This window comes from Camelus dromedarius, chromosome 36, assembly GCF_036321535.1.
Source record: "Camelus dromedarius isolate mCamDro1 chromosome 36, mCamDro1.pat, whole genome shotgun sequence".
Taxonomy (NCBI): domain Eukaryota; kingdom Metazoa; phylum Chordata; class Mammalia; order Artiodactyla; family Camelidae; genus Camelus; species Camelus dromedarius.
The window spans coordinates 11,946,846-12,018,934 of NC_087471.1; positions in this window are offsets into that span (position 1 = coordinate 11,946,846).

A 72,089-nucleotide genomic window follows, 5' to 3' on the forward strand; every position below is an offset into this window, starting at 1 on the left:
CTGCACTGTGACTGCAGCTGTGTAAAGAATCAGGGCGGCTGCAGAGGGGCAGGGCTGCTGACAGATTCAAAGGCAGAATGAAGTGTAATTTTTTCACCTTACGTCATTTTTAGGAAAAGGAAAACATTTGACTCTTATCAAAATAACATTCTTTCTTCTTTCAGTTAAAATCAGGCAGAACACACATCTCAATTTAAGTAACGCCTCGTGTATAACTTCTTTATCCTGCGTCACAGCTGCAACGAACTGGGAGCGTGCGGAAAAGCTGTGTCTAATATCGTGGCAATGACTGGCAGTGGCGGTTAAGACCGAAGCTAAAATCCAGGATTAGTGAAATCATCTTATTCAGTCTTTACCGTAGCACTATGTAGTAATTTTTTTTTTCATTTTCAGCATCACTGTTAAGTATCAATGATTTTATTTAACCTGTCTTCCCAAGATTACAAGGAATTAGTGAGGGATTTGAATCCAATTTTGTCTTCCTCTAAAATACGTGCACTGTTCCACGAAACCCGTTACTTCTCTGCGTGCAAAGCCTAGTTCTCCTTCCCGTGTCCCCAGAATCCTCCTGTTGCTCATGATGGCTTTAAAAATACATGCATCATGTTGCAAGACGCAGGGCACCAAACCCTCTGATGAACCACCTCAGTTTCTTACACTTGCTTCAGAAAAAAAACAAAACAAAATTCTGAAATGCGCTGAGAGTGCCACCAGCTCCCTTGTCACTCAGACAGGGTGGAGAAGGGACTCAGAAATTTAAAAAGACGCTTTAGTGTCCTGTATTTATTGAGGTATTTATTGTGGTCAGAGCCCTGGAGGGGGTGGAAGAAAAAGAAGGCATGTATCCATCCACAGAGATGTTCAACAGCACATCATTAGCAAATATGTCGATGTCAGTGACGCAGCTAAATGCCATGTTTGTGTTTCTTCCTTCTGCCCTGTTCAAAGAACTCGTCTCCATGCTTTCCTCCTGGCAAACCCCCTCACTCACTGATGAAGCTGACTCTCTCCTCTTTGGCTGGCGGGAAGGAAAGGGACACCAAATCAAAGCCAAAGGGAACTGGAACATCGTATTTACATGACGAAAACCACCCTAAGAGGCCAGCATCCTGCACTTCCCTTACCTCCACGTGTTCTGCCATTTTGCACCCTGTTTCCACTCTGTGGCTCTGTGACTTTCCGAACTGAGCTCTCCCTCCCCCTATTAAATCTGAATCTCCTAAAAGCAGATTTCAGGCGCAGAAGAGAGTCTCTCTGCTGGCAGGCGACCACCGGGATATCAAATCAGATCTGACGGACTGTGGAAGGAAACAGAGTTGATTCGGGAAGCACCCACTGGCTATGTCACTGAACGCATCTGACTCATCAGGAATGATTCAGAAATGACCTAAATAATCCAGAAAATTCTCCAAATGATTATTAGCAGCACAATTTCAATTTGAAAATGTCATGGAAACATTACCTAGGAAATGTTAGCATTCGATTCTGACATCTTCCCCTGGACAAAAGTCTGTTTATGGCATTTACCTGGTTAACAAACAAAAGCAGTAAAATGAAAAAAAAAAAAAAGGCAGACTGGCTTCCAGGAGGCTGCAGGCTATTGAACCAGACTGACCTTAATAAGGTCAGACCTGGGAGCAGCCCACCCACTGGGGACGAAGATGAAATCTACACTCAACAAGGCCGGCAGCTGCCCCCTCGCTCCGAGCTTTCGCAGGTCTGCAGCGCCCTCGTGACCCGCACCCTGAGGACGAGGCTGCCCTGGGGAGAGGCGGGCAGGCAGCCAGCAGGCCCGGCCCCGCCTGCCGCAGCCGGGGACCGCTTCCAGGCAGCTCACTTGTCACGCTGTGAATCACCTGCCACGGACGGGGTCCTCGCTGCCCTGATGAAATTTTCGGCTGGTCTTTCATTTCTGAACTAAATTAAGGGCGAAGTAGGAAACAACTTATTAAAAGGAAAACAATGAAAAGCCTCGCCAGCAGGGAAATAACTCATCGGGAGGCATTCCCCCAGAAGTCTGCGTGTGTGTCTACCCCCGGGAACAGTTAAGAAACGTGGACTCAGCTGCCTCCTCCAACCGGAAACACCCCTTATTCCAAGAGGAAGTTGGTGCGGGGACAGAACTCACTTCCACCCTGGGAACCATGAAATATGTTCCCACCTTTGAAGAAAACGAAAGGTCATTTTAAACAAACTGCCATAATTCAAACGGGTTTGAAAGAAACACACACACACAGACAGCTTGGTTCTAAATCTTTCTCTTCCAGGTGTGAACTCGGCCAAGGAAGGCAGCTCAGATTCCTTGGTCCAAAGCTCTCGTAGCACAGACCTAAATCTCGGAAGGTAACAACGAAAACTCAGCTCTCTGAAAACATCAGTCCTTCAACATTGAAGAACTGAGTCTGAAAGGATGCCTCCTCCCCTCTAACTACTGGAGATCATTTCAACCCTCAGTTAGTGATGCCTAGGAAAAGGAGGAAGGTGCGCCACAACTTAAAATTGTATTCTCTGTATCTATTCATAACTGTGTATCATATATTATAGGTATGTATGTATCTACCTACACACACACACTCATGTATGTGCCTATGGGCTGAAAAATGCGCCTGCTGAAGTGAAGCCCTGGCCCCTAAGGCAACGGCATTTGGAGGTGGGCAGGCGGGAAGAGAGGGGAGCTTGGGTCAGAGCGTCAAGGAAAACAAACATACAAACAGCAGCACGGGGACGTGGTGCAAACCAGGATACAAAATGCTGCAAATGTCAGCGCAAGGTAAGGGCTGAGGAAGGGGTATTAGACTTCCTCGAAAATTTTAGAAAAGGTTGCTTGCTGGACGGAAGAGCTGTTTCCATCGGGTGGGGATGTTGGCAAGGGGCAGATGGACACGGTTGAGACATGGATGGGAAATGAGAAATCGGGACTCCACGTCCAGGGGGCCCTTACACAGCATAATGGGGCACCAGAGAGGAGACCAGAGGGGAAGAAATTATTTTTTTTTCCTATGTTTAATACATTTTAGACGTTTAAGAGATTTCTATAACTTTTTAAAAATGAGGGTGACACACAATCTGGAAAAAGGTGGTAAAACTGAATACACAGAAAAAAGGAGAAAAATCTCTGAGGATGGAAAAGTGTTCTGCACAAAGCAATTATAGGGACCACAAAGGTGAGAGACAAGTCTCAGGCAGGAGGTGGACTTTGCGTCCATGTAACCGGAGAGGAGGAGAAAAGGACCTGCGTGGACTGGCGTGGAGTGAGTTCAAATCCAACATCTTTTGAGGATGAAGGGGAAAAAGTGACACTTATTTTGAATGACCTACAAGAAGTAGAATTGAAGGATTGAGGTTTAAATCATCACTATAACATGAGAAAGAAATGACACGTTCATATCCAGAAAAATCATAACCTGCTTGCAACAGGACTTTCCTTGGAGTTTGCGTTGCCCGTACATGATGTGCGCAGGACACTTGGTCACAAACCCAAACATCTTCTAAGCAAATCAATTAAAAATAGCCGCCTCTCTGAACAGAGGTCAAGGAAGAGCCTCTGGGAACAAACGTACTACAAAAGGAGTCAGTCCTTCCGCCAACAGGTCAGTGCCCCAAAGCCTGTGCCCAGGACGAACCCGGGACCCAGCATTCCCGACTCCCGTCTGCTCCACTGCGCTGGCCCTGTGCTCCAATCTTCCATGTGAGAGGGAAACTCTCAAAGATCTCCGCACGGTATTCTCCTAAAAATCCTCAGTGTCTCAACCAGCTCCCAGTCCAGGCAACAATTCACCTGCCTGTCTGACTCATTTTTTATCCAGGCAGTTTTCTGTCAAAATCAATCTCCTTTACCGGTCATCTGGTCACCCACTTCAATCTACTCCATGTGATAAATAACTCTGGGGATGGAGATGAAGATTTCACAGTACCATCAGATTTTTCACTGCTGACAGGAAACCGGTGTTAAAGATTTTCAATATGTCATCTCCCTTGTAATGCAGCTAATAAAACAATGCTTGACCTAATACATTTAATCATAGGTTAGTGTCTGACAGTTTCTGGTATCAACCTCAGATGCTTATTTCTCAGGGATACGCCCTCAGTATTTCCTAATATTTGATCTCATTTTTTTAAAGGAATTTATTGAATGTTAGGTCTTACAGCATAAGATTTGAATCAACTGTCATTCCATCTTTTATTTAATTCTACATACTTTTCAATGAACATACCGTAACATATGGAAAATAATGAATTGCAGACCAGTATTCCTTGCTGGTCTTCCTCAAATGTTAATGTATTCTTTCCTTAGTTTCCTCTTTAGTAATGTTCATACGGAAGTGGTCTTCTTTTGATTTTGACAGTTTAGGTGTGGAAGATGGGAGAAGAAAGTAAATTATCTTTAAATACAATCAATCTTCTAAAAAAAAATAAAAACTTTCAGAGCATGCACATTTTAAACAATGTTAGAGAATTCTTAGGACAGTACTGGCAAATGCCATAAAGGAGAACAAATAAATAAGGGGGTATTTATCAGTAAAAACAAATTGAAGTGTTCTGAGACTATACTGAGGAGCTGACGGAATTTGGGGATGATTTTAGACATTATTTAAAGTGAGAGATATCAGGAACAGGAAGAGACATAGACAATTTAGAGTAAGTGGAGATTCGGGGAGAGATGGGGGTGTGTGGCTAATGATGGAACAATGGAGAGCGCACTGGAACACTGGACAGTGCAGAGCAGAGTGAGCGACGAGAGCCCAGGACAGGGCATCTTCCTGAACAGAATTCTCCCACAGCTTAAATATGGCCACCTAATTTCAAAAAGCCCAGGGGACAGCCCCTACCTTACTAGAGAAGGAATGAACACTGGCCTTAAGAGTAGTCCTAACTCAAAGGTTCTGTGCCCAGAATACAGGCAAATTGAGTTCAAAAGTTCAGCAGATTTAGGGAGGCAGAAGGCCTATGAAGACAGCAGGGATGTTAGCAAATCAAGGAAAAATAATCACTGTTTTCTTTCTTCTGTGTTGTTACACCTGGGTTTTTTGCTTACAGCAGGGGAAGCACGCAGGAGCTATGGCTTCAATGTGACAAGCACTTGGGAGCAGCTCTGCTCCAGGATGTGGCAGGGACTGAACGGTCGGGTCTTTCCCTCACAGACTCAGGACACAAGCAACCAAAGACATTTTTGGAGTTTTTATTACAAATAAATCTTTTCCAGCTTGCCCAGCAGGGTAGGGAATCTGTATAATTAAATACGGTACATTTTTGTTCTCTGTCATACTTTACACAACCCATTTCAATTAAACAGATTCTCTGAATGTTCCATCATGTACTTTTTACACTAAAGTGTTTATTTTCAATATCTACAGGCTTGAACAATTAAGATACATTACGGTCACTTGGAAAACAGTTAGTTATGTCCTTTGACCAGATGAAAAACAATGTAAAGAATTCAAATAAGAAATACATAGGTGGGTATTTAAAAATATTTTTTAAAAATTTCAAATATATTAAATACCCCCCCAAAAATCTAAAGGATGTGTGCATATATTGAGATCAATATACAGAAAATGATTTATTTTTGCACACTAACAATTAAAATTTTCTAAATAAAATTAAGAAAACAGTTCAATTTATATCATCAAAATAAAATAAATAGGAAATTTAACAGTGTAAGACTTGTATACTAAGAACTAAAAACTATGAAACACTATTGAAAGAGATTAATGAATATATAAGATATAAATAAATTAAAAGACATCCCAAAGTGATTAGAAGACTTAATATTTTCAAGATGGCTATACTACTTAAATTAATCTTCAAATTCAATAAACTGCTTATCAAAATCCTAGCTTTCTTCTTTATTTTTAGAAAATGACAAGTTTATATGAAAATTCATGCAGATTTGCAAGAAACCCAGAATAGCAAAAGCAATCTTAAGAAAGAACAAAGCTGTAGAATTCATACTTCTCACTTTCAAAACTTACAACAAAGTTAGTGTCGTCAAGTCAGTGTGGTGTTGGCACACAGGTTAACATGTAGATTCAGTGGAGTTGAACTGTGAGTCCAGAAATAAACCCACACATTTTTGGTCAGTTGATTCTGACAAGGATGCCAGGAAATTTTAATAGAGAAAGAACAGTCTTTTACATACTGGAACAACTAACTATACAAATGCACCAAAGAATATAGCTGGTCCCCTTCTATTTGCCACACACAAGAGTCAGAGTTAGTACTATAAAACTTTTAGGAGAAAATATAGACTCAAAGCCTTCCTAACACAACAAGAAAAGCACAAATGACACAAAAATAAAATAGGTAAAAAGGACTACATCAAAATCTTAAACTCTGCACTGCAAACCATACTGTCAAGAAAGTGATAACAGAAGCCAAAGAGGAGAAAATACTTGTAAACCACATGTTTTATGAAAGATCTTTACCTGGAATATAAAAAAACAGTACTCCTACAACTAAAAAAGAAAAATAACCTAATTAAAAATGAGCAAAAGATTTTAATAGACAGTTCAAAGAAGATACACAAAGACATCATAACCATGCAAAATATGCTCAACTATATACAAAAATAGAGTAAAAAACCAAATGTCTTTTGTAGAGCACAGGAAACTCTATTCAGTGTCTTTTAATAGTCTTTAATGAAGAAGAATATGAGAACAAATATACGTATGCATATGCATGACTGGGACATTGTGCTGCACACCAGAATCTGAGGGGGTTGTGAAACAGGAACTGTTAATGTTTTTTTTTTTTTCACTTAGTGTGTTTTCTTTCCTCAGAATAACTCAGGATCTCGTAATTTCCTGTGGAAGCCTTTCAATCCTATGTCACACTGTATAGGTTTCCTTTCACTTTTTATAGGGCCTTATATAGCATTATACATTAAATACAGTGACTGTGTCATAATATAATCTATAAAAAGAAGCTTTGTTGAATTCTCAGCCTCTGAATTTTAAATAAGCAATTAAATGAACAGGTCCATTCAAATATTACCTGATTGGCTTTTTAAAAAATCTTTCTTAAACAGAATAGATTTTCTGTCTTTATACCACACTAACACTTGGGTTACTTCAGCATTAACCCTTTTTTGCTTTTAGATATTTGTATATTTCCCTCATATCACAATTAGATGTTAAATCCCTTAAGGTCTTAATTTTAAGCGTTCATTTAAGATCTACTCTCTTAACAATTTTCAAGTGTATAGTGCATAATTATTAACATAACCTCATGCTGTAAATTAGATCTCCAGAACCCATTCCCCTCACAACTGGCAGTTTCTGCTCTTTTACCAGCATCTCTCCATTTCCCACAACCCACAGCCTTCTAATTACCATTCTAGTCTCCATTTCTAGGAGTTCAGCTTCTTTAGGTCCCATATGTAAAGGATATTACAGAGCCTTTTTTTTTCTCTCTCTGACTCATTTCTCTTAGCCTACTGTTCTCAGGGTCTATCCATGTTGTCACAAATGGGAGGTTCCTCCCCCTACCACCTCAGGGCTGAGTAATATTCCACTGTATGTATAGGTACTACATCTTCTTTATCCATTCATCCATTGGTGGACACTTAGGTTGCTTTCATATCTTGGTAGTGTAAATAATGCTTCAATGCAATGAAGTGCAAATATCTCTTCAAGAGCCTTTTTTCACTTCCTCTGGATTTATCCCCATAAGTGGGATTACTAGATCACATGGTAGTTCTATTTTCAATTTTTTGAGGAACCTTCATACTGTTCTCCATGGTGGCTCCATGAATTCCTACAAACAGTGCACTAGGGCTCCCTTCGCTCCACATCCTCACCAACACTTATCTTTTTTCCTTTATGATGATTCTAGCCATTCTAACAGATGTGAGACAATCTCTCATTTTGATGTTGATTTGAATTTCCCTGATGATTAGTGATATTAAGCACCTTTCCATGTATCTATTGGTCATCCGTATGTCTTCTTTGGAAAAAAAAATTTATTCAGTTCCTCTGCCTATTTTTAAGTCAGTTTTTGTTTTTTTGCTTTGCTATGTAATTCTCAAATTCCTTATACATTGGATATTCACCCCTTATCAGACACACAGCTTACAAATATTATCTTCCATCCTGTAGGTTTCTTTTTCATTGTGTGGATTCCTTCCTTGGCTGTTCAGAAGCATTTCAGTTTGAATTAGTTCTCCTTGTTTATTTTTGTTTTTAATGCCTTAGCTTTTGGTGTCAAATCCAAAAAAAAACTTTTTCCAATTATGATGTCAAATAGCTTACCCATTTTGCTTTCTTCTAGGAGTTTTATGGTTTCAGGTCTTATATTCAAGCTTTTAATCATTTCTGAGTTGATTTTTGTGTATGGTATAAGATAAGGTCCTAGTTTCATTCTTTTGCATCGTTCTGTCCAGTTTCCCCAATACCTTCATTAAACAGATTACTTTTCTTGGGTCCTTTGTTGTAAATTAATTTACCATATATGTGTGGTTTTAAGTCTGGGCTGTCTTGTCTGTTCCATTGATCTACATGTCTTTTTAATGCAAACACCATACTGTTTTGATTACTATAGCTTTGCAATACACTTTGGAGATCAGAATTGTGATGCCTCCAGCTTTATTCTTTCTTAGGATTACTTTAGCTATTTGCTGCAGACTTCTACGGCCCCATCCAAATTTCAGGATTGTTTGTTCCATTTCTTTGAAAAAATGTCATTGGGAATTTGATAGACACTGTATTGAACCTGTAGATTGCTTTGGGTAGTATGAACATTTTAACCATGGTAATTTTTCCAATCCATGAGCACAGAATATCTTTCCATTGATTTGTGTGGTCTTCAACTCCTTTCATCAACGTCATAGTTTTCAGTGTGCGTCTTTCACCTCTTCAATTAAATTTATTCCTAAGTATTTCACTCATTTTGATGCTATTCTAAAGGTAATTGTTTTCTTAATTTCTATTTCTGATAAGATTGTTTTTAGTGTATAGAAATTTAACAGATTTCTGTATATTGGTTTTGTATCCTGCAGCCTTACCGAATTCATTTATTAGTTCTAACAGTTCTGGAGTGAAGTCTTTAGTGCTTCCTGTATATATCATCAGATCATTGGCAGACAGACAACTGTACTTCTCCCTTTCCAATTTGGATGTCTTTTATTTATGTTTCTTGCCTAGCTACTCTGGCGAGGACCTCCAGCACTATGCTGAATAAAGGGGACAAGAGGAGGCAAGCTTGCCCTGCTCCTCTTAGAGAAAAATCTCTCAGCTTTTCACTGCTGAGTACGATGTTAGCTGTGAGCTTGTCACATTTGGCCTTTATGATGTTGAGAAATGTTTTTTCTATATTCAGTTCGTTGAGAGTTTTTAATGAAGGTTTGCAAATAGATTGAATATTGGATAATAAAAAAAATTAATGAGCCATAAGTCACATATTTTTAAGAGACTGGCTAGTGGCCCTTTTTACTAATATGGGGGTGACTGTGGGACTGGTAGATTAGGGAATATTAAGCTCAGTTTTAGCTATGTTAATTTCAAGATCTGAATTATACATGAAATTAGAAATGATAAATATGCAATTAGAGAAACTCATGTAAGTTCTTGGTAAAAATATACATTGGAAAAAATCTCTTCTCTAATTTTGTATGAAATTCTCCACAGTGCTACTGACGTTCTGAATACGTTTCAAATGCAATTTGAAATATTAGACTACAAGTGTTTTGAAAGATTTAGTGGGTAAATTAGTTTTTTTAAAAAATTAAACTTTATTTTGCCATTTTAAAAGCTTTCTGTATGCTACAACTCAAAATAGAAAAATATCCTAGATTTCTCCCCTATGTACTTGATACATATTAAAACATAGGATTACTAAAATTGCTTTATACAGAAATATGTTGAAACAAAAGATGAAGGCACGACGGCCAGGTAAACCTTAATATTTTCATACCAGTAAAATCTATATCTTTTTAGTGCTTCCTTAGATTTTCATTCTATTTTAAGTGATATTTTCACTCCACAATTGGCATGATATTGTTACTATATTCTACTGGGAGTAATATTTCATGGTATAGAATACAGTCATGTTCCTTCAAACAGGACAAGAAATCTAATGAGCAAATTATACAAAGGTCTTTTACGCCTTCCAAATATTATATCTCATTTCTGCTCTGCATTTTAAATGTGGATTCCAAAGCATGATGGATATGCACAATTTGAAAGCAACGTGGATTCACTGATTGCCTTGCCTGCTAAACATGGTCCATTTATCGTCCATCTTACTATTCGGTGCATTTTCCATGGAATTTACTGTGTTATAACTCAGCATTAAGCTCTCAGATTTTATCAAGTATCACCATAAAAACCATCCATATGAAAGCCATTTCTCACGGTGTGTAACACCACTATTTTCTTCAACAACAGGAAATGTGTGGAAATACCAGTTTTCCTTTTTTCATTTAATCTCTGAAATACTCTGAGAGAGAAACCACCCACAAACAAATATAACCCAATAATTTAAAATCTGCTGGGTAGATTTCATCTTCGCACTCTGAGTTTCAATGCACTATGTTTTATTAATTTACTTTTAATGGTAGAAGCTTATCAAGGAGGCCAAATGTGGGAATATACACCTGGATACATTTCTGATGCTCCTACTTCTTGAAAAGTTTCAAAGGAATTTCCACATCTGGGAAAATTCTCTACCAAGTTGCTGTGACATAGCTCAGAGTGGGAAGAGACTTGCTGCTCTGGGCAGTTTGAGAGCAAATTATTTTTTCTAGTCCAACTAGTCTGGGTTATAGACATGTCAAGTTTTTTTTTATCAAAGTCATAATAAAATGACTTGCAAATAAAAGTCAATTAAATTAAGTGTAGAATCTTTATTTTTAGCAGGGAAAACTGCTGATCAGAGAAAATTAAGAATGGTAGGAAATTTTGAGTATAAAACTTCTAAACCTAAGTTAGAAGGTTCTAGAAATAAGTCTACTTGAGCAGACTGCCCTGGCTAACAAAGTAAACTGCAAACGCAGTCACTCTGAGCTTCCACTGCTCATAAAATCCTCTCTTTGCAACATTGTCTGTAACCTTTGTAGCATTTTGGAGTCCAACAGAACTACTCCTTTTTACATCTGGCGTTTTTTGGGGGGTCCAGGTGAAAGCAGAGTCTGAGAATAAATGAAGAAAGAAAAGCCGTTCTAAGGGCGATTAGTGAAACCAACAGGTGCGCCTTCCTGTGCGGGGGCTTCAGAGGCGGCAGGATGCTTCCCAGATTTGTCAACATAGAGACTGACCCTGAGAAGTGGTTATCCCCAAGACCATCCTCTCCCGGGCTGAGACCTGCCCCAGACGTGCTAGCTCAGGCACAGATGTTCAGAACAGAAGCGCGGGGACAGTCACAGCCTCTGCAAAAGACCTAACGTCGGAGGGGGTTTGTGAAATCATCTGGTTGCGACTGGTGCCAAGGCGGCTGTGGACATGCATCTTCTCTGCCTTCTGCCACTCGGGTGAGACTGTCCTCGCTCTCGGCCACAAGTGTCTGATGCAGGACTCCCGCAGGGGCCTGGACCGTAGGAGACAGCACAGAAGAGATGAGGTGGCGCGGGGCACCTGCTGACGTGAGACACTTAAAACCCGTTCCCTGCAGCAGACATCAGAGATGAGCTCAGAAGGCGGTGCGGGAGAGCGCCCAGGCCGCTCAAGTCACTAGGAAGGGCCCTTCCTGGCTGCGCAGGTAATTTATCTAGGCTTTGAGGTCGGCTTGGTTTCTAGAGCAGGATTTTTTCTTATTAGCATCTTATTCTTAGTGTCTTCTAGCTCTGGGGACTCAGCAGACAGCTAAGAGTTCACAGAAGAACACGCAAAGTCTCTTCCCAGGTACCCACACTGGCCCTCTCTCACACCCTGCATCCTCCTGCTCCCGGCCTTTCTACATAGGAAGCACCACCACCCTTCCCCCCCAGTCAGTTCTCTTCCTCTCATCGCCTTCAGCACCTTCCCTGTCCCGCTGCTCGGATTTGCCATCAAATCCAAATACCAGGCTGCAGAAAAGAAATAGAAATCAAAGTCATAGATGCAGAATTGGGTCAGGTCACCCACTTTATTAAGCTCCTTATTATTTTCAGTATGCAATATCACCTTCTTCCCATGGGAAATGAGGTCATTTGCCACCTGGGATAACCCGGAGCATCTCAGCAAACCAGCCCCACAAAACTCGCAAACCCTTCTCAAAAGCATCATCTTTTCACATGTCTCTCCCTTGCTGTTCGCTGCCCAGGAGGGGTTTCTCTCGGTGTGAAAAACAAAACACTTCAGAAGAATCTGGGTTCAAAGTTACTTTCTTTGTAGAGTGTTGTCCCATTTCTTCAGGAACAATCAGGCCACTCATGATTTTCATATCATACAAGCCTCTCCCTTCCTGTGGTCCTCATGTGCCACTTCCACAAGTCTTGACAGCTCCCTGAGGCCAGAATCCATTTAGCCTGGCAGCCTTGACACTACGCTACTTCATCTCTTGATAAAAAGGAAAAAGGAAAGAGGCATCTCTTGATAAAAAGGAAGGAAAGGAGGAAGGGAGTGGGGAAGGCAGGCAGCAGGGTGGAAGGGCAGAGAGGATGAAAAAGGCCCTAAGCTTCCCCATGAATACCCAAGGGTCCCAGGTGGGATCTGTGCATGTGGCTCCCTCATTCACACACATTTTGAAGTCTTTCGATCTTTTCACTCAGGAACGTCCCACAAAATATTCTTCTGACTTCAGAGGTGAAGGAAGTCACCCTCTGCATTTTCCAAATTCTCTCCACAATGGAAAAAGATAGTCAGCACCTGAAACTCTATGCTCCATCCACGGACAGGGATTAACGGGACTGCAGGGGGCCAGGAACCAGGGGTCCCTGTGCACACGGAAGGATGTTCTGGCCGTAATGGTCTGCATCCTGTGAGCACTGCACCCCCCGTGGACATCTGGTGTTAGAATGACAAGAACACGTCAGATGGCCCAGCTGTCTGTCTGTGCCCTCATCATCGCACACACACACAGACAGACAGGTGTCAGCTTTCATTCACTGTCTCAAAAAAGGACACAACAGAGAAGGCTGTGTCCTGCCCCATGGCTGTCCTGTGATTCTGACACGCTCTTCTTAATTTCCTCTCTGCTCTGATCTATCCTGGAAGGAGCAGGGAAGCACTCCCCTTAATGCTCAGCAGGGCTTCTGTTTCATGTGGTACTCGGCTCACTCTGCAGCCACTAGGGCTGCTCTCAGGCTGAAAACCGATACCACGCCTTTTTCTGGCGGAATTCTTCCTTCTAAATATTCAGGAAACCTGTGACTCCCTGCAACTGCTTTTTTTTAAATCTTTTTTAAAAGAAATGACCTCACCTGGCACCTGGCACCTTGTAAGCAATCAGCAACTGTTTGACAAAAGAATTAATGAACGACTTTAAAGCTAAGTTATTTATCTTCGTGGCCCCATTCCTACCTCCTGAATTCATACACCACCTTTTTGCCAGATTTGCCGATTTCAAAAAAGTAAGATCCAAACTCCTCCGCAGGCCGCTGGGGACGCTTCCCACTGCGCCCTGCCCATGGTCTGCTCACGGCTTCTCTTTCTTCTTCCGGGAAGTGTCACCCACTGAAACCCCACTTAATTCCTTAAGACTAGGGATTTCCGCAAACAGAACTTTTGTAAGTATTTTCTGTAGAAGCGCCTGTGGTACCGCACTGGCCCGGCCCCTCTCCTCCCGGGCTGGCCGGGAGCCTGCGGACGCGAGCATTGGAGCCAGCACGGAGCCTGGCCCGGAGCAAGCAGTCAAGATTCTTTAAATACTTGAATCCACGCTTCTCATCTCTGCGTTATGCCTCTCCCTGGCGTCTCAGACGACCGTGTCCTCACCTCGCAAACGCCCTGGGTCCACACGCGCCTGGTCCTCGGCTGGCGCCGGGCTCGGAGCAGCCCCCGCGCAGCGCCCCGCACTCAGCCCCGCGCAGTGGCCCGGCCTCCAGAGGCTGCGAGCTGACACCCCTCCAGCTCGTACACAGAATCGCGCCTTTCTTAAAATAATGTAAGGCAGGACTTCAGTAAAAAAAGTGTATATATATATATATATATATATATATACCTTTTTTTTTTTTTTTTTTTTTTTACTCCTTACTAGAAAGAATAGAATCTCAAAAGTTTGTCGGGGGAAAATCTACTTTTTCGAAGAAATAAAATAGAATAATCAAGCCGGTAGCCCTTTCACAGAAGATGCTTCCGGAGGGACTGGACACACGCTTCGCAAGGGGCCTCCCGCCGCTCTGAGACACCGCGGGCAGGGCCTGCCGGTCCGGGGAGAGGACGGCGCCCGGTTACTTAGGACGCGGGAGGGCTCGTGGCAGGTGCACGAAAGGCAAAAATAAAAATGAAGAAAAAATAAATGAGACCACACACCTCCCGTCCGGGAGAACACAGTCTTCGCGAGACTCCTCTGGGGCGGGCAATGGCACATCCTCACAGAAAACAGTTTCCCAAGGCCGTGTTCACCACGTGGAAAGGCCACGACGGGAGCCAGGCCCGTCTGTGCCAACACACCTGTGGTTTGCAACTCATTTTCCTGCACCTGGAAACAGAGGCCAGCAGGTGAGTCTGCTCCAGTTTATGCAACAGAAATCTCCTGAAAAGTAAGACAAGGCAGATTCTAACTTAACGCATGGGAAACAGGAAGTAATTAACTTTTTGTCCAAATATGCAAAGTGTGGGATTTTGAAAAGTAGCTAATAGATTAATTAGCAATGGGGCTGCTGAAGAAAATAAGTGAAATTGGTCTTGATTTCAGAAGTACAGCCATTTTCTGTTTTCTGAGTGATTTGGGGGAAAGTCAGTTTTATTTTGAAAGAAAGAAATTACCAGATGCACGAAGGTAGATCCTTTTAGTACTTTGGGAGGAAAAAAACAGGGTAAAAGGTGGTTTCCTCAAGGGAGGTCGGCGGAGAAAAGGGGTACACAGAACATTCGATTTTCTGAGATCACAAAATGAAGGAAAATGGAAAAGCTGATTCTCTTGGGAACCTCTTCTCTCACAAGCAAACATGAAGCTTTTCAGGAAAACCAAAGATCCAAAAAAGAAAAACACAGCACAAACTTTCCTTTGGAAGGCTCCCTTTCCTCTTGCCACCTTGCACCTCCCTCTGTGACACACGGCGCTGTCTGCCGCCTCCAGTCTCTCCTGGCCTCTGCTCCTCAGTGATTCCAGTGAGAGCCGTCTCCCCAGGGGTCAGGACCGTCTCTCTGAACCCCTTTTCTCGCTCAGATTCACCCAGCACACTGCACTCAGAATCGTCTTCCTAAATCTCTGGGCACACTATGGTGGGTACTCCTGGCTCTCACGATGACTTCCACTTCAGCAGTAATTTCTTTTGCTAGATACAGGCCTAGCACTGCGGTAAAACCCAGTGGTGCGTATGAAGGTTGTCAATTCACAAATGTAAGTGGATTGAGGAAAAAAGGAAAAGGGAGGCAGATTTTTTTTTCTTTACTGTTATTAACTGATAGTTGAAGGAAGCAGAGAACTACGGTTAAATGGATGCAAATGCATCTTCTAGTCTCTCCTGCTTTCCAGGAATGTGTGTGATCAATTAGCCGGAATTCCCTTTTGATTCTTTTATTTTCCAACACCATTGTTTCCTTTCCTTCTGCCTCCAAATAGACTCAGATATTCAAGTCCTAGAAAATACTTAAAAAGAACTTGTAATCATTTCAAGCTATTTTCCCCCGTTTCTAATCCTTGGCTACTAAACTTTCCAGAATGTTAGTTATCATGCATGCCTATAAATCCCTTATTTTTAAATTTATTTTTTATTTTTATCATCTGTATACAAAGTTCTAAAAGCCAAAATGTTCTACATGGCATAAAGAAATGATCAGTTCCTTACCCCACCCTCCCCACCTGCAAAGTCCACCACCCACAGTCAACCACTGGGCATCTTCTAGAAGTTTCTGCTCTCATTTAATTCTCACTGGCACCTAATAAATACAACATGAGATAGTGTATCATATATTCCAGACACCAAAGAAGGAAATGCAGCTCTCAGATAGCATCTACCATCTGCTCTTCCCAAAACACAAGCCCCCTGCTCTCCCCTCTGCATGCTAGCTTAAAATTTATAGTTAAATCCATGTTCAATGTTTGCAACATTTTACTAGCAAACATTGCGTAGTGCTGACCTATATTGCATGATTACATTTCCTTCTTGTTTATCTTTTTTGAAGTTACTAATTGCCTCATCTTTTAACTTAGTTATCGAACCTAATTACCCATCAGTAGTGACTATGAGGACATGAATACCTCGCTACAGGGCCCTCCTCACATGGTCAGGCCCAGGACGTAACCGACCCACTCCTTTCCTCCCCCTTCGAGAGGTCTCTCGAGGGGCCCAAACCTTCTTATCCTCATTGGATGAGCTGCGTTGTACTGTTCTGTGTATGTCTCTGTTTTTTCCAGTAAATTGACAGTTTCTTTAAATAAGGACTCTGACTCCCTTAGCATTTTATTCCAAGTCCTAGACAAATGCCTGGATATGGCAAATATTTTCTTTTATCTAAATGGATCAGTACAAATCATAGCTTTTTCTCAAGCCCCAGCTGACATTTGTACCATTTCCTTGAATTATGATCTTTTATAATTTCCCTATTAAATTCTGATGACTCTGAACTTCACGTACGTAGATCTCATTTTTGCCTTGTGCAAACTTACTTTCAGATATACCTAATTCACTAATGAGCAAACATAATTTTTGCTTGATTGTTTAGCATAAAACCTAATGATCACACAATCAGCTGATATAAAAGAAGTAACAGGAAAGGATAAATAAGGTATTTCTTTCTTTGGCACCAAATTTCACCATTTATTTGGTGAAATATTTAAATATAAAAAATAATATACAATATAAAAAGTTTTAGAGCAACTGGTAGTGGCCCTGTGAAGCTGCCTGCACAGATACTAGACATTAACAAGTTCAGTATTAGCAGATAAGTCTGTCAAATACATTTCATTTAAATATTCTTTCTCCAACAATTTTTTTTATTAAACTACAGACATAATCACAAGAAGCTTATCACCCATCCTGGAAAAACATATTCCATAAAAAGTAAGACCAGGGGAATAGACTTTTTGTTAAATAAGACATCTAGCAAAGAACATTCCATCTGTGATCTAATTGTCAGGAGATTAGGAGATGGAAGATTTCCAGCGCACGCTGGCAAAGTATTTCTTAATCACTGAGAACAAGAAAAAAGGAACTAACAAATTCTCTCAGGTTTAAAGATCTCTATTTATTTCTTAACTCTTAATTAAGGAAAGAAAAGAAAAACAGATGAATTGAAACTTGATTCAAATTTTCTGTTCTAAGCCTGAAATTCTCCAGTTGAAAATATTAGGACTTCTCTCTGAACCTTACAATATTTTAAAACTCTCTCAATACGCAGATAATGTATTTCTGTGAATTCTCTAAGGTGTGCCACGCCTAAGACAGTCAGCGAAAACTTAACAAAACTTCAATGTAAGTTCATTATCCTCTAAAATAAACCTGAATGTGAGTTGAAAAATAACAAGGTTTTTGGAGAAAGGAATTTACTTTTGGGTTCAAAATCATGACAAGGCCCTTCAGAGGCTCCAGGTCACCGGAACAGAGGCAAGGCAGCGGAGAGGCTGCAGGTACAGACACTAGATCCCCACGGAGAAGAGAGGCTTGTCCCAGAATCACAGCCATCGGGGGGTCCCCAACATCCCTGCACCACATGCTTCACATCCCATCAAGTGAGAAGGGGGCACGACCTCGCAGAGGGGTGAGACATCCTCACCTGGTAGCAGGGACCCTTCAGTGCCTGGCCGTGCCTGCGGGGAGAAGGGTGGGTCCGGCTGCTCGTCCAGAAAGAGGGAAGCCTTCCAGAGGGGATCACGATCACGGCAGAACCCACTGCACTCTTATGTTCACTATTTTGTCTGTTTTAAAAACAAAAGAATAAACTTCTATACAACCCACGCAGAGGTCTCTGAGAAGTGCGTGGTGAACATACTGTACACCTGAATGTAACATTGTAAGTTACATACTTACAATGACATACTTCTGAACATACAGAAGTACCATTTGGGGTTAAGACGACTAAGGCAAGGTTCTCGCTCATCTCAGAGCCAGCATGACTGCAGCGAAGACCATCCCATGTTCTCAACACAGCAGGTCTGCCACAGGGACACGTGCTCCTCACCTGCTCTGTGGGTACTTAAGAAAAAAAAAAAGAATACTTTCTTCCTGAAAACACCTTCTAGTACTCAGGTCCCCAGATGAGTTTATAAAACATGTTTAATCCATAAGAAACTGAAATACCATACATCAGCAATAGCATTATTTGGTTTTATTTTTATAGCTTATTTTTCAAGTACCTTAAATGTGATGTAAATGTTAAATGACCAATAAGCCATTAATTAGCAATTTTACATGAAAATGTAGGTGCCAAAATTGTAGTAAAATAAATTGTTACTGCTTTCATTTAATGGATAAAATGTATCCATTATAATTTCATTTTATTTGCATATTTATGTCTTTCCCACACATGTGATTTTAAAAGATATACAAAGATACATGAAATACTGCTAAAGATACCAATGAGGAGGTGGAAATTTTTATTTAAAATATCCTCTGACTTCGTGCACCTCCTCCTCCACCATGGCACTGCCTCCCCCTCCAGCCCTGGACTTCTGTTCACCCTTCAGAGTCTGGTCACGTTTTAGCAGTTCGACTTGTACCAGGCCCCACACGCTTGTCTAAACCACAATCCAACAGGCTCTCTACTACCTCCTCAGTAAAACACGTGAAGAAAATATTAAAAAGACAAAACTCACAACCTAATGAAGAAATGAAAGTCTTATAGAGATATCCTTGCAGAATTTAGAGGGCGTTTTCAGGCATTACAAACACAGCGGTGCTGCATGGGAAACGGAGAACTGCATTGAGACATGGGGGCCGGCATGGGTTTTCAGTCGTACAACGAGGGCCCCTGCTTGGTCACTGCAACGGAAAGGGGACAGCCTCTCCCCTCTCTGGGCGGGCCACGCTGGGCAGACCCATGTCTTGTTACTTCCACCCGCTTTGGAGTCACCACTGCGTGACACGACACACGTAACAGCATAGCTTCCTTTTTTTTTTTAATTTTTTAAAAAAATTTTATTGCTGTATAGTTGACTTACAATGTTACATTCAGGTGTACAGCAAAGTGATCCAGTAACAAATATACATACATATATATTTTCTTTTCAGATTATTTTCCCTTACATGTTATTATAAGAAATTAATATTGTTCCCTGTGCTGTACAGTAGGTCCTCGTTGTTTATCTTTTTTATATATAGTAATGTGTGTCTATTAATCCCCAACCCTTAATTTATCTCTCCCTGACCTTTCCCCTTTGGTAACCATAGTTTGTTTTCTATATATCTGAGTGTGTTTTTGGTTTGTAAGTAGAATTTGCATAATTCTTTTTCAGATTGCACGTATAAATGATATCATATATTTGGTTTTCTCTGACTCACTTCACTTAGAATGATGATCTCTGGGTCCATCCATGTTGCTGCAAATGGTATTATTTCATTCTTTTTTTAATGGCTGAGTAGTATTCCATTGTATGAATATACCACACTTTCTTTATCCAGTCATCTGTCAATGGACATTTAGGTTGCTTCCATGTCTTGGTTATTGTAAATAGTGCTGCTATGAACAATGAGGTGCATGCATCTTTTCAAATTAAGAGTGTAACAGCGTATCTTTCTAATAAACACCATCCTTGTGGTGGAAACTAGAAGGAACCTGCTGGCAGAGCAGGCTGGGAGTTCCATTCCGAAGATGCCCCACACAAGTTTAGAGTGACAAAGCCCAGGTGGTGGAGAGGACGCCCGACTCCCCTGGCCTGGAAGTAAAGAGCCCCGCTCATGTGAGGCTGAGCCCTGTAGGAGTGAGAGGTTTCCTTCTCTGGGTGTGTCCACCACCCTTTAACCATCAATCTCAGGGAAAGATTCAACTGGCATGCAAACGTCATTCAGAAAATCTATTAGAACTAGTACGGATCACACCCTGGGACCCAAAATCAAGACCGGTGCACTATAATCCATTTGATTCCCATATACTAGCAGCAAACAATCTGAAAAGAAAATTTAAAATACGGGGGTGGGTATAGCTGAGTGGCAGAGTGTGTGCTTGGCTTGTATGAGGTCCTGGGTTCAGTCCCGAGTACTGCCATCAAAAATGAATAAATAAAAACCTAATTACCTCCCCCCACAAAACAAAATTTAAAACTAAATAATGTAAAATACCATTTATAGTGACCTCAAAAACCAGGAAAGTCTTAGTGGTAAACCAGCACAGCATTTTCAAGACCTTCACTCTGAGAACAGCAAAACATGGTGAAGAGAAATTAAAACCCAGGGGAAAAAAAAAAAAGCAAAGGGAAAAAGAGAGAGACGCCTTTCATGTATTTAAACATTATTTTAAAGACACTTAACTCTCCAGATTGCCCTGTGGCTTCAGTGCAATTCCAGTCATTTTTCCACCCAAATTTTCTGCGAACACTGACAAGCTGATTTCTGTAGAAACCCGAAGAGCTGAGACTAGCTAAACCAACTAAGAAGATAAAAACAAACACTGAGTACTCTGACTGAACTCAAGACTTTCTCTAAAGCTACAAAAATCCCGACAGGGTGGCAATGCCACGTGGACAGACACTTACAGCAAAGTAACAGAGCAGAGTCCAGAGAGAGAGAGACGCACACATATGTGTGGTTAATGGATTTTCACCAAAATCAAGGCAATTTAATAAGCAAAACCTATTCTTTCCCAATAGCTCTGAAATATCTGGATGTTCAGGTCAGAATGGACAACCTGCAGTTTCTCTCACCTCCTGCTGCTGTTAGACATCCTGGCTGCAAAGTCACAGAAACGGAGCTCTGTGCCCCCAGCACCCACGGTCGGGGGTTCAGGATGTCCGCACGTCTCACCACCTCGACGGGTCGGTGTAACAGGGGTCCCTGAGACCCCCGCTGTAAAGTTACATAGGCTTGCCTTTAATCAGTCCTTTGTGGGGAGATACTTGGAGACTCGGCAATTATTCTATTTCCCACCACACCTTTTCCAGGTAAGCTTAACATCCATCAATCAACCTTGCCCATGGCATGTATTACGGACGTGTGTGCCTCATGGTGATTTTCTAGTCCTCTCATTAGTGCTGCTTTCAATGCTTAGAATTCTGCTATAGAGCCGAGTTGTTCTTTCTTCCCTGTTTATCCATTCGTTTATTTATGTAAACATGAACTAAATGATATTCATCCTGAGTGTCATCATTATTAATGCTTGGCTCACACTATGGCAGCTTTGGTGGCTGGGAACTCTTCCAGGTACCTCTTGTGTCCTTTCAACCTGTCTCCTTCACTTCTAAGCCCTCCCTTACTTGCTGGCACCATGAGATGTTCCAGGTTCATCTCGGACTTTCTCTGCCCCAACACTGGAATTAAACTTCCTTGAGGAGCCCTGGCACTTTGAACTGAATAATGGTGTTTAGAAATCCAACCTGCTTCCTAGATTTCCCTGGTGCTTCTGGGGTGCCCTTGCTTACAGACTCAGCAGATGAAGCTGGGAAGTAAGTGTACGCACACTAACACATACGCAGACGTCTGTTTCATCTCTGTATCTGTGGAATCATTTTTATTAGGAACAATCTTGTGCTCATAGCAATATGTCCAGACCCAATCTAACGCCATGGTTTGTTCGGATCTTCCATCTTTCCGCTTGCTTCGTGGCAGTGAAAACTGGCTGTCATCGTCCACAATGTATGTCTCCTATTAGCTGAACACCAGGTGCACATAAACTGGATTCAGAACTGCTAACTCATATCAACATTATTTACTGCAGTATATCCTTGTTTATGGTTCATTCCTCCTTGACGTTACAGTACACAGTCAAAATACGGTTCCCCAACATCACTTACATTCTTTCTTTCCTCCCCCAAACCCCTGAGTGTAGTTATGTGATTCATTTATAAGACAGATGTATGTGCTACTGAGCACACTCCACTTGGGGCTTCCTCCATAAACTGGCTGATTTTCATTAATTATTTACTGTGGGACATGTGTCACAATGCCGTGGTCCTAACAGAGGCATGAAAAAGCTAATCTCCAAGGACCGTCTCCCCTCTCTCATGTCTCACTAGGAATCACCTCATTCCTGCTTCCCCACTATTTCCACCCCATTCCCACCAACCTTCTGTAGGCAATGAGTCTTGCAAGTTTCTGGTTTTTGTATTGCTTTATTTTTCACAATGTTTCCCAGTAATGAACTGCAGTTTTCAGTGTGCAGATCTCGTGTGTTTCTCGTGTCAAATTTATTTAAATATCTACATGCTGTTGTAAATGAACAATTAAAATTTTCATATTTCTAGTTTATAATAGAAATACAGTAGACTTTTGGTATTTTGAACTGTATCTTTTATACATATATTACCCTGCTAAAATCAAGGTCTTTTCCCTTTCTGCCTCTGCACTACCTAAGATTTCTAGTGAACGGCTGAAGAGAAATGGTCTACGTGCATATCGTTGTTCTGTAGCATCTCTGAATTTTGTTTTGTTCTGCTAAATGTGGTTGGTTGTGGTCAGTGATAACCTGGCCTGAATTTCAAGTGTGAAATCTCTTTACCCGACAACATACAACGACTGACAGGTCCACTCTGCTGTTTACGCCCAGCACCCTTAGGCATCTCCCATGTGTCCTCACAGCTCAGCAGGCAGTGATTTGAGCAGTGGTTCTGCTAAGACATTTTACGCCAACAAGGCTTCCACCCTTGGCCTTCTGAGCTGACCGTGGTGTGAGGGTCACAGTCAACGTCCACGGGCTTATGAACTCAACCTCTCCATGGCCCTCTCACTTCCAAAATAAATGTTTAGCTGCTCTATCAGCCACACTGAAGTGAATCTAACCTTTCCAGCCAGAAAGAGGGCAGATGTTTGCAGCCTGAGTCAGGAGTGAGGGTGAGGTGATGAAGTGAGACAGCATCCAGACGAGAAAGCCAAAAACTTTTTCACATACAGGCACTTCTCAACTTGTCACCCGTGGTTGATGTCTAGTGCACTGAAAAATTTTTTAAAATAACTTTGTCCAGTTATATTTTTTTGAGGGATTTGCTTGACTTCCCCACATTTCCATTACCAAGACCTCAAAGCAGTTTTCATAAAACGTAGAAAAAATTATTCTAGATTCCAAGATAGGTAAAGACCGATTAAATAGAAACAATAAATACTAATTATAAATTAAAACTTGATAAATTGGACTATTTTAAATTTAAGAATTTTTGTTCATTAATAGATCTCATTAAGAGAATGAAGAGGAGAAAACATATGTAACAAGTCGAACCAAGAACTTACTCTCAAATACAGTTCTGCCTAGTACGGCACCAACAGTAAAGGAAGGGCTGCAACGTCACAGCCCATCAGCGTTTCCCTGAAGGACAAGAAAGACGGGAACTCCTCTCTGTGTGCAGAGCTTGGAGAATCACACCTGGATGTTAAGTTTTGCCTTTAAGGTGCAATGGCCAGAGGTACTGGTCTTCACTGATTCACTGTCTTGATGGTAACTGTATTAGTCAGGGTTCTCCAGAGAAACAGACCAGAGAAAGAGAGAGAGGAAGAGAGAGAGAGAGGAGATATTGATTTATTGATTTTAAGGAATCAGTCAGCTCATACGATTACAGAGGCTGACAGATCCAAACTCTGCAGGGTGGATATACAGATAAAAGCAATTTTGCAGCTCAATTCAAAAGGCTCTCTGCTCTCAGACTTCCTTCCTGCTTGTGGGGGAGTCCACTTCTGTTCAATTCAGGCCTTTAACTGATCAGGTAAGGCTCACCCACGGCACGGAGGGTAACCCACTTTACTCGAAGTCCACTGATTTAAATGTGAATCTCATCCAGAAAGCTCCCTCACAGACGCAGGGCACTACGGCCCAGCCAACTTGACACACAAACTCAACCATCAAAGCGAGAGACATATAAGTGAAAACTGAAAATTTGGTCACTGATGTAAGTGCACCATAAACTTAGACAGTGCCAGATGTCAAGTATACGTCGATCAACCCAAATGGGGGAAAAAAGGGGGAAATCTGGTAACAAGTACGTTTGAGGAAGAGATATTCTGATAGACCTTTAAGAATGTGTACCAAGGTTTTCGTGTCCATGTGAACTCTCAAACCAGCTGGCGAGTAGAGCCGGCGCTCTGGGATCTCCTGCACGGATAAGCCCTGCACGGATAAGCCCTGACGGGGCCGCGTGAGCCCACGGCTGTCAACAGCGACAGAGGTTTACCAGATGTAAACTCCTCATGATGGGAGAGGCAGAAGTTCATCCTTGATGGAATAAACACCTCCCGTCCACGTGGATTTCCCCTCCTGTCCGCCCCATATTAAAGAGCACTTTGTTCATCCACACTGTCCTCTGAACAGCGTCATTTCTGACCAAGGATCTCATTTTATAACAAAGGACTGTGCAGGGACTCACGCTCACTAATTCAGTACCTTCCGAGCACCCACGCACCCTAGTGAGGGCCGTGAGAGGGAGCGGGAGGACCTGCTGACGGCTCGGGCTCGGTGCCAGCGGGTGGCAGTGCTGGGAGACCAAGCAGGTCCCCACTGGAGGAGGGCTGGCCACCTGAGTAGGGGCAGCAGCTGGGCATGCCCTCTCACACTGAATCAAAAGTGTAAAAGCAGCAAGGAGGAGGTCTGACTTAACCAAGAACCAGGCAGGGCCCCACTGCCACTGACGAGCCACCTGCGAGCTCACCCCACCCACACCCCCGCTGGGTTTCAGGTCACCAGGGCGCTCCTCCCCAGAAGGTATCTGGGCAGGGAGACGCGGGTGGCAGCCGACAACGGGAGGGAGCCCGCCGTGCTGGGGGCAGGTGCGTGCTGACCTGGGGGCTTTCCCGAGGGCCCTTGAGCACACCTGGCCAGTTCTCCACACTGAGACCGCTGCTGGCTGGTCCTCCAGCCCCTGCAGGGCCGAGCACATCAAGGCCCTCATCCCTGTCACAAACGGCTCTGGTTGTGACTTTTGTCCCTGAGGCGTCTTGACCCCACACATCTCTCAGCAGGACCGCCCTGGAGGCATCTCTGCTGCAGGAGGGGCCGTGGGGGGGTCACATGTCCTGGCTGGTGCCCAGCACCCCCCCAGCCCTCTAAAGACTTCAGGGCAGGGCCCTGAATGCTTCCCAAATAACACACTCTTAACACCCTAATAATTTTCTTGAAAATTTTAGGCGTTTCTCTTACTTACAGAGGGTTTAGAAAGAATGGCTTTAATTTTTTTTAAAAGGCTTCAGTTCATCTGAACTTGAACTACCCCAGGATACGACTTCATGGGTAACTGTTGCCTTTCCATCAGACGGGAACATCTGTCTCTGACGTACAGCTGCATCAGGCGTTCTCAGCGAGAACCTCTCGGAGGGACCCGCAGTGGAGCCTGCAGTCACTTCTGACGGTCACGGCTGGGGGTGAAAGGGTCGTGCAGTTGGCGCAGGATGGGTTGAGGACACGGAGGCTGCGCACAAATTTCTACCAAGTCACTTAGTCTGTAGCGTTTGCTACGGCAAACCTAGCAAATGAGTCCCCTCCCCAGCCACACTGCACAGATCCACGTACAAACTTCAGACACAGGACGTGACCACTGTCACAGGTGTGGACCCACAGCCTCCTCTCCACGAAGCCCCCGCATGGCCTCTCCTGCCTTCCAATGCCCATAAAAAGTGAGTGGAAGTGGCAAAGCCAGTCACCACCACCCAGTTCGACACAGTAGATTCTCAGATATGTTTCTGTGGTGGTTGATCCTTAGGCTTAAGACAAACACACATTTAAGTGAAGGTGGAGAGAATAATTTTTCCTAATAATTAGTGACAGTCAGTATAAAAACTCAAAGAAAATTGCCTCTGTGACTCAGGATAGGCTCTCAAATTAATACTCTACTCTCTGTTAAAAATGATTGCTGATATTTGTTGTCTTAGCAAATACTCAAATACATAAATACAAGTATATATATTCAATCAGTATCTTGTCATTTAATACTTATTAAAAGAGTGAAATGGACTTTCGGCCCAGTACATACAATGGATATCCTCTTGGTTTACAGAGACGTTTTTTAGTTTGTTTTATACAGAGGTGTTTTTGAAAATGTCCACTGCAATGTAATTTTCTAAAATTGAACTTGTAAGACAGCATTTTGTGCCTAACATAGTACTTTCTTAAATTAACAAATTGAAAAGGAGATTAGACAAAGTAACTTCCACCCACATCAAGAGTTTAACATGTTATTTTAACCCTGATTATAACCCTGTAATTTTAAAATGAATATTAAATCCTGGCCACATAAGCCTTCCACATACATTTTAGATTAGAGCTCAGGTGATTTCTATACAAAAAAAAAAAAAAAAAAAAAAAAGCTCCCAGACTGTGAGTGATGTATCAGCTCATGATTGTAAAACCAGGCAAACAGTTTCCGAATTGAAATCACAAAGCTATCAAATGTACTTCAGACTAATACGACAAACCGTAACTCAAGCTGGGATCCACTAAGATGTGGAACAAGGAGAAATTAACAGCAGATGAAGTTCATAACATTTCCAGAAATCGTTTAGTTTTACTCAGAAGCTTATGTACAACGCAGTCTATGCAATGCCCTCAAAATTACCTAAGGTTTCCACAACTTTAAATTAAATTCTCACTTAATGTGCACATTCAGCATCTCAACAATTTCACTTCCCTGTAAGATGGTAACTGGATGGGAATTACATGACCTCCAACACCTAACACTCTCCAACCTTCCCTTAAATTTTTATTCCCTTCTCTTAAGACATTCTGTTCAAGGCCCCCCAGTGCAGACACGTTAGCCCATCAAATTAGACTTAAAACCTACCCCTTCCACACCCTCTTCCATTTTCACAATTTCAGTCCCCACCTTCCTGCTGTACCCTCTACTCCTGTAACTCCCCTGTCTCCTCTCAAATTTCTTCCTGTAATTTTTCAACTGATGTCACAAGACTTTTAAGGCCCAGTTTTCCCTCATAGGGCAAACAGTCTAACACCAAATTCGACACACTGGTAATATCAGAAATAATTCTGGGCTCAAGTCATTCATGGTATTAGAACAAAAATGCCATAAATGCCTCAAATGGTAACTGAAAACTATAAAAATACAACCACAGAACCATTCCAAACGCCAGCCGCCATGTCTGCCTGTAGCAATATTTAAGAATTTCACTAATAGTCTGATTGCTCGATACTTGTCACCTGAAAATATTTTAAACCTTATTAACAATAAACGAATCAGAACTCCAGCTTCAGCTCACATATTCAGAGTAGGAATAGGCGTTGCTCCCACTTTTACCAGAAGGAAAAAGCTAGAGATACGTAAATTAACAACTTTTATTTAACCTGTCAGGGAGCTGAGGTCACAAGGAAAATAAACCAAAATACACCTCCAAGGCCACGTGATGTTAAGTGTGTCGCATAAGGAACCCACCTGAGAGGGGGCCCGTCTTCAGAGCCCCAGGGACTGGAAGCTCGAGCTGGCATTTCTTGCCTGAGACTCCAGCAGGAGCCACCCCCACCTCCCCCGAGGCTCCCAACAGCCACACGAAGGCCCTGCACCTGGGCCCACGGCCCCACACCCCCGAGGCCTGCCCGCCGTGTGGCCTCCGTGTAGCCCTCCGGGAGGCACCTGCAGAACTCGGGCCTGCGGTCGGACCGCAGCTCCTCCCCCATCAGGACCAGACCGACCCCAGGGACCATCACCCCGGCAAGGAGACGGGCCAGAACCTCGGGGTGCTGAGGTTCGCCAACAGGCTCTTGGGTCCTCTGGAACCAAGACACCACCTGTATCATCCTTACCTTTGGCCTTGAGGCCCGCGGGGGCTACGTGGATGACTCTGGCGTCCTGCTGGACGTGATGCCCGGCCACCGCCTGCAGATGCTCCGCCTGGAGGCCGGCCTCCACCGACTGGGACAGTGTCCACGGCCGGAAGGTCCGGTGCTGAGAGGTACCCACAAGGAGCAGGCGACCTGCGCGGCCCCGGGCAGCAGAGGAGGCTGAGGGGGCGACGGCACCAAAGGTGCCCGGAGATTTCAGGGCGCCCGAGGGGCCACACCCCTGTGATGCTGCCGCCGGCCTCCCGGTGGAGAACTGGGGGAGCCGGGCGCCCCGCGTCCTGTGCGGCAGCCAAGACCAGGAGGAGCACAGGGCCGCCGGGGAGAGCAGCATGTTCCAGGGCCAGGGCCCCGAGACGGCGCTCTGGACAGGCGCACACAGGCCCGGAGGGTGACCGGCCCGAGCCGTCCCTCAGCCCTGAGTCCCAGAGGCGCCTGCCCGCAGCTGAAGGGCGCGTGGCTGCGCGTCTCCGCCCGAAGCCCTGGGAGCCGCGTGCGCTTCGTGCACAGGACGCGCCTCGCGCGCCGCCGCAGACGTGCAGGGCGGGCCCTGCTTCCCCCCCCCACCCCCACCATGGGCCTGGGCCCGGGGCGCTGGGAGGCGGGGGCCAAGCCCGAGGGGCCGCCGGGGCGCGGCGCCTCAGGGGGTGAGTCCGGACCCCCCAGCCCCGCACCTCGGCCCTGGTTGTCTGTCCCCACCCTGCCGTCCTCCGGCCGCACCCCAGGCCTCAGCCCTCCTTCCCGCCCTGGGCTCCGGGCTCCTGCCCCCACCGCCGCCGCAGCTGCTGGAGTCCCCGCGACGTCCCTGTACCTCAACCCCTGACTGTCCCCGCCCGCGTCGGCCCTGCCTGAGCCCGCCGTGCCCCCGGGCCTGGGCCCCAGGGAAAGGGAGGGAAGAGGGACCCTTCCGTGGGTCCCGGGAGGGGCGGCGGGTGGGCCTCAGCGGGGCGGTGGCCGGTCCGCACCCCTGTGGGCAGTGGGTGAGCCCCGCAGAAGTCCGGCCAGGGTGCGACCACCGCGTGGAGGCAGGGCCACCACAGCCTCAGTGCCATTCAGCGTCCCTGGTCACCAGCAGGAAGGGAGCTCCGTGCTGCCTGGCACCCCTCCCCCCAATATTTCAGTACCCCTGGAGGTCACCCTGCTTTCCCCAGTTCCCTCCCCGGTGCTCAACTCTGCAGTCCCTGCCACCTCCCCGACACCTCTCGCGGTGTGGCCTCCTTGAGAAACAGTAATAGTAGAACAATCATAATAACAAAACCAACCAGGATATTAGGAAAACCCAGAGTGAAATTCAGTCCCTAACAAACTCATTTAACTGTGTCACAATGACTGTCCAACGCCTCGCTTAAAGACAGGAAGGGAAGGGAGCAGGACTAAGTAACTTTGGGGAACAATGGTTTGATTAAATACTGTGACGCTCAAAGCAAAAAAAAAAAAAAGGGGGGGAGGGGGAATAAAAGCAACTTAAGCTAGTTGGTAAATTTGTTTCCAATTCGTGTGGTTACCAACTGAAAATCTTTTAAACATATACTGGCGTTGGAAGTGAATCATCAGTAATGGAGGACGGTTTTCTCACAGCCAGAGGAAGAAGTTACAAGTAACAAGAGAAGCAGTATTGCTCAAAACTGGTGGTGCTAAGTTAGGGCGAGAGAGATCACCGTGAATGCCTGCTTATGTTAAAAGATGGAGATATAGAGATACATGTTTATGTGGGTCAGTATAAAAATCCACATTATTAGGAGCAGAGATACATGTATTTCCTACCTCTGTCCTCTGAGAACTGTGCACCTCAGTTGCAGTGAGCTTACATACCACTCAGGTTTGGTTTTGAAATACTGTTCTCCAGTGAAAGGAACCATGACTCTGAAAAAACGGTTGATTCTAGGCAGCAAAAGTACAATGTAAGTCTGGAACATCTGGTAGTTGCAGAAATAAGGTAGTGCCAAAAATAAAACGGGGTTTCCCTGAAAGATTGCCCAAAGACCAAAGGTGAAAAATATGGCCAACAAAATGAATTATGATTGTATTGTATTACAACCCAAAGAATGGTTGAAAAACTAGGTGAGTCCATCCTGGTATTAAAAAGATACGATAAATAAATAAGGAAGAAGGAATGAAACTGTGTCTAAAGAATTCCAATTCATAAATGTAAAAGTAATGCAAAAAAAAAGTCACCATTTGAGTGCTGTAGTAATAATTGCAGTAGGCAGAATCCACTGATGCCTGCTCACATTAGTTGGCAAAAATGTTAAAAGTAATAGAATATTTGCATAACCTCGTATTATCTTCCCCAAGTATTCATTGATTGCTGTGGTGCATTTAACATATCTTAATCAATTCTTTGGTATTTCTTCCACCAGGATGTGGATCTTAAGTCCCTTTTCTTTGAATGTGGGTTGAACTCAGTAAGTCACACCTAGAAAATTAAGCATGGAGAGGGAGGAATAATGACCTTAGGGCATTCTCTCTTCAATTTCACAACCCCGCTCTATCCGTGAGAAACGTCATATAAACCCAAATCGTGGGACCTTCTACAAGTTACCTGCAAATATGTCACAGATGTGAAAGGCAAGGAAAGAGCAGGGAATGTTAGGTCGGAGACCAAGGAGAGGACGACTAAGTGCCATGTGATGTCATGGGTGGGATTCTGACCTGAAGACAGACACTAGTGAGAAAGCTGGTGTCCCCAAATGCAGTCTGTGGTTTTGTGAAGTGCATGGTACTAATGTTACTTGCTTAGTTTTGATTACTGTAGCAAGGGCACATTTATCAAGACTGAAAGAATTACACATGAGCATTAGGGGACTGGGTAAAGTTTCAATAGGAACATTTTGTATTTTTTTATTTCTCCTGTAAATAATATAACTTATTTCAAAATACAAAGTTCTAACAGGTTTAATTATGATATATCCAGGCAATGGAATATTATTCAGCACTAAAAAAGGAATAGGCTGTCAAGACATGAAAAGGCATAGAGGAAGCTTAAATACATGTTACTAAGAAGCCAATCTGAAAGGCTGCATACCATATTATTCCATATAACATTCTGGGAAAGCCAAAATTATAGCTACAGGAAAAGCAGCAAAGGTTGCCAGGGTTTGGAGGGGTGATGAGTGAATAGGGGGAGAACAGGATTTTTAGGGCAGTGAAAATACTCTGTATGATGCTATAATGATGACACATGTCACTATACATTTGTCCAAACTCTAGATGGAAAGAGACAGTTCACAGAAAAACTCAATAAATATATTAAAGATATTCAACTTCATTTCATATTTTATACTTGAATGTATAGGAAGTATAAATCACAAGTCTGGAAGTGGGCAAGTGGTCAGTGTTGGTTTTCAAATGAAGCAGTGATCCCTGCCCTGGATCTTCAATGACAGATAGAAATTATAGGGGTGGGGTGTGCAATGCGAAAGTTCAAAACAGTGGGAACAGCTCCGTGTAAAAGGAATTTTGCAGTGTACACCATTTGATATCTTTGAGATACGTAGTAAAGAAAAGTGATGAAATGGAATTTCTAATGAGAACTGGATTGGGTGTCGGAACATGAAAAGTTCAGATTAAGAATTTCAAGTGAGTAACTGTAACAACTCAATTTTAATTCCGTGCTCCATCACTTACAAGCTCAGGGAGCTTAGAAAAACCACTTAACCTCAACATTTCAGTTTCTCCATCTGTTAAAAATGATAATAGAGGTACCTACTTAATAAGGTTAGGATGCAAATTAGGTTACTGTCGCTTGCATACGGTGATGTAGGTATACACCATTATTATCATGATCTTGAAAGTCAATTCCAAGCTAAAAAAGGTAGTGATTCCACAAAGGAAAATGTAGGAAGTCACTACTGCAAATAGCTTCTGGCTCACAGTTAGTCTCCAAATTATTAACACCTGATTTTCTACAACGTGTACACACAAGCAGAAAGAAATACAGTGGATGGGCGTTAATCTAATAAATGTTATTCATAGTGATTAGTTATCAGTGACGTAGCACATCCTAACCTCAGTGCATCAACCTGGGAATTTCTCAGTTTGGCACAAGAGTCTAAAACCTTATTGCTGAGGGAAGTAGTTCCCTTTGTTTAAATGAGCAACTGTAAGAATTTAAAAAAGAAAGTGACCTAGAACACGACGTGCATGATGCAGGCTCAGGATGTGTCTGTTGAACTGGTACGTGGGCTCCTGTGGAAACAGAAAGACTGTCGATTTATAGAAGGAGTAGCACGAGGAAGCGTGGGTGTAAAGTTCAGAACCACAACTCTTCCTCTTGACCCTGCTCTATCTCTTCCCTTCCTTTCCTGAGAAATTCAGGCATAAATCTCTTAGGTGGGGCAAAGTGGGGAGGGTTGGGGGGTGCCATGGGTCAAAGTGCAGGGCAGTGTCCCTGCAGGCAGAGGAGGCAGGGCCTGGGGGTCGAGGGAGAGCAGGGCGTGCAAGAAGAGAGGCTGGCCTGGACCAGAGTCTGATCAGGGGGACAATGGGGTTGTGACATTGAGAGTCACGTTTGGAGTCAGAGCCACCTGCAGTGGGGTGGCTCGGTGAGGGAGAGCGAGTGAGTGAGGAAGGTGTTGTCCTAGGAGGCTGACCACCCAGGTACCAGGAGGATAGCAGTGTATGTGGGCACTAGGGCAGGGGCAGGTGTGCGTGGGTGGTCCTTGCCTGGGGTGTCAGCACCCAAGCAGGGTGATGAGGGTAGCCTGACATGCAGAGCCAAACCCAAGTGCAGTGAGAAAACCGCATTTGGGAGGAAAAACTCAGAAAGAGGGAAAACGAGAATGAACCTTGGGGTTTGAATCTAAATATTCCGACTTGAACTCGTGGCCTTCAGTGTATCTAAGACAGGTGTAGAAATGTGGATATTAACATGAATGTGCATGTGTCTGTATGTGTCTGTGAATACATGCATGTACAGCCTCTCACGCACACTGGGTGGCTTGGGGCCTGGACCAAGAATCAGCGCATCTCAAGCCCATGCCTTGGTTTCTGCTTAACATTTTCCCCCAAAACAAAAACAAAAGAGAGCTACTTGGAGAAACTGGTGATTCATGGTCTAGGGCAAAGAAAATACAAAACTAGGAATATCTACCGCCAGAAAGAAAGTCATCGCTTGGTTAAAAAAAGGGAATGTGGCAAAGGACACAAAATAATAGAATTCCTGCCCAAACCTGGGACAATTTGAGCATCATAATAAATAAGGATAGTAATAAAAAATACCCCATTAAACAAAAGAGGATATAAATTTATATAAGTATATATACACATACTTACAGAGTTGAACAAACTGAAATTTTAATGATGTATGGGGAATTATATAATTAGATGCGTCTCCCAGAAAAACGCTTACTAATTGTGATGGGAGGCATAGCTTTATAGTGGAGAAGTCTGGTGGACAGTAAGTACCTTACTTGCTAAAGTGAGCAAGGTGGATTTCGTCGGTGAATTGAAATCCTGTGCCGGCCTGTGCCATGCAGCGAGGACTCAGCGGCGTTTGGAATCAGACTCCTCTGCTATTCCTGCCTAAGATGCACAGCTTGAATCTAGTCTCAATGAAACATCGGGCCAGTGTGACTTGAGGGACACTTTACAAAGTAAATACCCTCTAATCTTCAAAAATCAAGGCCAGGGAAATCAAGAGGAGCCTGAGGAACTGACCCAGACTGAGTAAAACTGGAGACAAGACAGCAGTCTGCTCCAGGACCCTCAGCCAGAACCTTTCACATGAAAAGGCTTGCCTGAGACATGAGCGCGTCCCAGGGTCACATGGTATTCATGCTAATTAGCTGGGTTTTGATAGTGAATTTCAGTTATTTAGGAAGATGTCAGAAATACACACTGAAGTCGAGAGGAGGGATGAGATGTGAGGTCAGCAGATTACTCTCAGGTGGTTCAGAAGAGACTTACTTTACTGTACTTTTGATTTTTCTGTAAGCTCGAAATTGTTTGAAATAAGAAAAATCGAAGAAGGTCGACAGTAAAGAAACTTACTTGACTGTTTAAGTAAAACTCTGAGTTTTCCAAGTGAGTTTGTACAAATTCAAATGGAAACATAAACACATATTTCCAGTCTCCTTCTACTCTGATAAGGTCATAAAATAACCCAGGAATTGATAAACTGGCATTCACTTTTCTTTGCCCTGATTTTCCTAGACCAACTTCATATTCAAGTCTTTTTGTTTTAATTTAAAGTATTTCATTTATAACTGAGATTTTGTGTGTGTGTGTGTGTGTGTGTGTGAAAATAACTTGTGTGCACATCTTTCCTCATTCAGTTTCCCAGAGATAACCGCTTTCTAAGGAGGGCCTCTGTAAATACACACACACAAATACATATATATCAGTGCATTTATGCATGTGTGGACCTCCTACATCAGTGTACACAAGTGTATGTGTAACAAAACATACACAAATATTTTATATATACATATGTTTGCGCATGCACGTGTATATGCGTGCAGACATGTATGTTTACCCAAAACAAGTTATATCACGTGTATTTTTCTGAACCTAATTTTCACTCGCCAGGTAACTATGTACATATTCCCAGCCATAACCATTTGTTATACGTCTGTAATCAGTACACTTGAAATCATTATTGGATTTGTTACAAACTTTAGTGCAACAGATACGCTGCAATTTAGTATCTTAGTATATATGTCATTGAAAACACGCGTGGATACAGCTCACAGAGTAAGTTCTCAGACGTTAAATTCCTGGAGCAAGAATTTATATATATATAAAAAGTTATGGCCAAACTGGTATTGAAGAAATTGTACTCACGAGCATTCATATCAACAGCTCAAGGAAAACAGTTTTCTCGCATCCTCACCAATGCTGCCAGCTACCAGTATTTTAAATATTTGCCAAATGAGGAACATTTACATGTCATAGTAGTTTTCATTTTTTCATTGTGATGAGGCTGGACCTCGGAAGCTTTAATTTTTATATGGCTTTGGAATTGCTTAAGCATCATTTTAATTATTGGTTGTGAAAGTTTGGAAAAAATTGCCTATTTAGCTAAAGGCATAAGCCTGGCATATTTTTTTAAGGGCACATTTCTTTGTCAGCTTTTTCAGCTGTCATGACCACTGAGAAATGTTATCAGCAACCCAATTAAAATATTAGGAAAGCAGATCAGTATATTTTCTCCTTGTTGAAAAAAAAAAAAAACAAAAAAACACTGGCCACCGTTGACATACGCTCGGAGCTTTTTCTTTCACTCCATCAACAGCACGTGTCTGAGCGCTCAGTCTACACCAGGCACTAGTCTGCATACTGGGAGCCTAGCGGTTAACAAAATATACCAAAGTCTTGCACTTACTCCATTCTGAAAAGAATGTAAACCAGATGTCTCAAAATCTAGTAACAACCTATTATAAAACCTATAAATACAGTCTTCATGAAAGAGACACGTTTGCCTGGGATTCTGAATCTGAGGTCGGAAGGCACTGAAACGCTCCCTGTTGGCAGCTGCTCAGATAAACAGTGTTCAGTCAAAACCCCTTCAATTTGATTCAGACTATTCCCATGGACACACATTTTCTTAAAATACAGTATCATCATTTACAGCCTAGTTACAAGCCACTGGCTGTTTCATGTTTTAGTGTCGTTTTATAAATTTCTAACCAGGTCTACCGGGAGCTGATTTTTATTTTTCATTTTCTAGGAGGAAAGTCAGAAGTTTCACTTCCGAGTGCTGGGAGGACATGTTCCTGCTTCCCTCATGTATCAGGTTTGAAAATTCATTAAATAATTACTGTATTATGTTAAATAGTAATATGCATTGATTTAGCACTAAATGTAATTTTTGTGAATTTTTTGTAATTGAATTTTTTCCTGATGTTGATTATATAAGTTCCTTGCTTATTAAGTATTTCCATCATGGCGTAGTCTCATTTAAGAATTTCTAGTTATTCTCTACAAATTGACATTTTAAAGATGGCGTGAAATCAGTAAATAAAATGCCACTGAATTTGGTAATTTTCCATTCCTTGCTGACTAGAAAAACCATCAGAGATAAACTTTGTATTTCCGCCATTGTAATGGTTACAATTAATATTTTCTCTAATGAATGTTTATTTTTTAGTAGAATCTATTCAATAGTATTTAATCATATCAATATTTCCTCCCAGGGAATAGAATACAAAAGATTAATTATTTTTTTCATTTAGAAAATAGATTGAAGTTTAGAGTTATTTTTCAGGGAAATTTATGAAATTTGAATCTTTTTGAGAAGTGTGTACTCACAATAAATGAAGTTGGGGATTTGAAGTTTGCAAATCACTTAAAAACATAGAGGAGATTACTCATACATAAAAAATAGGATATATAAAATCAAATCATTTTGATATTACATGTTTTTTAAATCCACAATCTTATATAACTTCAAAAAAATCACTGGAATTAAGTGTATTAAGCTATGAAGAAAAATTATCAAAGGACAGTGGGGATGCAGATAAGTCCACATTTTTCTAAAGATGTTTTTGTATTTTTAAAATTCCTTAGTGCTGCAAAATCAGTAGTAAATATTTCTTAAATACTTGTCCTGGGCTAGACACTCTCTATGCATTTTAGAAACATTATATGATTGTAATTTTATCATATAAGTATTTAAAACATTGAATTATTTAGCATCCTATGAATAATCTATTGTTTAAATCCAATCTTTTAAAGTATTATTTCTCTATAAATAGAAAATTGTACAGTGAGGATTTTTACACATACACTCTTTCTCCTGAGTCCACCCAGACATCCACTTCTCAATACTGAACCTTCTGCTTATTTAATAATTTTATAAATGGAAAAATTTAGTACTAAAATGATTCTCAGCAATAAAGTAGAAATAACACATTTTAGCTTGAATAAATGACACAGTTAAGCAGCAAAAAATGGAGTCAATTCATAATATTGTATCAATAAAAATAATAGAAAATTCAGACAAATTTTTTTCAAAAGTTAGTTCAGTGAATATCATCCTATCAAAATATAAAATATGCAAAACATTTCGTCCTGCTGAGTGGAAGCAGTAAAGAAAAGGCAGAGTCAACAGTGCCTGATATAGCGAAGAGTCCTGAGAATTTAGTCGCTTAATACATGTTAATTAATTTTTAAATAGTGTTTTTATAAAATGATGTTTATTCAGTCTTTCATATGTACCTTATACACACTGACACACATACACAGAAGAGATCACTGTGAAAAGTAAGGGAGATCCTAGTAGGTGTAAATGAGGCAGGAGATGTTAGTATCTTAATGGAGGTGCAGGTAGAAATCCACAATGAGTCACAGTAAAGAGACTGTTGGAGCCGCAAAGATGAGCGAAGGGTGGTTGCCGGTTGGGAGCATCAGTGGTTGGTGTACCCGTGGATGGTTGGACGTCTCGGGGAAACAGCTCTTACTAAGCAGTGAGTCAGCCTGGCACACCTGGAGCAAACAGGTGCAAATCTGCACGTGTGGACACAGAAAATTGAGCCAGCTTCACTGCAGGAGAGGAAGCACTGAAAGGTGAAGTTCGGAAAACAGACACAGCCTGTATTGCGAGGGACCCACAACAGACTCAGAGTTTTTATTTATTGGCGAAAATCAGCTGTTGAAAGTACCTGAGCATCGTGGCAGGACCGGACTCAGCTGTGAGGAGCAGACAGTTCTTCTAAAATAAGAGTGTTAAGCCGAAGTTAATTCTCTCTCATAGTCAGAAATTCTCGAGGTGGTCAATTTAGGGAAAATATGGGTTCTGTGGTGTAGAGGACCCAGACTTCTTCTGTCTTCTTGCACTGTCGTGCTTGGATTCATTCCCAAGGTGGCTTCATGACCTCACAGGTCTCCTGCCTGTCTGCAGTCCAGGCGGAAGGGGGCGGGGAAGGAGGGTAGACCATGTTTACACAGCATACACTTCCAGTTACGTTCAGTTGGACGGAGTGTAACCGGTGAGCCACACCTGCAGACAGAGGAGACTTGGAAACGTACATGTCACTCCAGGTGCTCATGTGCGGAGCTCAATCCCAAAGGTTTTACTACTAAATGAAAAAGGAAGAGCACATTTGGGGAGCAATCAGTGCACGCTCCTGCAGGGGGTGTGTGATCTGAATTCAAAACTAGCAGGATGGAGATGTTTTTGTTGGATGGGAGGGAATCTGCATTTGGGAGGGTTGTTGGAGACACCTGACATCCTCAGGACAGTATATAGAGCTGGGCTACAAATGTGATAAACAACCCAGAATGTTTTAGAAGAGTTAAGGATAGAAGAGAAAAAAATTAAGGGTGGAAAGTAGCCGACATAGCAGAAGTCAGCCTGAAAACAAGACCTTGAGGGGGAACAAGCATAGTGTTTGGTTTCAAAAGCCAAGTAAGAATTTTGAGCAAGAAAACAGTGGTCAGCTCTATCCAGTGAGGCAGTGGCTACCAAATGCATGTGGATTTAGATAAAAATACTAAAATCAGCAGTTAAAAATAATGGTAACATTCAAGAGTCCATGCCGTCATTGCGTCAAATGGTGAAGCCATGTTTCAGTAAATTATATATTTTACATATTTTAGGGAAAGAGTAGAATTGTATTTTTTTATTATTCTTGTGAAAAGAAAGACAGCTGAGTTTTAGCCTCTGAGAATAACACTGTCAGGTTCCTTCTTTACTCTTTTTTCTCCCTCCTTCCCACCTTTCGTTCTCTCTCCTCTCTTTCTGCTGTGTACTGAGGTATACTTTTATTAGTTTTCATAGCACTATCTTTTGAAGAGTAGATTATGTAACATACAATAAAACCTACCAGTTTTCAACGTGCAGCTCGATGAACCTTGGCAAGTCTATGGAGTGGTGTGGTTACTGCCCCTTGTCACCGCCTCAAAACTTCTTCTAACCATTGCAGATAATTCTCATCTCCCCCCAGATTAGAAACACACTGACTGGCTTTCTCTCACTATAATTTCCCCGTTTCTTGAGCCGCATGCATATGGAATCATCACCAGCCTTCTCTGTCTGGAGTCTGTCTCACAGCAGCTCTGGCAGTTCATCTGTCTTGTGAATAAACCATGTTTATTTTTACTGCTCACTGGTAGTCCACTATAGACAGTTATTCATGCATTCACTTGATGGTGGACATTTGGTTTACTTCCATTCTGACGCTATTTTAATACAGCTGACACAAATACTAACTTCCAAATGTTTTTGTAGACATACCCTGTTCGTTATTTGTGACGAACCCCTAAGAGGAATATGTGAGAGTTCTCCTTCCTCTGTATCCTCCTCAGTGATTGGTAGTGAGTGTCGTCCTGTTTTTAGTCATCATTTTGGGTGTGTAACATCCCATTGAAGCAGGAATACGTGTTTATCTAATGAGTTAAGCTATTGTGCCTCTGTTCAATATGTTTTGAAATTACTTGTATATCTTCTTTGATAAGATCCAAATATTTTTACAGTTTTTTAGTTGAGTGGTTTGTCTTGTTTTTGAATTGTAAGTGTTCAGTGTATTTTTGGATACAAATTACCAGATACATGTTTCGCAGACGATTAATGCAGTCTGTGCCTCTCCCCTCAATATTCTTAATTTTCTTAACAAAGTCTTTTAAGAATCAAAAGTTGTGAACACGATAAACATACTTATTAGTTTCCGGTAGCTTTTTTTGTAGATTCTGTATGATTTATTATTTGGAAGATTGCCATCTCCAAACAAAAATTCTTCCTTTGTAATTTCTGTGCTTTATGTTTATCTTAACTGCCTTAAAAATGTAAGTACTAGGAACAGTTATCCTTGACTTTGACTTGGCTCTGAGGAGAGGAACATTTATTCCTTCACCATTAAGTGTAGGAGAAGCTATTAGTGTGTCATAGTTGTCATTTTTTTAGGCAGAAGAAGAGTTCTTCTGTACATCGTTCCCTGAGTAAATGCCATAATGAATATTAAATTTTGTCAAGTTCTTTTTGACAAAATTCTGGTAAAATAAAAAGATTATTCTCCTTTAACCTGTTAGCATAATGGATTACATTGATTGTCAAATATTAAGTTAATTTTGCATTTGTAAGATAAACCCCACTTAGTCATGATGCACTGTTCTTTTTATTTGTAACTGGATTCAGTTTGCCAACATATTATTCAGCTTCTGTGTTTCCATGTTCATAGGAGTTACTGGGAAGGCATTTCCTTTTCTTGTGAGTTTTCATGTGGTTTTGGTTATCAAATACTGGCCTCATAAGATGAGTTGAAATGTATTCCTTCATCTTCAATTTTTTGATGACTGTGTTTGCCACTGGTTAATTTTCTTCTTTAAATATTTGGTGGAATTCACCAGTGAAAATAGCTGGGCACGAAGTTTCCTTTCTAAGAAGGTTTTCAATTAAAAATTGTATTTTGTCAACAGATAGAAACCTTTTCAGGCCACCTTAATTCTTCTTGAGTGAGCTGTGGTGCTGTGTGTCTTTCAAGAAATTTGACCACTTCATCTAAGTGGTTTATAATAAAGGTTTTGAATAAAGTTGCTCTTACTATCTTTCTAATGTTAACAGGGTCTGCCATGATGTTGTCGTTTTCATTTTGATATTGGTAATCGTTGTCTTCTCTTACAAGAGTTTACCCTGCACAGCTTTAACTCATCCTGGTCTAGATTCAGTTAATAGTATTTTGTTTCTTGAATAGTGTAAGGATCTTAAGACTGTACACCCGTTTCTCATATCCTTTGTTGTATTATTGGCATATATTCCCATCAACATATGTTACATTTTATACAGTATATGTTTTTTCTTTGTTTTACATAATTTAGGATAACAAATGAGAACTCTGTATTTTATATTTATCTATAATTTTTTAATTTTTATCTGGCATCCTTTTCCTTTAGCTGAAAAATACTCCTTTGAACATTTCTTATTGTGCAGCCCTGCTGGTATGAATTCTTTCAGCTTTTGATTTCCTGAACACATTTTTATTTCATCTTCCCTTTGGGAAGACATTGTCTCTGGGGGTTCAGGATTCTGGAATGGCCTCTTTCTCTCTTTTTTGTGAATATCTTCTTTTGTGCTGCATTTTAATGTTTTTTTCTTCATAACTGATTTTTCAGCAATTTCATAAAATGCCAGTTTTGTTTTTTTTTTTTTTTTAATGGTACTTCTGTTTGGATTTCATTGAGCTTCTTGGATTTTTAGTCCAGAATTTTGATCACGCTGAAAACTTGTGCACATTCAGTATTCAGGTTTTCAGTCTTCCCTTCAGCTTCTGGGACTCTGATGATGGTAGATTGTTCTGTGTTGCCCAGTGTTTCGTGCGGTTCTGTAATTTCTCTCTTTCTGTGTTTCATTTTGAATTTGTGTGATTGTCATGTCTTCAATGTCTCTGATGTTTTCTTTAGTCACATATAATCTGCTCTGATTCCCAGTGTACTTTTTCACTTTATATATTTTATGTCTGATTTCTAGGGGTTTCATGTGGTTCTGAGGTTTATCATGTGTGGTAGACAGAATCCCAGCCTCACAGCCCCCGAGCTCCCAGGTCCTCATCCCTGTGATCCCTGTAAGACCTTATGGGGTAAAAGGTCTTTGCAGATGCCCTTCAGTTAAGGCTCTTGCAATGGGAGGTTGTTCTTATTTTTAGGGCTATCCTGGGAACAACAGGCGTCCAGTTAGAGAGAGGGAGGGGAGACGGGACGCATGCTCACAAGAGAGTAGGCAGTGTGACCGCCGAGGCAGACACCGCCGGCCTGTGGCCACGAGTCAGGACAGGCCAGCAGTCACGCGTGGCGGGTACTTGCCCGGAGAGCCTCCCACCTCGAGTCTGGCTTCGGTGAAGCTGACTCCAGGCTTCTGTGCAGGAACAACTTCTGTTGTTTTAAGTCTCCCGGTTTGTGGCACTTCGTTCCAGCTGCCTCAGGAAATTAATACCGCACCCGGTTTTCTCTCCCTCACATTCATGTGTTCCTCCACCTTCCTGAACATATAGAACATTTGTAATAATTGTCTTTTCGTATTATGACCCCTGTTCTTCCTGCACCACTTTTTATTCATGGAGTTTTCTTTTGAGGAGAGGTTACGTAATTCTACCTAGTGGACTGCTTAGCTTAGTATCTTTCTTTCTCTCTTTCTTTCTTTCTTTCTTTTCTTTCTTTCTTTCATCTTTTTTTTTTTTTTTTTTTGAGTAAAGGTAGATTTATTTAGAGATACATCAAAAGGCAAGAGGATTGGGTGCTCAGATTAGAGTAACAGTAGGGACACACTCCATAGACAGAGCGTGGGTTGTCTCTGAAGAGGGAGAGAGAGGAGTAACTGTTTTTCTTAAGTTCATTGAGTTAGATTTTTTCTGATCCTTATATAGTAAATATTTCATTAAATAATGATACCGTAACCTTACATTTGCGTAGCTCCTGAGGAGCTCTGGGTTTCACTGCCTTTCCACAGTTTAAGGTCGAATAGGAAGCAATCTCATCATGTTTAAAACAGTAGTTTTTGCTTTCATTCTCTTTGGAAAAAAAAAATAATACTCTATTTATGACTCTGTGCTTCTGTCAGTGCTGTTTCTCTGCCCTGCAAAGCCTTTTGTCTGCTGGAGCAACTGGCCAAGTCCTATCCATCTTTAAAGAGGTCCTCGAAGCTGTCTTCTCTGACGTGCTCCCTGACTTCTCCCCTGCCCGGAGTAAATCATCACACCGTCTGTGCCACCAACACTCCTCGAGCACATATTTTAATTTTTTTGAGGGAGTGGTAATTAGGTTTATTTATTTACTTATTATTATTATTATCATTTTTAGTGGAGGTCCTGGGGGACCTCATGCATGCTAAGAACACTACCACTGAGCTACCCCCTCCCCTGAGCACATGTTTTTAATGATGCTTTTCACACCACGTTGCATCTATTTGCCCACATGTATGTCCTGCATGTCTTGCGGTCTAATGGGGAGTTCCTTGAGTACAGGGGCTAATTCTAACTTCCCTAGGACCTCGAAGGTGCAAACAAAAGTTGAGTTATAATATAGAAATGGGTTAATGCTGGGAAGGCGCCTGTGGGAGTAACAGGGCTTACTTCATTGTTTCCTTTTCGTCGGGTTTACAGATCTTCACTGCCTGTTATCTGAGGCCCCTAAACCCCTGCTTAGGTTCTTGTCTGTCTTCTTCATTTGCCTGTGATCAAACGGCAGGTTTTAAAGCAGTTAATCCTTGATTGGCAGAAGTAGAAGTCATTCTCCCTCTTCCCCTCTCTTTCTTTCTTCTCATTGCCTTTAAAGAAGCAATTTAAGGGGATATTTATAGGGATATTTATAGGGAGATATTTATAGGAAGAAGGGAAAAGGTTGACTTGATTATGGCATTAAGATGAAAAGATATACTAACATAGTTGGTGTGAAGGAATAGAACAGGATGACATAATAACAATATTAACTAATTTATTTAGTACTCAATGTGTGGGAGGTCAGCTAATGTAATGCACATCAATTCGTTTTCAAAAAGGGCGTTGAGAAAATGGCAGGCTCTTATTTACAAGTCATGAGAGAATCCCTCTGGTAGATAAAAGCATAGTTTTAACTGTGTTGTAAATATGTGTGCATTTGAATTGAGGAGGAAAAAAAGGCAGTTTGGTTAAAGCAGGGGTACCTGCCGGTCAGTATCATGAGTCTTTTCCATTTCCTTCCAGTAATTAGCACCTAATCCTTCTAATTTCCATGAGTTTCTCAAGCCATTTCCACTGGCATCAGCAGCCTCTGTCTCAGTCTGAAAGGCTGTGTTGCAATAAATAGATTTCCGCATTACTGAGTAATGCCAACTTTATTAGCAGTTTGGCTTTCGTGGAGTGTGCTGTGTTCATCACACCCCAGTGTGCAAGCCTGTCAGGGGCTTCCTGGTGCTGACTGCTAAGCCCTCAGTGCCAAGGGTGCAGGATGAGTGAGCTGCAGGAGGAACACATGGACCCACAGGGGTTTATTATTATGAAGACTCAGCACAGAGAAGCAGCACAAAGGTGTCCATAGCAGAGAGCGGTGGGTATTTAGAAATGTATATATAATATGATGCCATCAGTCGTATCGTTTGCTTCATACAATATCGTCTCAAGGGAAAAACTGAACACAGGTCAAGTTCATATGTCTTGGTTTGTCTTGTCCTTTAGGTTCTTCCTGAAAATCCTGAGCATTGGACTCCTTTTCAGCGGGAAGTGTGGCAGGGGCAGGAGGGGAGGGCTGCAGTCCCACGGGGTGCAGTCAAGTTAGACTGGAGCATGACCCTGCCAGGGGCTGCTTCATTCTGCTCCCTAGCCATCATGTCATTATTTCACTTTCCACGATATTCTATGAGGCAGGACAGTTCTATCCCCATGTTGCAGACGATGAGACTGTGACTTAGAAGTCTGAAATAATTTTCCCTGAGTTGCATGCTATTAAAAAAACAAATTTGGTTCTGACGGTCAAGACTTCCCTACTGCAGGCAGCCTCACGCTGAACTAAAATGTGAATCACGTGTGACATCAGCCCGTGACGCGGAGCCTTAACTTAATACTGTACTTTATAGAGGCCTTCCTAATTTCCACAGTAACTTTGAAAGTCCCAGCAACTAGAAAAAATACCTGAATTCTTGTGTTATTAGTCTGCTCGTCAAAAATGCATTCTTTATATTAGCATTACTAATCATTGAAATTCTGAGTTGATATGAAACTACCTTCTGATTCCCTTATCACACGACTTTCAGTCCCAATAATGAAAACTGAGAACTTTTACTTAGAGAAATCAAAGCTACTGGAGTCTTGGCCTCATTAACACCTAATTTAGATTTTTCTCATCTCCATTTCCTTTGAGTGTTCCTGGAATTTTTTTTTTTATTCTTGTTCCCACTTCCCTTACTTCTTTTTAAATTAAACTTTAAAAAATTCTCCTGTCACCAATTAAAATCCTCTTTAATCTCATACTGACTATGACAAGCAAGTAAAGTGTTTTATAAACTAATTAAATGATTAACAAGACATGCCTGAAAGAATGTTTGCTGCTCAAAAGGATAACATAGCTAGAAGCAAAGCTTAGGCATGAATTAATCAACAGTGATATACGATTAGGATAAATAGTCATTTATTTTCTTAGAAAAATTTTTCACTGTACTTAATACATCTGAAATAGTATATATTGCACTCTGAAAATTATCCAAGTGTTGTCAAAGTGCTAAAATATTAAACTTCTACCATTCTAAATAGACTTTTATAAATTCACACGGAAGCAGAAGTGTTTGTTTGTAGTATTTAATGCACATAAGAATTTAATTTTTCTCTAAGAAAATACAAATCTCTGTCTTCTACTTGTTATCCAGCTGAATACAATTTTGTAATAGGTGTGAATGGCATTAACTGTATTTCCATTAGGTCCAACAGGAAGAAATATTTCTCATGTGGCCCAAGAAACTCATTGTTAATTGTGCCTGTTCTTAAATGCTGAAGAACCTTTTGACAGTTTGCACCATATGGAAAGCACAGGCAAAAAGTGTCTCTGGAAGGTCGGATGGCAGTGATATAATAGTATCCTGAGGAAATGACCAGTGAAGAAATTTTACATGTAAATCCAATAGGTAATTTTTAATGCCTGGGAATGATTAAATCACGTCCAGTTGCTGTTGCTCTAAATACTGGTGTTCAATCCTGTTACCCGTCTTTCCATGGCAAAGATAAATTCCCCTCCCCTTTCCCCCCAAATTATCATTTCTTTTCATAACCAAACACATGACGGACCTCATCAAATATATTTTTATATTTCCTTTAACAATATGTATTACTTTGGCTTGAATTTCCCACAATGCTATGTTTCCATTAAAAAAAACCACCTTATATGTTGATGCTATAATTGCTGATTTATGTCTGGTCTTGTTGAGAAAACAAAATAGAATTAATAAAAGACCAATGCTTGCTGTCTTCTAATGAATACTTTTCATTGCAATAAATAGAAATAAAATTTCTGAACAGTTGATTTTCTAAGCGTATTAAAATTAGAATGTTACTATAAAAGAGACGCTAAGTAGAAAAAAATCATCAGTAATCGAGCTCCCAGTTTCTTTAATCAATCTATGCTCTCTTGAATACGGATATTTTTGATTCCTTAGTAACTTCTATTTTCAATATTTTAAATATATTTATGTTACATGAAATAGCAAGGTAGAATTTTTTGTCTCTACACCCAGTTGGGGTAATTATCAATATCTCTTTACATCTTTTCATGTTCATCATGAATAAAGATACAGATTCTGAAACCAAAATCAAAATTTTCAAACTCACAAGCTTGACTTCTTCTACTTTATTCAAATACAAAATAAAAAGGGAAGTAGGATCGACTGATTAAGACCTCAGAGCACTTGGGGGAAAAAATGACACTCACTGAAAACATAGTTCAAACATTTGTAATCATTCTGTTTGGGCATTTTAGATAAATAGAAACAAATTAAGGGTGACCCTGTTGGAGAATGAAATTCTCCAGCTACACAATAGGCATCTGATTTAATAGGAATGAAATGATTTTTTTTTTTTTTTTGGTGGTGTTGTTTTGTATTTTATCTCAACCTAAACTGAGAGATGTACTTAAAGAATGAGGAGTCCTGTGTGAAACTGAGTTTCATTTGTGAAAAGTGCGTCCAAGTCATACATTCAGCTGAACCTAATAGGATCCTGAAAGGTCTTATAAGTTAATATAACCTGTGAAGTACAGAGCAGTACATTAATGATTTATAATAAACGGGAACCATTAGGGTATCTGAGCAGAAAACTTCAAAGAATGATCAAAAGCTTTACTACGTCTATAATTAATGTATGGAGAGATAAGAGAAAAAATATGCAATGTAGCCATTTCTTCAAACACAGGAGATGGTTTGTGAATGTAGGTTAAGTCACCTTCTGTTTTAAAGCTTAGAAACTCAAAATAAACTGCATGAAGAAATAGTGGGTTGAAATGCAGTCGCCCACGTGTCCCCCAAATATTCATGATCACATGAGACCTGTAGATGTGACCTTATTTGGGAATAGAACCTTTGCCGATGTCAGTGGCTAAGTCGAGGTCTTACTGGAGTAGGGTGGACCCTGAATCCATTTGACTGGTGTCCTTCTAGGAAGACGAGGAGAGACAGACACAGAGACACAGGGAGAATGACACGTATACACAGAAGCAGAGGTTGGTCTGCAAACCAGAGAGCACGGAGGGTCGCCAGCAACCGCCAGGAGCCGGGAGCCAGGCGGGGAACAGATCCTCCCTGAGGGCGCCTGGAGGGAACCAACCCTTCTGATTCCTTGGTCTCGGACTTCCAGCCTCCAGAGCTGGGAGACACTCAGCTGCTGTTGTGTCAGCCACCTGGTCTGTGGCCCCTTGTTATGGCCGCCCTACAGATCCTAGCACAGCCCGCGTATGTGGAGTCAGCGGATCTCAGGTGGACCAGGCTCCGCTGGACCGTGGGACACAGAGGGAGATCCTGCCTTCCTGTGTGTTGGCTTTATTTTCAAGAAAGTGGTGACCAGACCCTCTCAGATAATAGCAGCCTCTAGCCGACAACCCAAGAAAAGAGGGGAACTGCCCTTCCTTACAGCACCAGATGAAAAGACTCCGGAAAGGAATGTCTGCCTGACTCAGTCGGGATGCACTTCAGATAGTCAGGCCGGCCGAAGGGTTAAGAGTTCTGATTGCAAAGGTCTGGGGCACATACCAAATTCTACCGCCTGGGGCTGCATTGGAGGAGAGAGGTGATTGCCCTTAAAGAAGTTGTGCAGAACAGAACGTCGTCCTACCCCTGCTAAAAAGTTAGCAGGCCCTGCACTGTGAAAATGCTGGACACGTATTGAAGTTTTCTAATGTAATAGGATTATTGAAACACGAATCATTTATATTCATTGGAACTCTTGAAGAAAGCTGTGGAGAATTATCATTTCCTATTAAGCAAACTCAAACGTGCCCTCGAAATAAGAGGATTAATTTCAGTCTCTTGGAAAACTAGGGAAATTTACAGGTAAAAATAACTCAGTTGAAGAGAGAGCTAAAAACTCATGTCACTTTTCTTCATTTGGTATTTGTTGATTGAGACCTATTCTGCAGAACACGTTTCCTCACTACTCCTTGCAAAAAAATATTTTCATTTTAATTGTTTAAATCACAGAGCACAAATTTAAATGATCACAAAAAAGAGAAATAATTGAAATGCATGTAATATATTTAAAATATTCTTTGGATAATAGAGACAAGAACACACATATGTACAATGCCTGCCTAAAAATGTGGTCAGCACTTTTGACTTTTAAACGAAGCAGATATACAATTTTACTGGAAATTTCCCACTTTCGTGTGTTTAGAGATAATTCTAATAGATAATTCTCACAGATATTTCCAGTCCTCTATTCCTCCGTCATTTTACAAATCCTGTCCTGTATGGTTATATGCTGTTTGAATATCTTATTTGTAAAATATACCTATTTTTACATTTAAACTACAGTATAGTGAAACATAAATGTGTATTTGTATATACAAATAAAAATGACAAACATGTTAATCTAGTGATTATTTTGTATAAATTTATATGATTATTGGGAATAAATGACTGATCAGTAGATTCATTTTTTTTCACCAAACAAAATAATGTGGTCGCTTATGCTTAGTGGAAGAAAAAGTTCTGAGCTGAGTCTCAAAAGGAAGACCGGTGATAACTGTATCATGGCATTCGTGAGAACGCTTGGCCTCCAGGTGAGCACAGGGACAGGATAAGAATGTAAGGGCTGCACCTACCTGTCAGCAGGGGCCACGGGGTTGGGAAAACAGCACAAAGTAAACCTGAGAGTGCATGGCCAGGTGTAGGGTCCTAGGAAAGGGGGGTCTGATTTTGGTTCTGTTACAAAGAGCACGTTGAACTCTGTGGTGTGTGAAGAGAAAGAGAAAGAAAAAGGTGTGCATGTTATGCTAAAAGTATGTCTGGAGAACAGAGCATAAGGAAGCCATTCAGTTCCTAGAACCCAAACTGTGTCAAAATGATAGAGTGATTCCATGGTCAGCATTCCTCGGTCCTGCAGGCGGGGGCGCTGGAGAGGCACTGCCCTGACATCGCACTGAAACCTCTGTGAATGCACCAGTTTCACATCGTGGGTTTATCATTTCCTTGACGGGGACAACTTAATTTACGTTAAGTAAACTCAAACTGTTCCACTAGCGGTGGTATGTTGATGCCTCTTTGATCTTGCTGGGCTTTTAAACAGAGCCAGATCATCAAAAGCAGAAAATCCTGGCCACTAACCATAGAGTTTACTTAACATAAGGAAACTTTGGAAACAACTATCGACATTGGCAGTATTATATGCTGTAAAAATTCTCCTGTGGTTCAAGATTATAATCTTCTACCAGAAAATATTTTCATCTAGTAATTAAGACTCATGCTTGCAAGACCCTTAAACTTAAAATGGGAAATAAATCCAACTCTTCTCCGCCTCATTGCTCTTTCCTAATCTTCCCATTGTTTACTTATTTCCTCTTCCAAATTCTATCGTTAAAACACAGGCAAATAGTTTACAGTATGAAGTTTTCCTCATTTGGATACCCTGCTAAAATAAAGAAGCACATTCATGTGCATCAATTACTGAATAAAGTGTGTTTCTTTGCAAAGAGAGGAAGTCTGTGCCTATGGACATTTCTGAGTAATTTCTCACATAGTGAAACAGAGAAAGGGAGCAGGGTCCTGGGATGTGTCAGATGCTATGAGACTAGGGCAGGAGGTGATTTATAGAAGCAGGTAATGAAGCATTTAGGATCCAGGGCACCAAAAACTACTGTGGGAATAACTTAGAGTTACTACAGGTAACACTTTTCCTACATATTCAAGACAGAAAAATTGCTAGCAGTGCATCTGTGTTTTCCTGTATTTACCAGAATATTGCTATGGAGAGATTTCCTTTTTTTTTTTTTTTTTTTGCACCCACTTCCTCTTCAATTTCAATTTCTTCTTGATTCAGATATTACAAACATTTGTAATTTTTACATTATTACAAAATTTTCATCATATTACAAAAAATTTGTAACATGTCACAGACTTGATTCAACATTACAGAATGTTGAGGGCAAATACAGAACACATGAAAAACACATTGTGTTTCTCCACAGCCCTGAAGCTCCTTGGGGAAGACCATTGACTTAAAGAATGAATTTAAACAACATATTTATATTTGCTTTTAAAGAACCTTCTTCAGTAAATTTCCCTTTCCTAGTATGCTGTCATTGCTTATAACATTAAAATTGCTTTCCATTTCTCAAACTAAACAAGTAGCCATGATCTTCATGACCAAGAAGAGCAGTCTTGGCATTAAATAGGATGACAGTGAATATTGTGGTGGAGAATGTTAAAGGTGTATAAAGAATAGAAAATAATCAAGATTTAAGGAAAAACTAAAAGTTTCACCCAACAAGACTATCACAATTCTTACACCAAGTTACCTGTTTTTATTCTTTACTTGCTACTTGTTTGATATTTATAATCTTAGCAGACAGGATGAACAAGCTAACAGCTATGCCCAGAGGGCAGGACACTCTCAGATATCTGTCATTTTGAGGTATTCTTGGACAATGAAATGTAACTTTTTAGATTTAGTTGTGTTTCACACTTACGATTATGTACTTAATGAATTCTGAACTAAAATTATCTATATGATCGAGCTCATCTCTTGATAATGTAAATTAGATTATATTTTAAATGTATATAACCATAGTCCAAGGTTTTAAATGAATCATAGAACAAAGGAAGATTATAGGAGATACTATAGCAATATTAGTGACATTTAAATATCGACAGTGTGCAAGACGCTAAGTACTTCTTCTGGGGGGTCCCAGAGATCAAAGAGACGCCCCCTCCTCTTAGGATCATCCCTTACTTTTCTTTTTGAAAGAGAAACGTTCTTACGTAAACCTGAAATTTCTCCTGCTTAATATGAAGTGTTCAAAACCTATTTCAATGCGAATTCTGTAGCCAAAAATATTATTTTTGTTGACTTGGATGTTTGTGGATTTATTTGACGTGTTTAGTATTCGATGTGAGCCGACTACCCCCGTTAATTATTTCACACATACGTAAATACATATTTAAGCAGGTATTTAAGCACTAGTAATAAACTGAGTCACCATATAATAATGATAATGCAGTAATTATGTCTTCTTCAGCTGAAGTAAGAACCGAGTTGAATAAATTGAAAAACTAAATTTCATTAAGAGAAATTAATTTGATTTAATATTGTAAATTTGTGAAGCTAATTCTCAGTCTTTATGGAGAAAAATCTTGTCATTAGTATAATTTAAAGTTTGACAGTAATGTTCCTCTATGTCTTTGTCTTGGTGTGTTGACTTAAAACTGTTAGGAAAAAAAATATACAGAATCAGAGTCACTTTGATGTGAGCTGAGATGACAGCAACAGAATATTTTGCTGATGTGCGTAAATGCCCCGCGAAGCTTAATAAGTAAGTTCCTAGCATCCTAAGGCTTACGTTCTGTTTTCCATCATTCTGCGTGTCCCAGAGATGCACAGTGTGTGTGTGGAACAAGCTCATTGCCAAGCTGGGAAAATTAATTGTCCCTACAGCTTCCTCTGAAGCCTTGGAGATCTGTACCACCTTTAAAAACGGAAGATGCGTTGGGGGAATATTTAAGAAGCAAATAAAGGATGTGGAAACAGCTGTAAGAAGTAGCAGTTATGTGAGAGATTCCATTGTATGGTTTGATTCTCAAATAATTGAAATTTAGTGACACACAGACATGTACTGAGCACTACTGTGTATCAGCAGCTGTCCTTACTGCTGGAGACACATACTTGAAAGTCTGCAGGAGGCCCTGGTATTTATTAAAATTGTACCTATAACGGCAGGGTAGTGAATGATAAATGATTGCATAAATAAGTTTAAAAGAACATACGAAATAAGGTTAAGTGCTACTATTAAAAGAAAAATGGGAGTGACGTAGTTGGTAGTGTAAAGCAGGCAGGGCGAAACGACAGCCTTATCTGGTGGTTACTAAAGGCATTCCAGTAACTTTAACTAACAAAAAGTCAACTTCAAAAACAAACAAACAAAAACAAACACACACACACACAAAACGCAGGAGGTTGGAGCCCTGGGCGTGCCCCAGATCACGTGTGCCGTGAAGCCTGGGTGCTGAATTTGGAGATTCCTGTTTTCCAATTTGGGGAAGGAGCCAAGGGGGGAGTTTAATCGGGAGAGCAGTGTGCTTTCGCTCATCCGTTCCCTCAGTCGCTCTTGCAGGTATTTGGGAAAAGGACGAATGAGGCCCAAGCAGAAAGAAGCAGATGGATTTCACTACTGCAGCTGTCCAGGCGAGAGTCATAGTGAAAGTAAGAAGAAATGAACCTGCCGTTTGGTTGGAGCTGAAACCGGCAGGATTTTCTGAGGATGGAGTGAGAAATGGTATAAAGACAAGCGTTAAGGATGGGTCCTGTGGTTTTGACTTTTATGGCTGGGTGGAGCGCCGTGCTATTTACTGAGGTTAGAAAGATTGGGGAAATCGCAGGTTAGGAGGCTATTTAAGAAAAATAAAATCTGCATTAGGCTTGATGGTTTTGAGGTGCCTTAGATTAAGCGGAGTTTCTAAATAAGCAATTCGATGTGGGACGAGAGAGGAGGGTTTGGGAGTCACGCACATGGAGATGGAGTTAGAAGTCCCTTGCCTGTGTGAGGTGACCTAGCCAGACAGCGCAGAAGCAGCTCCCAGAGGTGACTGAGAAGCAGAAAACAGCACGTTTCCCATATGCATCTGTCCAGCTTCCACTGGTCCAAGACTTCAGGTTCGGTCATGATAAAAATGATGCAGACGCCCTGTGCATTCGCGTGAAGTCCGAGTTTTCTAGGGTGCTGTCGAAGAGCCGTGGGGGAAGGAAGCCTTAATGCACAGGGTTTCCGGGAAGACGGGCCCTTCGCAGGGGAGCACATGCAGGGTTTAGACAGCGACAAGGGGCGAGGGGTTGGCCACAGGGGCTGACGCTGGGCAGGCACACACCCGCCCTGGTTTTCATGTTGTCCACATCTTCCGTCAGTTCTTTCTATAGATCATCCATAGTGAGGTCAGTCTTTCTCTCTGTTAAAATTTTCACATCCAGGCCGTGTTGGTGTCTAATTTTGCCGAATCCTCCATCATTTAGCAACAGGCTTCTCTTCTGTTACAGTTTGGGTTTCAATTCTGGTGATTGCTTGTAAGAGAAAAACAGAGGTTGCAGCAAATCACATTTCCTGGCTGGACGTGGCTGCTCCCTTTTCCATCAGACTCTCCCCCGGGGGGCTGGCTGAGCTGGGTTTGCACATCTTCATCAGGGTTTTCATCAGTGTTAGCATCTTCAGGTCACTCCAGGGAAGGGACGTCACCAAGCAGGTGGAGCAGGAGGCCCCAGCCTCTGTCCCTCCACCAAAACCAACAATTAGCCTGCTATCCGGGGACAAGAGAAGCCCTGGGAGAGCTCAGGAGTCCACTTAAGGAGTTTCAGCAACACAGTGGAGTTAAAAAAAAAAAAACCCGAGAATAACTGCACAGAAGAGGAGGAAAAACAGCATCCCTTGCCTGCATCACTCCATCCTCCAGACCAGCACTGCCAGGAGGGAAATCCACAGCTGGGCGGACTTCCCCTCTAGGGAGCAGGAGGGTGGGGTGAGTGACCAGCCACCCCCTCAGAGACTGGCAAAGCCGAGGCATGGAGAGATGGCCAGGAACCAGGAGAAGGAGCGTCAGCATCAACAACGCAGCAGGCGCGACCATGTCCTCGGGGCCCCATCTCCTTGCTGCACCAGCCAGCAGAGCACCACTGCCATGGGCCGATTTCGCGGCTGAGGTTTCTGGCCCTTGGGGTTTTGTGTTCTCAGATACCTAAGTCAGCCTCTGCTCTGCTTTTGCCTCCCCACCCCCGACCCCCGGAGCCCTGTGCCTACACCAGCCATCAGCCCTGTCTCTGTGTCTGCACACGTGCAAGATGCCAGCCTACGGCCTGCAGCTGACGCTGAAGGAAGAAAGCCCAGGGGACCTACGGGACGTCGTTAAGGAAATAGACAACACATTGTTGGAGTCCCGGAAGGAGAAGAAAGAGGAATCATGGCTGAGAACTTACCAAACATGGGGAGAGATTCGGACATCCACGTTCATGAAGCTCACCGGTCCCCAACAATTCAACTCAAAGAGCTCCTCCAGGACCACTCCACTCACAGAAAGGAACTGGAAATGGAACAAAGACTTAAATGTAAGACCTGAAACCGCAGAACGCCTCACACCTGTTAGAATGGCTGTCATGAGAAAGACAGAGGTAATAAATGCTGCAGACTGTGAGGAGAAAGGGGACCCCTCGTGCACTGTTGGTGGGAATGCAAATTGGTGCAGCCGTGGTGGAAGACAGTATGGAGGGTCCTCAAAAATTAAAAATCGAACTACCATAGGACCCAGCAATCCCACTTCTGAGAATATATCAGAAGAAAATGAAACCACTGTCTCAGATATTCCTTATCTATCATGTTATCACATGTGTGTACACACACACACACACACACACACACACGAATCCCAAACTACCAATTATCCCCTCCCCACCCTCTTTCCCCTCTGGTGACCAAAGGTTTGGTTCCTGTGTCTTTGAGTCTGTCTTTGTCTTGTTCATAAAAAAGAATAAAATAATGCCACTTGCAGCAACATGGATGGACCTGGAGATCGTCATTCTAAGTGAATTAAGCCAGAAAGAGAAAGAAAAATACCATGTGACATCACTAACATGTAGAATCTGTTAAAAAAAGGGCACAACTGAATGGATCATTTTCACACCCCATCTATTGTGTGCTGATCTGTGTCTTCCCAAAATTCACGTTTAACCCTAACTCCCAGTACCTCAGATTGTTACTGTGTTTGGAGATAGGGCCTTTAAAGAATTTTTTTTTTAAAGTAAAATGGGTCAAAATGAGGTCGTATGGGGCGCTATAATTTAGTATAAGTTGTGCCCTCCCCTCTCAGTGCAGGTGTCCTCCCTGCTCAGTCTTTGCTTCAGGTTCCGTCTACTGTGCACAGCTGTCTTAATCTTGCATCAAGCTCTTGGCAGCTGTATTTGATTTAGCGATCACTTCCTCCTCAAAGCCCTTTCCTCCTTGGCCTCTTGGACCCCACGCTCCAGTGCTTTCCCGGTTACTTCACTGGGCTCCGTGTCTCAGCCTTGATAATAAGATGAGATAGAACTGTTAGATCTGTCATTGTGAAAGTCACTGATGATGTTACAGGAGCCATTTCAGTTCAGGAACATTATTACTTATGGCTGTGAAATAGATCCATCCCCGAGGACAGACCGCTCTGCACGGTAGACAGTCTTAGTTTCATTCAGCTCCGTTCACACGCACGAAATGGGGAGCTGGATTGCCCTCCTGTTCAGTGACCCCTCTAGTGTTAAATGTCCTTACCTCAGAAGTGGATAATGATGCCTCATTGAATTTTACTGTTTTGGCAAAAGCCCACCAGTGGTACTAGTGTACCTAATTTGTTAGTGTACACCTAAGAGATGTTACCTTAACTGGCTTTGAAGTTATTTCTTCATCAACAGGAACTTCGCATCATGTAGACCAAATACTTTGCATTCGAACGGAACCCTTCTCCAAAACAGAATTTAAGTGGTTGACTAGAGCAATTACTAATCTAAATTAAAACCTGATCTATATTCCGCTGTCACATTGATATTGAGACACCAACTGTTAACAGTATTTTTTAAAGAGTCTCTCAGTTGCCTGTAAAACATGTTCACATTCCTACCATCACAGACTTCTGACTATTTCTGTATAATCAGAAAGCAAGCAGGCAGGCGTGTCTGTATCCCCCGGGCAAACAATTCAGCTCCGCGTTGTAATTGAGAAAAGAATCAGAGCGTAATTAAGGCTCCATTATGAGGCTCATTCAGAAGCTTGTATATTTACCTGTAGGACCGGAAACACCAACCAGGTGTCAAAGCTCTGTGTGATGTAGTTACCGCGGTGGGGGCCCCAGCCAGTACCCGGGATGGGAACCTTCCTTGGCAAACCACCACCTCTCTTCAGAGTCCACACCACCTCTTTCTGTCTTGGGGGTTAGGAAGACAATGAATTCCTCAGCCGCTGAAAGATGGAAGCTCCACATACTCACTTTTGACATGGATCCGAAAATTTCAGGACACAAATGACAAGCACAAGCAGTCCTGCCGAATGACCGAGGTTCGCTGGAGGCCACCGAAGTGCACCCTTCACTGGAGAGAAGAGGTAGACATCATCTGAGCATTGCAGGGGCGCCTGGAATTCGCTACGCTGGCCAAAACCACAAGGCACCTACAGGAACTGGCCAGGTTCCACAGCCGCCTCTGCCCTTCGCACGTCTTGCCCAGGTGGTCCACCTCCACAAGGACTGAGCTCTTCCTTCTCCAGTCCTCGCAACCTGCACGAGGAACAGAGCCCTCGTCCCCTTCCCAGACCGGACGACCGCATCTGTTGTCCTCAGAGTGGGCTGGGTGGGATGTGCCTCTGTTCTCTCTGCCTTGTTATCATGGCAGGAGCTAAATGGACTCTTGTGGGGAGTGTTCTTGGTAACACTCATCACTCTTTGTTCTCAACAAAACTCCTTATGCAAATGAAATGTGTGAGTTGATAGGGAGTTTTGAACCTACCTTTTTTTTAAACTAAGAAATGGGAAAGTTTTTATCCCAAAGTTACAAATTCAGCTACACTAGGATCCACAGTTCCACTCCTAAGTATTTTTCCATGACAGATGAAAACACATATACGCAAAAAGTCTTGTGTGAGAATTATCACTGAGGCTACTTCATAGCATCCCTAACCTGGAAACAGGTCAAATGTCCAGTGCAGGAAGTGGGTAAACAACATGCGATATAATGATACAATGAAATACTATTCAGCAGTGAAAGAAACAAAACACTATACACTTAATAACATGAATAAATGCCACTGACTAAATAAGTCAAATACAAATCATGCATGGATGATGCGTAGATAGATGGATGGATAGGTAGGTAGGTAGACAGATCATTTGATTGATATAATGGTAGGTAGATGAGTAGAGAGATAGATACATAGCTCATTTGATCAACATGATGATGATAGACAGATTGATCAATTGATCGATCATTTGGTCAATATGATTATAGATGGATAGACAGAGCAAGGACATGTAAAACTAGTCTGTGGTGATAGTAGTAAGTTGTTCCTTTGGGTGGCGAGGACAGTGTTTCCTGGAGAGAGGTGTGAAGGAACTCTCCAGGGTGATGGAAATATTCCGTACTTATCTGGGGTCATGGCTTCATGGGCGTATACAATTGTGAAAACTCACTGAATGGAACACTTGAGATCTGCACATTTTTGTACATTTTTTTTTATATTAACTAGATTTGTTTCCTGCAAAGAGGTGTGAAGGAACTCTCCAGGGTGTTAGAACTATTCCATATCTTATTTGGGGTCATGGCTTCACGGGTGTATACAGTTGTCAAAACTCATTGAACGAATCACTTGAGATCTGCACATCTTTGTACATTTTTGTGTATAGCAACTAGATTTCAGTTCAAGAGGAACATTCATGGTGTGTGTGTGTGTGTGTGTGTGTGTGTGTGTGTGTGTGTGTGTGTGTGTCTTTGGGCTTCTGGTCTACCAGTGTTGTTTCTCTTTGTTGGAAAACATCAAATGCTTTTGTTGGCTCTGCCTCTCCTGTCAGCAATGTGTAAGTGGTTATTTTTGTTACACTCGACTTAACTAACCTTTGGAGCCCTGGTGTTCTCACTGGGCCCTTGGCCGTGCTGCCTGCATCCCCCCACTGTCTGGAGGATGAAGGTACTTAGACGTTTTTTCTCAGAGCAGTAGTTTCTACACACCATGCAGCAGTGGGCATGCCATGATATTTTACAAGCCCCACAAAGGTAGTAGAAATGAACCTGCATACTGGCTGTTTCTTGACTCTTCACCTGTGATTAGGCATATTCATGGGTTTCAAATATCTCAATTCTACTGGGAAACCCATAAAGCTCTGGCTTATCATTAGGTAAGCATCTTGCCTCAAAATATTAAGAAATCTAGCCCTGAGCCTGAAGCAGGCATTCTCTCCAATCTGATAAAACATCACCTCCATTTTTGCCAAATAACACATTGTTCGATCCTTCCCTCAGCCCTGATAAATGAGGAGGTAAAACCTACTTTTTCTCTTTGAGAAACCAGCCCCTCCCTTGGGCATGTCTTCCCTGCACAGGATGGAATCGATGATGTGGAGAGAACATTACCTTTGAATTGATCTGGGAGCAATAGATTGTTTTCTGTAGACAACAAACTAGCTTGCCTCCATCTTTATCACATTGTACGCAAGTAATATAGGAGAGTAGATTTTTCAGATTTTTTGTTTCTTTTGACTGAAAGTTTACAGGGTGGTAGTTGAAAGTAGCTCCTTCCTATGGTTGTCCTGGGAGCTGTTTCCAGTCTTCCATTTCTCCTCCTGGGCACAGCCATGTGACCTTCTTTGGCCCCTGAAATGTGAGCGGAAGTGATGTGAAATGTCTCACGTGTGGTGATGGGCAGCTGTGTAACAGGAGGAGCAGAGCAAAGCGGTGGAACAAGGGACATGCGTCCCGAGTCGGAAATAAAATATTCTTGCTTTAAGCTGCTGAGATTTTTGAGTCTGTTGCTGACACGGCATAAGCTACAGACCATCCCAACTCGTCGAGTTCTTGCAGTGCTTTTCATACGAGTCTGCCGTCATTCCCTTGCTCTTCTCCTTCTCATACTGCTGACGATAATGTCAGTTGTTAACCAGCGTGGTTCCTGCAGGTTGCCCCTCTGGTTAGCTGCGTACAGAGTAAAGTTTCTCAGCACCTTAACTTCTCTCAACCAGCTTGAAACTGTGATCAGTATATAGCCTGCATTCCTGCCGAAACGTTAAGAAACAAGAAAGCCCCTCGGCAGCTACGTGCAGGATGCATCAGAGCCGTGCAGGGGGAGGTCTGCGTGTCGGTTCCTTGCCTCTCCTCCTCCTCCGGGAAGAAGTTTCCCCAGCACATTGAGTAACCATCCACTCAACAGCCAGTTGCTTCTGAGTGTTTCTTTTGGGGGATTGCTGATATAATATTGAATTTCTTCCCCCTCAGAGGCCCATAACGCATACTTTGGTGGATGTTGCTATAAATTCTGAATGCAGTGCAGTGATCACTTCCAGAATGCCTGAGACGTGGCATGTGCTGATGATCCCATGCCATATAAGCCTCTTCCTCACCAGGGAGGCTATGGGACATGACCAGTGTTCCCTCTGGACTTCGGCCGTCGGTTTCTAAGGGCGAAGGGATGACATGGCAGGTTCCGTGACGCCTACAGCTCTGAGTGTTCTTGCAGGACTCTGCCCTGGCTGCTCAGCACAGTGAACAGAGCTTCCACCTTGGAACGGACACTCACATCCCCATGGGTCAAACAAAGCCTAGGGCGCTGATTACTTCGAAAGCTCCTTCACTTCCCTCAGGACTGATGTCATCATGTTTTCAGTGAGAGCAGTACAGTGCTCAGCCCACAAATTTTAATGAATTCTAGTAAGTTCCTGGAGAACAACTGGCCTCGGGGAGCCCTGTGGTCTTCCCATTTACCCTCCTTTTGTCAACGTCCCAAAGCCCCTCATACAGTGGCTATTTGAGTGTAGCTCTATGTAATATGGGTGGCAGTATGAGCAGTGACACCTTGGAGTTGGCTGAAGAAAGCTAATTAAAATATCCTCTTAGCAGGTTTCACCTGCCTTTGGAGTCCCAGAATTTCTTGACATCTCACATCAGAACAGCCCCTATTATTAGCAATAAAATCATCAGTAGATCTTAAAGGACTAAATCATACTTTAAGGTCACTTCTCTGCTCTGAAATGGTCATGGAAGCTCAGACCAGAGTTAACGGGGCCCAAGATTGGCTACCAAGGGCTGCCTCTTCGAAAACTATTACAAATTTCAAGACCATGATATCAAAGCGTTAAACCAAGTGTGGGCCCTTTGGGCACGAGGACTTGTCTGACTGCATGGGTTACATATGAAGCTGGCCCTGATTTATAAATTAACTTCCAAATAACCCAGTTTGGGTTGGTAGTTGTATAAGGAGAACTTATAGGTCGCAGGTTGGTAATCACTGCAGTGCAGTGATGAGATGGAGGTCATTAACTACCTCCTACCTCCTTTGTACATGGTTGGGATTTTCTACAGTAAATGTTTAAAAAGAAAAAAAAATTGAAAATATTGAACCAGGAAATGTTCACGTGTATGGGAAACCAGACCAACTTAATATATACATAACCAAAACCGAAAATTACAAAAAATAAATAATAACATAGAATATGATAAATATGAAAGATGAAAAAGCTCAGATAGACAAATAAATTATGTGCAGAGGACTGGAACAAAAAATGTATTCCAAAACAAAGAGTGCATGCAAAAATACTATAAGAATTATTCTCTACAAGGACGTGGAAGAAAGCATGCCTCCACTCTTCTGGAACAGAAATATCTGAAAATGTGGATCAAAAGAATACCCTCTCTCTGAGGACAAAACAGTGCAGAATGATCGGTTTATACAGGTAAATTTGCTGAAGTATAATAGGGAAGAAATGCTAAAGGAAACCAAAGGAAACTAACTACTAAAGTAATCTATAAATGAGGAAGCTTCAAGCTGGCCTCAGATTTCCTCTTAATAAGACTTTATGAAAGAAGATTATGTAAAAACATCTACAGAGTTCTGGATGAAAGAGACTATGATCCAAGAATGCCCTTCAAGTGAAAGATAGCAAACAGGTATTCAGGCTTTAACTAATCCAAGAAACAGAGCGCACCGAAGCCCTTCTTGAAAACAAACAAACAAAGCCTTTCTTACTAGTGACGTCTAGCCAATCAAATACAGCCAATCCAAATAGGAACTCAGGAATAGAAAAACACGGTTAAAGCACTGATTGCCGTCACTGAGTGTTAAAACGTACAAAAAAGATGAAAAAGTTCTGTACGTTATAGTTACAAAAATGGAGACAAAATGTAGGTAACTTTTGTTTCTAATAAACAGTGTTTATGGTTCGGGTGAGTTGGGCAGAGTGCATTATGTCCTCCGTTTTTACTGCAGTAAGTTAATAGCCAGTGTCTAAAACTGAAATTTGTCACAGAAAAATACGCAACGTAATGTTTTCTTGATGTTGTTTATATTGAAGATGTCTTTTGTACAGTAATACGTTTGTTTTTAAAGAAACATTTATTTAAAATTTACTAATTCTTTCCGTTTTACTTCTGTTTTTGACAAATCCAAATAGAATTATGGTTCATATTTTGGTTGCAGTGGGCACGCTGGGAAATAATTCACTTGAGAGCGATAGTTCTTGCCAATTTCCGTGACTCCACTTGTCTGTCACGTAACCGTCCTTCTGTCTCCACACACGTGAAAACTGGGATGATACAATATTATCAAATGCTACTTCTCGGAGGCGAGGTGTTGAGTATGCGACTTATAGTTAGTTTTCAGTATCTTTGACTCTTAAAAAAATGCGTCTATTATTTACATGTTTTCTTAAAAATTAAAATGCAGAAATTTAAAGTAGTGTTGCTAATAGCATACGTTTGTATTCAGCTGTCGTTATTAATTTGAGATGCTGTTTTTATGAGATAAAACTCAGTACAATGAAATTTAAGCTGCATTTGGTATATTAACTGAGAAATTTTTTTGTCTGTCTGTTAATTTCACCTACTGTTTCTTAAAGGCGCGCCCCTGACATCTTTCACTGCCGTTAGGGCTTGCTGCAAAGACATTCAGTGATTTCCAGCCCCATCTTTCATATGGCAGCTTCCATATGTCTCCTTTCTAAAGCTCACCTCCTTGTCCCCAACAGCCATTCACTGCTCTTAATCAGCGGCACCGCTGTTAATAAGTGTAAATAATTCTTTTTTTTTTTTTAAGCACAGTCAATTACAATGTGTCGATTTCCGGTATACAGCACAGTGTCCCAGTCATGCACATACACACATATATTTGCTTTCATTTTCTTTTTCATTAAAGGTTATTACAAGATGTTGAATACAGTTTCCTGTGCTACGCAGAAGAAACTTGGTTTTTATCTGTTCTTATATGTAGTGGTTATCATTTGCAGATCTCTAGGTTGTCACTTGAGCCTTTGTTTTCATTCTTTCCTCTGGTCTACAAAATTAGACCTAGGAGTCAGTTGTGAGGGAGTCTGCTTTTTCTGACCCTGACATCCATCTTTCACTCTACAAGTACAAAGTAGCCAATCCCTCAATCACAATAAAAATGGAATTAGATATGACGTGGATCTCTGTTGATATAATAGGCATATTACCACGTCTGCTCTTAACAGAGAGAGTAAAATCTTCACATTTGCACAAGCATTATTCTTCTTACGGGCATGTTCTCAAGAGATGTTATCATTAGACTTACTAGATGTAGGCGTAAAAGTCTGTTAAAACCTGCGGTTATTTGCCACCCTGAACCCCCATTTTATCATGTGTCTCCTGTTTGCAAGACCTGGGAAGTAACATGCTCTCTGTTCAGCCCCAGAAAATATGTACGTATATTTAAATATGACCAGTGACAGTTACAGCAAAGTCAAAACATCAAAAACTGAAAAGGAGGAGAGTGGACATTAAGTACAGACTTTACTCTTTTCTGGTTTTGTTATTTAGCTGGAATTGCAATAATTGTTCTATTCATGGGAAATGCAATTTGAGTCGGAGGGAGGGGCGCGGTAATATTTAAATCAGCCTCCAGGCTGGCTTCCTGATCGCCAGGTGTCCAGCCACTGGTACCCGGGCCCCGGAACACACCCCTCACCTGTGCTCTTCTGGACGCTTATCATTCCTTGTTCTCTTTCTGCTCGAGCATTAAACACCTGCACGTGACTTTCTTCCTGCTCCCAGTTCACGTGCACTCGCTCCTGGTGCACTTGCAGGTTTGGGGGTACCCCTTGCTCACTTCCCAGGTTTTCCTTTTGACCGTGGCTCACGTTCTCAGTTACTCCGTCACCTATCTCCAGGATGGGCACCATCGGAATATCTGTTAGTATCTGCAAATTCTAATTCTTACGTATTCTTGTATTGGGGGAAAAGTGTTTTTCTCTCCTGTCTGTCCTGTTATACCTCTTTACTGACGTTGGTATTTAATGTAAATTCTACCCATTAGATATATTAAAAAGGAACTAAACGTGTATTTATCAAAAGAAGCCAGGAGACCATAGGCAGGTGGGACTGCAGGGGTCCTGGTGTCTGCTGGCATCCGGGAGGGTGAAACGAATCAAAGGCAGCCTGGGGCCAGGCTGCGGAGAGACCCCACCTGGGTCCCTCAGGGGCAGGTGTGCGGGTGCTGGGCGAAGCCTCTTCCCGGTGATTCTCCCGGAACAGCGAGCTGAGGGGAAGGAAAGGACCCCGTCCACGGGCTCCCCCAGGGAGGGGTTTCCACTGTGCACGCTGATTAACTACAGTTGTTATAGGTCGTGAGCGCACGTCCCCAGAGGAACGTCTGACTAGGGTGGCGGTCGGCTAGTTCACTGTCCTTGACGAAGGAAGCCTTGTCTGTAGGAGGTAAAGGAAGTAAATGTCATTAGACGCAAATTCCCAAAACACTGTATTTCTTTGTAAAGAGAAAAATAAAAATATTTGGGTTTGAAAATAAACTCAACAAGACACGTTCATTTCGACATTGTTAGTGTAGACGAGGTCGTCTACGTGTGTGAAAGCTGTAGCAGAAGCGCGTGACGCTTTACGTCACACTTTACGGCACGCTTTACGTCACGCACGCTTTACGGATAATCGTAACGAAGCTTGTTTAACAAAACACAGCGATTGGTCCAGTTGTTCCAGTTAAGCTTAATAAGACGTCAGGCTCCCACGCGATGGCGGCTGGAGGATGTGCATGGGAACGTCTGTGCGGCGGTGATGGCGGGAGCAGAGCTGCTGAGAAAAGGGAAGCAGACGCTTTCGGGCTGTGGATCATTTTTCACTGCTGAATATCGACGAAACAGTCCAAATCTCTCGTTTGATTCGTGGCCCGCAGTAGAGGCTTCCTGCTTCTGTTTGCCGGGGCGTAAGTCATAGCAAAGAACCACACGCTGGGTGCCTTAAAGAGCAGAAGTTAATTTTTTCGCAGCCCTGGAGACTCGAGGTTTGAAACCAAGGTCGCAGCAGGCTCTGAGGACCCTCCCTTACTGCAGGTGATCGTCCTCGCCCTGTGTCCTGAGATGGTCTTTCCTCTCTAGGTCTCTGTGTCCAGATTTCCTCTTATTATAAGGAAACCAGTCATAGATTAGACTCCACCCTACGGCCTCATTTTAACTTAATTACCTCTTTCCCTGTGACCAAATACAGTCAACATCTTGAGGTACAAGGGATCAGAACTTCAACATATGAATTCTGAGGGAGCGTAATTCAACTCATGAGTCTCTTTACAAAAATAAAATTTTCCTCTTAATAATATCTTGTTCAATTTGAAAAGATCTGGGTTTCCTTGTATGAAAAGAACTACACTAGACTCTGAGAATGGAAAAGTGAAAAAACAAAAAAAGCACTTGGACTTTGCTTCAGTGAAATTACTCTGGACTGAGAAAAACAGATGTGTGAATTACTAAGTCACATTTAATTTTAAAATAGAAGTTTGTGAGAGGTAGGGACACTTAGAGAAGGGATATATTACTTTAAGAACAGGCGTAGGGAGGCATCACATGTAATATTTACCAGGTTTCTACAAACTTTAGTATTTTTCACCCAAAGGCCATGGTCTTTATCATGGTTCATTCTTGGTGGTGTACATTCTGTGGGTTTGGACAAATGTATAATGAACTGTATCTATCATAAGGTTATCATACAGAGTGTTTTAACTGCTCTAAATTTCCTCTGTGCTTCATCTATGAATTCTTCTCCCCTAACCCCTAACCCCTGGAAACCACTGATCCTTTACTATGTCCACAGTTTTGCCTTTTCTAGAATGTCATATGGTTGCAATTGTACAGAATGCTGCCTTTTCAGATCGGCTTCTTTCACTTAGACATCGATTCATCTACTGAAGGACATCTTGGTTGCTTCCAAGTTTGACGATAATGAATAAAACCGCTATAAAGATTCACATGGAGGTTTTGTGTGGACATAAATTTTCAGCTACTTTGGGTAAATAGTAGGGAGCATAATTGCTGGGTTGGATGGTAAGAGTATGTTTAGTTTTGTAAGAAACCGCAAAAGTGCCTTCCACACTTGCTGTACCATTTTTCATTCCTCAGAGAAATAAATGAGAGTCCCTGTTGCTCCATATCGTTGTCAGCACTTGGCGTTGTCAGGGTTTCCAATTTTGGCCATTCTAATAGGTGTGTAGTGGTGTCTCATTGTTTCAGTTTGCATTCCCATGAACTGATGACATAGGATGTGGATCATCTTTTCATGTGTGTCTTTACCATCAGTGTATCTTTGGTGAGATGTCACTTCAGATACTTGGCCAATTTTTAAATTGTGCTGTTTGTTTTCCCATTGTTGAGCTTTGAGTGTTGTATATAAGAACTGTGAGTCTGAGATAACAATCCTTTATCAAATATGTCTTTGCAAGTATTTTTTTCCAGCCTGTGACTTGTCTTTTCATTCTCTTGACATTGCGTTTTGTAGAACAGAAGTTCTTAATTGGGGGGAAGGGGGGTTGTTGAACAAAGTTTATTCTAGGGAGAGCAACTTATTGAGAGATAAAACCTTTTTAAAATTTACATATATGTACTGTTCATTGTTTCTAAGAACAATTCAGAGCTTTAGCTTTTTAAACTTACATAGGTATCAAACGAATAAAACCAACTGCAAAATAAGAATCAACAGAATGCAGTAATCCAATCATAAAGGACAGTCACATGTGCTCACACATAGTCAAGAAATCAGTCATCTAAGTTATAAATAATAAGTAGTTCATTTCTGTCCTTTTTTTTAGATTCCACATATAGGTGATATCAATATGACATCTGTCATTCTCTTTCTGGCTTACTTCACTTAGAATGATGATCTCCAGGTTTATCCAAGTTACTGCAAATGGCACTATTTTATTACCTTTTATGATTGAGTAGTATTACATTGTATAAATATACCACAGCTTCTTTATCCAGTCATATGTCAATGAACATTTAGGTTGTTTCCATATCTTGGCTATTGTAACTAGTGCTGCTGTGAACATTGGGGTGCAGGCGTCTTTTTGAATTAGAGTTTTCTCTGGATAAATGCCCAAGAATGGGATTGCTGGATCGTATGTTAAGTCTATTGTTAGTTTTTTAAGGAATCTCCATACTGTCCTCCATAGATAGTGGCAGCAGTTCTTGATTTTAATGGAGTTCAATTTAGCAGTGATTTCTTTCATAGATTGTGTCCTTGGTATTATATCTAGAAAGTCATCACCATACCCATGGTCTTCTAGGTGGTCTCTTACATTATCTTCTAGTTTTATGGTTTCACATTTTTATTTAGGTCTGTGATCCATTTTGAGTTAGTTTTTGTAAAGGGTGTAAGAACTGTATCTAGAATTTAGGTCTGTGATCCATTTTGAGTTAGTTTTTATAAAGGGTGTAAGAACTGTATCTAGATTCTTTTTTTTTTTTTTTTTTGCATGTGGATATCCAGTTGTTCCAGCACCCTTGTTTGAAAGGACTAATGCTGCATCATTTTATGGCCTTTACATCTTTGTAAAAGTTCAGTTGACTGTATTTATGTGCATGTATCTCTGGGCTCTCTAGTCTGTTCCACTTATCTGTTTATCTGTTCTCTCCTAAATACCATGCTACCTAAATTACTGTATATTTATTGTTAAGTCTCAAAGTTGAGCCGTGTCAGTCTTCCAGCTTTGTCCTTTGCCTTCAGTGTTGTGTCTGCTACTCTGCATTGTTTGCCTCTCCATGTAAACTTTATGATCGGTTTGTCAATAGCCACAAAATAACTTGCTGAGATTTTGACTCAGCTTTCACTGAATCTATAGATCAAGTTGGGAGGAACTAACACCTTGACAACACTGAGTCTTCCTTTCCATGAACATGGAAAATCTCTTCATTATTTAGTTTTTCTTTGCATTGATTGATTTTTGAGTGTTCGAAACAGCCTTGATTTCCATAGATTAAACTGCACTTGGTCAGGTTAAATTATTCTTTTATGTATCGTCAAATTTAATTTTCTAAAAAATTATGTTATGTTACTTCCATGTGTTGTTGAACTTTAGTTTTCAAGCCCAGCAATGCTATATTATAGGTTTGGTGTCAGGTGAGTGCTGGCTTCACAGAGTCATCTCTGGAGAAGTTTTGATTGTTGTGAACACAGTGAGATTACACTGTGGTTTTAACTTACTTCTTTTCTTTTCTGATAAATAATGAGCTTGAGTACTGTGTCGGAAGTGTGTTAGTCATTTGGTTATTTTCTTTGAAGTGCATGGTCATGTCACTAGACCTTTTTAATCGTACTTGTATATTCTGGAAGAGTTCTCAGTTCATTTTACATCTTTCAAATATTTTGCTTCCTTCTGTTTTTTTTCTTGCCTTATAGTCTCTCAGTGGTGTCTCAGTGATGAACAAGATTCTTGATTTTAATGTAGTCTAATTTCTCAACATTGGTACTTGGTACATATTTATTTATATGTAATGTTTTTCTTCTACAAGAATTACTTTATCTTAAATATTTAAATCTATCATCTACCTGGGATTTTTACATACAGCGTAATTTTGGGAACAAGACAATTTTTCATTATGGATTTTTTTTATTGACCGGCGCCATTTTTTGAAATGGTAAAGTTAAATTGAAATCACTGTTGATATTGTTACTATTGTTGAGATTAACAACTTGATCTTAATTTTATGTGACAACACAAGGCAAACCATAACCAAGACTCTCTTGAAAACAAAAAACTTTCTTGTGGTACTTACGTTACTAAATACAAAGACTTATTAGAGAGCTATACCATTTAACAATATTGTCCTGTCACAAGATAAACAGCAGACAACAGAATAGAGAACTCAGCTACAGACACATCTGTGTGAACTCTGGACGTCGGACGAAGCAGCCCTGAAGAACGATGCTTGATGAGCTGCCTGCACGAGACTGGAAGGGGGCCCAGTCGTGTGGCTGTCTCTGGAATGTAGCAGAATTAGTACATCTCTTCCAAAGCATTTGGACCCTCGTGGCCAATTCTGGGGCAGCTCTGAAGATTTAACGCTTTGACCAGATTAAGGTGTCTGGACCGTGAGAGAGTTGAAGATGTTTATGGGCAATTTTTCAAGTAGGTTTTTTAAAAAAGCACCTAGCTTAAGGAAACAAAGACAGTGAAAGGACTTTATGACTTATGAGATTGCAGGGTGTTTCTGATCAGAGGGAAGGACTGGGAGAAACCATGGAAATGCACAAGGAGCACTTTTCAAAAAATGTATTTGAAAACATGTATGTGCAAAATTAGCACTAGTTAGATGTGCAGCACTTCAGAGTCCATCTAATAAAACAGAAGCGGCATCGTACAGATCAGCTGGAACACAACAGTGTGTACACGCTAAATACCATGTTTTCATATAGGAAGTAGCACCTTAGTGTTTCTATTAAAATACCATAAAGTTAATCTAACAGGAAAAAAAAACACACTTGGAATGTTCCCCACAAAACTCAATGCTGTGATCTCTTCAGTGAAACCACAAATGTGCACAAATGAAACCGTAAGTAAAATAATTATTAGCAGAAATACTGTAAAATGTAAAATTAGAAATTAAAAGCCTTGTGACATTAATTTCTACATGAAAACGTTGATCAAATTAGAGAGAGCGCATCTTTGTTTCATGTCCTGAGAAATCTTCAAAAATTTAATTAAAAACTATTGAAACACACAATTATAGGAAATAATACTGTAGGCAGTTATATAGTATCACCCAGATATGGCAGAAAAATCTTTAAATATGTTAATTATAGTATCACTTTAATTAATCATTTATCTTTGTCAGGTTGCTAGTTTATAAGTGGCCGTTGCTGGCTCATTGAAATATTGCATATTACATGTAGGTGGCACTTAGTCACATAGACCATGCCCTCGGTAAAATGACATAATTGTTCTCCAATAAATGAAAGTAAATTAAAATAGATCAAAAACTGTAAGGAGGATGATGACGAATGAGCACTAAACAGAGTGGTTTCTGTAACAAATGGTGGGGTCAGTTGGAGGGAGTTTAACGTTAAGATTATATTCACTTTCGAAGGTGTAATCGGAGGTCATACAAAGAGCTGGATTTGCGGAGTTTGGTACGTGCCGAGAAATCGGTGGTTAAGTTACCATCACATCTCTGTATCTGTATCCCACTGATGATACCTTCATTCGGAAGGGTCTCTGCATCCAGACCCTCCTTCCTGCTTCACTCCGTGGTCCACTTGGCCTAAATAAAGCCTTGGCGTGCAGGAGCTGGGGAGGAATGCGGAACCCTCCCAGCGGAGCCATTTGTTACACAAACACGCAGGGACTGGGCAGAACGGTTGTTTACCAAATGAATAATTAAATTGAAATTTCAACACTATTGGTTGTGTGAGAAGAGAGATTTAGAGAGAGAACAGAAAAACAATGAAACAGAAGGTTAAGTAGCATGGATTAATAGTAAAGATCAGGTCAAGTTATTGGTAAAAACAATGAATCCTAAAAAAAAAAAAAAAATCGATCTTACCACTTAACGCTTGGTTGTGCACAAGAAGCTGGTTAAGGGAGCATCGTTTATAGGCTGTAGAATTTGAGCACCAGGAGAATTTAACAGTTTTATTCTGTGTCTTTTCTTCTCTCCACCCCTCTAAACCGCTGTCTGTGTTCCATGGCTCACATGTATTAAAAAAGTATTTAGTGGCTCAGTTATGTCTGTCATTGCTTCAAAGACTTTCTAAGATAATATCCTTGCTTTAGAAATGAGATTGATACATTGTATTAAATAATGCTCCTAAAAGAACTCAGGTTTTGCAGCTAATTTAAAAAGAGTACATTTTTGAATGTACAAGTTTTACTACCTTTTGAATGTAAGTGGTGTAGGGAGTAAATCTCATCAGGTATGTTTTGCAAATCGGAAATGTTCAGAGTATAAAAAGAGAATGTGGTGCATAAGTGATACTCTTTAATGTGACCAAGAGGGTTAGGATCAACAGGCTGTACTCAAATACCTTAATATTTCTGTAGGAAAATATATGAATATTCAAACCAAGTGGCATAAACCCAGAGGACAAATACCTCATCTCTCTTCAGGTCAGAATTTGCAGCTAAATGAGATCAGGTCAGGTCACATTTTTCTGCAAAGTGTGTTACAGAACAGGTTGTCTCAGAGCTGTTTGGACTTCTTATATTTAATAACGCTTTGTAACAAAACAAAACCAAACAGAGCAGAACGTTATCTATGTGTAAATCCGAGTCCAATTATTTTACCTTATCTGAGTTCTCCCATTTCCTCTCTAATCCTGTTCATTCAACTTCTTTGGACTTGTTTCTTTGTCTTTACCTTAATTACTGCAAATTGTTTCATCCTACTCCCTACAATGATATTTATGCAATGAAATCATCCTGGAAAATAATAATATAAACACTACATTATCTTGAAATTTCATTAATAAAAATGAAAAATGAAGTTGAATTTTATTAGTAAGGTATTATTCCGTGATACTCAGGTGCTCTCGAATCAGTGCTTATTCCATCTCCTGTTGAAAAATCTGCAGTCAGAAGTTATTCATTTGCATTTCATAGCAATAATAGTAAACATGAAATGTGTGTGCATATACATGCTTCCATGCTTCTGTGTTTGGGGTGTACTTGGGGGGACTGAGTCAAATGTCTTGATGCTTGTAAATAGGTGTTTACATAGACGTGCACGTCGTCGAGTTAGGAACTTTTACCTTGCGCATCGTTACAGGTGGGGCTTCCCAGGGAGCAGACATGGAGTCAGTAAACTTAAGATCTGTTTAGGGCAAAGGGAATGAACAAGGCTAGTAAATATTAGTCATTTGTTTGGAGAACTGACTTGAAGTGAGAACATGGTCGCATTATATTATAGAAATTTAATTCAAAACTAAGATGTATCAGTCATGCTACAGTGAAGTCATCAATCCAGTTTGGGTTATTTTAGGCAGAAAAGGGTTTGCTGTGGGACATTTGATGATTCAGCGATTATATTCGTGATCTCTTTAGCTGACACTGATATGGTTTCAAAAAATGGCTGCTGTAATCTACAACATGTTACCTGTTCTGTTTTATTTTTTAGACTTTTCTCCAAAGGAGGAGTCCTTTTGAGAACTCACATGGCTTAGAACTATGGCCCACGCCTGGCTGCGTTCTGAGAGGGCTCCTTTCATACCTCCGTGTAAGGGCTCCTTGTGACCAAGCTTCCAATCTTGTTTCTCAAACTTCTCACCATCGTGCAATATGACTTGGAAGTGATGGTGAAAAAGCTATAAATAGACCTCTGGCCATGTATCTTTCCAAGCAAAGTTGAAAAAGTTGATGGTTTGTTCAAAGTTCCACCTGCCAGAATGATTTTGCTCCCTGCTGGTGTCAGAGCTTCTCCTGGGTGGTAATGTTACGTTGCGACGGTCCTATTTGGACAAATAGCAAGTTATATTGTGTAACTATCTGTAAACCAGACATGAATATTTTCCTTTTGGACAGCAGTCATATGAAACGCCACCTGAGGCTGTAAGCAGAAATAGATATGTTACAAATACGAGCGGCTAATGCATCCCCTTGTACTGTTACCCCGCTGTCGGGACCTGCTGTATGCCACTTTTGAAATAGACCACTTTTATTTCATGATAGAATTCTGCTGCATGCACAGAGCTGTATGACTCGAAAGATAAGATAATATCTACGTTCTTCTGGGCTGGTCAACTCAGTCATCCCTTGGTGTCCTATGGTCAGGTCTTTCTTATAAGACTCAGCAAGGAGCTGTTTCTAAAAGCTTGAATAATTATTGCCAAAGAGAACATTGCTTTTGAACAAAACCCTGCATGGTGTTCTTTCTACTGAGCGTATCACAGGCAGTATTATGCTTACAGAGCTTCCACGGATAATCTGAACTCTATTATATCTGCTGAGGAGTGAAACTGAGGTTCAAGGGGCAATTCAGCTTCCCCTCTGGTATGGAAAAGCCAGCCTTCCTTTGTCCTGGGCACCACCTGAAGCAGGCAGCCCGACAGGATCTTCAGTAGATAAAGAGGAGCATGC